General features: G+C 41.4%; 2 protein-coding genes across 2 annotated transcripts; both read right to left on the reverse strand.

The window, feature by feature from the left end:
• Window positions 1-600: 600 nt before the first annotated feature.
• On the reverse strand, window positions 601-42,235 carry LOC119918801 (next to BRCA1 gene 1 protein-like). Its single transcript, XM_038739490.1, is given in 24 exon segments — window positions 601-5,143; window positions 6,357-6,450; window positions 7,869-7,944; window positions 8,156-8,241; window positions 8,614-8,865; window positions 9,616-9,796; window positions 11,824-12,138; window positions 15,272-15,442; window positions 19,758-19,868; window positions 20,171-20,246; window positions 22,458-22,574; window positions 22,736-22,921; window positions 23,138-23,221; window positions 24,569-24,728; window positions 25,102-25,308; window positions 26,259-26,384; window positions 28,620-28,783; window positions 28,785-28,871; window positions 29,028-29,105; window positions 33,046-33,234; window positions 33,920-33,942; window positions 34,063-34,081; window positions 34,740-34,802; window positions 41,970-42,235. Coding segments are annotated over 24 exon segments (3,141 nt in total). The 5' UTR covers window positions 42,072-42,235; the 3' UTR covers window positions 601-4,969.
• Window positions 42,236-44,856: 2,621 nt separating this feature from the next.
• LOC119918811 (glucose-6-phosphatase-like) lies at window positions 44,857-48,809 on the reverse strand. Its single transcript, XM_038739498.1, has 6 exons — window positions 48,493-48,809; window positions 47,336-47,558; window positions 47,127-47,236; window positions 46,936-47,041; window positions 46,733-46,848; window positions 44,857-46,435 (listed from the first exon to the last, which is right to left on the reverse strand). Exons 2-6 carry the CDS (start codon window positions 47,551-47,553, stop codon window positions 45,912-45,914), a joined length of 1,074 nt encoding a protein of 357 aa, XP_038595426.1. The 5' UTR covers window positions 47,554-47,558; window positions 48,493-48,809; the 3' UTR covers window positions 44,857-45,911.
• Window positions 48,810-56,189: the final 7,380 nt, after the last annotated feature.

Genomic DNA, 56,189 nt, shown 5'->3' on the forward strand with positions numbered 1-56,189 from the left:
TTGATGTGGTGGATCAATGAATGCAGGATACTGTGTGTGTGTGTGTGTGTGTGTGTGTATACAATAGTAGAAGTAGCAGTTCTTGGATGCTTGCTCATGCATTTAAGCTGTTTCAGTAGGCTACATAACCTTGACAATGATTTTGGAAGATAAGTGTGCTTGAGATGATGTGGACCACTTTTTGTGTCCTTACTGTTAATAATCTGTAATGGATGAGTTTTGGTGATAGAACTGCACACAGGCCTATGTTCGTTGTTATTACTGCTACTGATAAGCTTCCGCTTTCCATTATTGTTTATAATAGTTGCAACTTACACTCTTAAATGTGCATTGAAAATTGCCAGCTGATAAAACCCAGATTCGTATAACATCTATGGCTTCATGCAGCTCCTAACTGAAACCCATTATTTTCATATAACATTTTGTCTTCTATTCTCTTTTCATATCCATTCTCAAAATTACTAAATCCACAACTTAACACCTTAGTGGCTAGTGAAAGATCAATAATGAACTGTTACCACTAATTTACTAATAAGGTAAGATGAAGGCAGCAGCAGACAGACTTCATGTTACTAAAAAGGAAAATGAACCACAAATCCCTCATGAGTGTAATGACTTTAATGACTTTTTTTGAACATCATAACCATGATCATAAAGTGCAACACAGAAAAAAAGCTCAAACAGTCTAGCTTTTCTCTTCATCCTTAAATACTTAACTTGTATTCATACCGCAATATGAAAATATTTCACCTGACTGTCCCTCGTGAAACACATACACGTTTAATTGAAGCAAAATGACATACAGTACAGTGTGTGAAACTTTTCCCCTTCTTCAAGTGCACATTTCCAGATTCCAATTCACCACGCAGGAGTTTTGATGAGATGTGCAGCAGGGTTTCATTAATTACCTACGGAGGTCCCAGGATCTTGATGTCTATTAAAGGGACTGTGATGAGATTCAATTGAGTGAATGTGATGCAAAATGTACAAGAAACCCAGGAACACATGACATTAAGCTCAGGTAACCTATGGGAGTTTACCCTAGAACTGTGTGTAGAAGCAGATAATCCTCAAGGAAAAAACTAAACAAACAAAAAAATGGACAAAAACATATTGTATTTCCCATTTCCTGAAAACATTTAAATTTGGGTTAGGTGGTGAAATAGTTTGTACACCATTTATCATAATTTGGCTGGCAATTCACAGTCCCGTAACATCATATTACACTGTAGGTAAGAGTGGCTGTATGTCAACAGTGGTCTCTTTGTTTAATACTGTTCTCTTGTATTGGAGTATGACCCTCAGTCTCACCATTCTGGCTACTTATGGTGAGCTTGTTTTTTTTCTAATGAACATTGCTGAGTGAAAAACATCCCATTAAAATCTTCACTACATATCGTCAGTTTGTCAGAAGTTTAAATATTCGGTTTTTGGCTGAGTTGCAAAGTTAACGTCTGATGCCTAAACCTGAAAGGAATAGCTCAACATGGGAAATGTGCTTATTCCCTCTCTTGCTGAGAGTTAGATGAGAAGATTCATCCCAATCTCATGTGTGTGCAGTAACAAAGCTACAGCCAGCAGCCGGTTAGCTTAGGTTAGCTTAGCACTAAGACTGACAACTGAAACAGCTAGGCTTTCTCTTTCTGAAGGTAACAAGAACCACCTAACAGTAGCCAACCTGGAAGGCTCACTAATGAACACATTATATAGTCTGTTTGACCCTTGTGTAAGTGTGTAAGTGTAAAAATGTCATGCTGTTGATTTACTGAGGTTATGTGCTGAACTATTTCTTGGCTAGGTGCTGTAACTTCTGCTTACTGAGCTTTAGAGCTCCCGGAGCATGCTGGATGTTTCCATTCACATAACGTTACCCTCCGTGGTACCTTCAGATTTAGCATACACACATGAGAGTGGTAGCAATGTTGTCATGTAACTCACAGAAAGAAAGTGAATTTCCCAAAATGTCAAAGTCCCAGTTTGTGCCTTTGGATTAATAAAGACAGTGATTTTTAATTGTGGCTTGGCCAAATGTTTGTTTTTTACCCACTGATTTATGTATCATGTATGCACACAATTAATCATAATCCTACAACAAGTGCTGTTTTATTAAATTATTTCTTCTACTCCAAATCCTTCAATCAATCTGGTAACATTTACAAACAACACTAACACAAGCACGCACGCACGCACGCACGCACACACACACACACACACACACGCACGCACGCACGCACGCACGCACGCACGCACGCACGCACACAGCAGAGCAAACTCAACCACCACACAATAAGCCTAAAAATACAACATCCACAGCTCTAATTTTTTACATTTCCAAGCAGCTTTCAAGCATTCGAAGCACAAACACCTTAAACAATCTATAAAATCAATCTTAAACTTAAACTAATGAAGTCAAATGATAGTCATAGCTTCCATCTAGGAGGTTTTGTATATAATCATACATTTTTTGAAGGGGGACAAAAAACACATTTTCACATAGGTACACATTGGGTTTTTCCAGTTTAAGTTTGGAATGACCTTACTGTTACTGTACATGCTCTGAATGTGCTCTACCAAAGGACCCTCTATGAGTATCAGCCCCCACACCAGACCACTTTGAAGAAGCACAAAACAAGAATTGCAAAATGATATGAACAAGATAAAGACAGTGAACAGAATGTTAGTGAAGTCTTCATTTTCAGTCCACGGTACGCTTCCAACGAAGAAGATCGGATAATCTAAGGGTGCTTTCACACCTGTAGTGTGGTTCATTTGGTCTGGACCAAAAAAACCTTAAACCTTTCACTTTTTATTTCTGGTCCATTTGGTGTTCACACACTGGCTTGTTATAAACGAATCAGAGCTGTAAACATAAATTCATATGGACTGACAGGTAACTCACTCATTGGACAGTTTTGCTGATGCCATCTTGTATTATCAGCACTGGATCCATCTAACCAGATAGAAATAGGATGGAAAAGACTGTTATATTACAGTCGCTATGTCTCACTTACATGGAGTAAGACATGCGTTCAACACAACTCTATTTAACTTCTTTTCATTTTCTGATATATGGCAGAGATTTCCCAAACACACGTGCTTAAGCGCATATGTGTTACAATGGATTTGCGCATAAATATATATGTTGCTTCATGCTGAAATCCCATATCTACTATCATAAAATGCCCTGTGTTTATGGAGTGAAAGCAAACAAAGGGCATTTTATGAAACCACAGCAGAGCTGGTCTGGAACCAGACCGAGGCCCTCCTACTCAGGCAGTCTCCATGCTGTGATTTCGTTGACATCTTTCACACCTGCCTAAACAAACAAAACCAAACAGGCAAGCACACAAGAGTTTGTTTAAAATGAAGCAAACAAAATGAAAGCACCCTAACTGTATCCAACCTCTTTCCAATGGCAGAACCAGAGAAGGACGAGTCTCCAAAGCCAGTTTACCAGGGGAATATTTTTCTGCTTTCAGTAGTTAGCTACTGATCTAAAGCAGGTTATGTGTACAGAACAGTGACAGGTGTGTGGAAACCCTGAATACGTTCCAGTGATATGGACATAAGTTATAAAACAAACAAACAAACAAACTAATGATAATAATACAATGCAACCTTTCTCTAAGACACCTGAACCCAAATGAAACAGATAATCACTTTGTACCCAGCTCTAAGGCTCTAACATGAGAGCGTAGACAAGTGGCTCCAACGTAAGCAGCATTGTCCACATACTTGTCTGCATACTGTACTTTGTGTGATTACAGTTATATGTAATTCTATATCAAAATATCAATTCAACAGCTTCAAGATAATAACCTAATATTTTCTTAATAAATTACATTTGATAACAACCAAACCTTGCTGAGCCCAAAGCTTCACAGCTTCTGTAAATTGGGCCTAGAGTTGTGCTACCAAGTCCCAGGCCATTTGTTACCTGGGCCAGAGTTGCAGAACTCCAGGGAAGATTTGGTCCAAATCATCCTTGGCCAACACTGAAAAATCTTCATTGATAACTTTTTTGCAAAAGGATTTTGTGCAAAGGAACCCTCATGCTCACACAAACAAGTAGTTGAAAGCAAGTATTTCAATTGTCTGAGTTGTTTGGTAAATGGCAAAAGCACACCATTAGGCTACTTAAATGTAGTTTACAACCATGTGAACACATGCTGACTGCTGGTAAGGGCTAGGTACTTAGTGACCAGTGGTGTGGATCTCATAATAGTTTTCAGTGCAGATGTGGATACTGCACGTCATCACTATGCTGGGCAAAAGGGCAAAGCAGGAAGGTACCATGTGTAGTTTTTCAAATCATAACCATGCTTATTTTGATAGGGGTATATTTACCTCTGCTAGCCACTAAGCTGCATCTTACATTAACTGGAAAATCTGTTACATTAGTGCATGAATGTGGAACTGCTTTGTATTTGAAAGTAACACAACTTCACATTAGCATATTGTGTCACATTAAAATCCATATTTGCTGTTACTGCCTCTTTTATATTTGCATGCCATCTTTGCAGGCCGCAGAGGGCTCATGGGATATGTGGTCTTAATTTTAGAAAACGGTAAATGTTAACCGTAGCTCCTTTGAGACTTAAAGAACATGTCTCTTTCTTCAGCTCTCTTACATTCCTATGCACAGCAGCTGCCCTGCCACTATCAAGGCCTAAGCTGAAAGTAATACTACAGACAGTGGGTGTTTGATGGTCTACACAGTATCCCAGAGAGTTTGCTGGAATGTCTCCTTGTATGGTCATAGAGAAGATTTATCTCCATCCAGCTAGTCCAGGATGGACCAATTAGGAGAGAGATAGGCAGAAGGAGGAAGGTAAAAAGGTAGATGAGCAGAAATGAATTTCTCTCTTCCAGCCATTCCTCCTCTTCTTTCTTCATCCATAATTTATTGTTTCAGCTCTTCTTTCTCCTTTTTTCTTCTTCCTACACTTCTTCCTCTCTCTCTCTCTCATCAGTAGCGTGTAGAGTACCAGTCATTGTCGGTCATCTGAACGAGCTCGTTGACCACGTCCAGCAGGTTGTAGTTGTATTTGTTCAGCAGCCGCTGGTTCAGCGGCCTGTCCCCAAAACCCATTTCCACCAGCACGGCCATCATGGTGTCCTGGGTGGATGCATCCACTGGAGGCTGAACAGGAATCAGATCTCATCAGTCCATCAAACCTGCTACTAATTACATGTCTGTGAAGATTTTCGGTCAACCAGGTTGTAGTTATTCAAGGAAGGTTAAATCAAGGGCAAGTGGACTTCTCTCATCTAAGGCTTCACGAGTCACATGAGGCTGCACAACCGTCGGGCCTCACGTGGCTCCAGCGACCACAACACCTTTCGTTACAACAGCCAGGAGCACTAACTAACCAAGCGGTATCCACCACCTTGATAATGACCCCACAGAGGTTTCAATGGCTGGGATTCCCTGCCATTCAATCAGAACTGAAGAAGTCTCTTGGATGAGACGTCTTCAAGTATCTTAACCAAGTCCACTCGCCCTTGATCTTAACCTTCCTAGATACTAATCACATAAAACCAAATGTTCCAGCAACATATAACGGTTAACAATTGGTCATTCACTAAACCCCTCCCCAGAACAGTGAATTTCCAATCATAGCAAACATAACTTGGGGCGGAAAGTCTGCCTTCGGATTTCCATGTGTTGCAGAAGGTTGCATGGGGTTGTAAAAGATAATCTGTGTACATGAGATGTTGGTTTACCAACATGTGACCTCAGTGATGAGGAGTGATGAACCCTTAGGTGCTTTATACAAAGCTTAGAAGGTAGTCTCTTTTTTTAAAAGTCTTGCAAACCAAAATTATAAAAGCATTTATCTGCTCTAATTTAAGCTGCAAATTCTAGCATGTCTGGCTATCTAGCTTACTACATACAGTAGCAGTCTATGCCTGTGCCAACATAAGTTGGGATACAGATTTTTTACAAAAACCTAGCACTTCCCATTTAGTGTTGAATTGAACCGGCTACTGTGTAACGCCGGTCCTGTATGCTATTTTATCAGAGCTATTTAGCTGTGTCCTCTTCTAGTTTATACAGCTGCATCCCCAGCCAAACCTTTTTCGAGATAGAGTTATGTGCACCAAAGATCACATCAACAGACGTTATCCATAATTTACAGCAACAGCAAAATGTTGCATTGGAGAAGTATCAGATCAGCCTTGGTATCGGCAGATATCTAATACTGAAGGACTCGGATTGGGATCAGAGCCAAGAAAACTTGATGGGGACATCCCTATTTCAAGTACTTTAAGAGGACGGTGAACTTCTTAACAACAGAGATGTAAAATGTGAGGTATGAAACAAGACTGTTGGTTCTAAGCTGCTTGCTGACCTGTGTGGGGCCTTGTCCAGTGAACAGAGCTTTGTAGGCAGAAGCAGCTACTGACAGAGCGCCTTTCACCAGGCCGCTGGTGATGCCTGGGTGCCTGAGAAGAGACAATAAAGAGGTTACGTTCAAAATGTGACAGCTGTGTGAAAGCCTTGGCTACATCTCCAACTCAGCATTTCCACAGAAATAATGACGTATGAAGTAAAGCTGAATGACGCCGACAAATCGTTTCAAGCTTTTCACTTGTGGAAGGGAACATGTAGAACACCTGCCCTGTCACAGCTTCCCAGAAATGTTGCACTGGCTGTCCGTCCAATGCCTAAACTCTAGTTGAGGTCATGTGATCATTACAGGAGAATAAAATTTGTTTTATATTTACTTGACATCAAAACAAAACTATCCTTGTAGACACTGGACGTTCTGTTAAGAGATACATATGTTGTGAAAAAAATCGGTCTGCGCAATGAATAAACTTACTGCAGTAAAATAAAGCCAGATTGTATAATGATGCCTCTCCCACATTTCATTTCACTTCATTTTTTTTCTTAACTTTTCCATAAGCACCTTTTAATTTGAACAGATTTAAGCAAAATCAAATCTTACATCGAAGTCAGAACTGTCTCACCATAACATTCCCCAAAAGCAGAGCGCAGAAGAGAAGGCCGGACTGTAACTGATGACATCATCATCTTCTGTTGTAGAAATCCAAGGTTACATCAGAAAACACTAAAGAACTGCAGTACGGAGTCCTCTGGCACTTCAGAGGACAACGCGAATGAAAGGATTAAAGGCTCATGGAGACTACACGACTTTCAGCGTCAGCCGATGGCCGTGCCATTCACACTAAACATCTATAGTGTGAACTAGGCTTAAGGGGGAACGAGTATTCAGGGACTACAAGCATTTCCTGGCCCATGATGATGACTGGCTAATGACCGCCAATTTTGATTCCCTAGAGCAGCGCTCTTTGATCGGTGTGCTGAACTGGTTCCAGCATTAGACGGACCAACCTGACGGAAGCACACCATCCCAGTAGAAGTACAAGTAGGCTAAAACCAGGCTATTGTTTAGGCAGGCTCATTTATATGCATCAACATTCAAGAGGTGCTTTGAATCGACCATTTAAGGAATGTGGGTGTGTAGAGAGAACACTGCCTGCAGGTGTGTAAGTGGAAAGTAAAAAATGGAAATTGATTACAACACAGTTTCATTTACACCCAGTGATTTAGTAAACTAGGGGCCTCGATGCAGCCGGAGTACAATATGTTTCCATTATTCAAACTGTTCACTAGAGCAGCACCACAGTGTTTATTCACATTATTTTTTTAGTACTTCCTCTGTTTTTTGTTTTACATAACACACTAAGGCACACATGCTAGTTTGAGTTTTAGAGTGTGTGTGCGTGTTCTGACTGCATTTGGGGGAACATTTAAGACTAAAGACCAGTGAATTGGGGATGGCTTGTCCAATTGGGGATTTTGGGTCTGAGTATAAGTGTATGTTTGTGAATGAGACCTGGGGTCCTCAGGGTTGTCCTCTGTGTCTTCAGTAGCTTCAGTATCACCTGCCTGAGCTTGTTCAGGACCAGAGGCTGTGGGACAACAAAACATCACATTATCCTTGACTCCATCACACATCTGTCCAGTTTCAAAAATAAACACATCTCTACCTCTCAGCCTCTATAAAACATTTGGCAGTATCAGCATGAATAAGATGATGCTAAAAACTCCAGCTCCATAGTCCAGCCTCACAGCTGCTAACATGCCTGTTATTTAACTGGCAGAATATAGCGGTGTGCTTACCTTCCTCAGTTTGGTACAGTTCAGAGCTCTCTGCTCCTTCGCCAGCAGCAGCAGGTTCAGCATCTGTTTTTCCACTGCTCTCTGGACTGCAGAAGCAAGACATTTGCAAGTGTTAACAACCAATGCAGCTCCAATGGGGCGTTCATTAGCAGAGTGATTAAAACACATATCACATACAATTACTGCATGTAACCCCCCACTACACACCCCAGAATAAAGGCAAAAGGTCCAAAATCCTTAAAAAATAAAGCTGCAATAATCAAAAATTTTGAATTATAACAACCTATAATAACCCACAGACAAATATCAACAACTCTATAGCTCTCCTCATCTCTTTCAGATTGTGGTTTTACTGCCTGCCTGCACTTCACTTCACAAAATAAATAAATAAAGCCCTGCAGTTGAAAGTGTACAGTACATTCATGCTTCTGTGTCTATATCCCACCCTTCATACTGACCTTGGTGTGACGTTGGCTTTAGGTGGTGCCACCACTTCAGGTGTCAGCGGTTCATCGTCCAGCGTCTGAGACGTACAGAGCATGTCGTTGGCGCTGCTGGTGCCCGATACCCCTGTCGCTGGAGCCACTACGGCTTCATCCGCCTCACCCAGCTCTCCCCCCGGGGTGGAACTGCCAGGGTGGTCAAGAGAGGGGGTTTCTAGGTCTGTGGGGGTTTGGGCTGCGATGTCACCAGGTTGGGACAAAGCAGAGCTGCAATGGGACAAGGAATGGGTTGTTTAAGGGAATATGACAACATGCACCCTCCAGTTGCCATATTGGAGGTCCTTACCTAATCGTTTATTGCAAACATAACAATTTCTGCAAACTGAAAGTGCAGGCTGACTCAGGCCCCACCCACACTACTCCGTTTTGGTTTTAAAATGGAGACCTTTTGCTACGTTCGCACCTCCAGTTCAGACTAAAATGGCGATGACGCGGACACTCATGTTTGGCTCTCTGATTGGGTCTCATTAGTCATGTAAAGCAGAAACACAATGCAACTGATTTGTTGTTGTTTGCTGTTTTTGATTTGGTATTTTAATTAAAATATTTTTGTACCGTGCAAATAACACTAAGGCTATAACCTATTTACTTTGTCACGACTCCCAGTCTGTTTTCCACCGCCACAGTCGTTTTTAACTCCCGTGTTACATTCAGTAACAGCCCCAGCTCGTTAATGATCCATGCAAAAACATATCTGGTGCGGTTCTTCGTCGCCATTACTTTATTCTTTTGCCAAATCTTCTGTAACTAGGGAATAGACCATCTGCTTCGTGTTTACATCGGCATGCGCATGCCCAGTGTACGTGAACGGACACTAGATGTGCAGTCGTTTTAATGTAGATGGAGATCAACTCTAAAACGCAGCTAAAAGCTGGTGTGGACGGAGGTTGTATTCGTTTCAAAACTCTGTTTTTAAACAGAAACAGAGTTTTGTGGATGGGCCAGCAAGTCAAGTACCTGTACATGGACTCCCCCAGTGGCCGACTGGTGTCAAAGCAGTCAGGGAGGATGATGATGTAATCTTCTGAGGAGGTGGAGGAGGAGCGGCTCCTCGTCCCTTCTCTGTTGTCTTCCCCCTCTTTCTCCTTCTCCTCCCCTGGCTCATTCTCTCTCTCCATGGGGGACATCTCACCTTCATCTGTGTTGGGATCAGGAAAACTGATAACTTTCACAGATGACACACCGCAAATTACTGCACAAGAAAAAAAAACATAAAAACTTCTCTGAGATTAAAGAGAGATAAATCTCTCAAATTTACAAGAAAGAAACTCAGATTTTCTCTGAGATTAAAAAGTCATACACCTGAGAGAAATAGGCACTAGGCTCAAGCAAACATTCCTTATCCAACTAGTGCATTGCATCTTGTAGTTCATGCTGGTGATTGACTTCATTTGTTGAATCCAGCAGCTCCTTTGTTATTCAATATCTGCAAGCCTCACATAGTCTGTAGGTCTACCAGTAGATGTATGCTTTTTGGTGTCTAAATATTTTGGCATATGATTACTGTAACAGCAAGTTTTTGCTGTGAAATGGTGAAATGAGTCTGTAGTTTTTTTAAATGAAATCACTTATCAATTAGTCACTTTTTTGCCTATTTATGAACAGGTTGGAACCTCATATACAAATGAACCACACAGCTGCTTTCTCTGTGACTTGGAACAGCCACTGTTCTGCATCCTATAAAAGGCATTTGAGTCATGGAGAGACCTCCGCTTTGTTTGGAAACCGACAAAACTGACACAGAGATGGCTTTCATCCTATTGGACAGGTAAACTTATATTACTGCAAACCATGTGAAATATATTACTAAATATATATATATACTAACACTGACCAGTTGCTAACTTTATCCGGTGAAAAAATACTATAGTTGTATGGCTTTCCACATTACTATCACGTTACTATCCTGTGTACCACCAGTATTATGTCAAAGTGTAAAAAATTTTTTTTAAAGACCAACAGGGCTGATTAGCTTAAAAACGAGTTGGCCAACTGCAAGTCAAAGTTCTTTTCCATGGATTTAGTAAATACCTGTTTCCCCTTTTTACCGATTCTGTTGTCATTACTGCAAATGAAGTAAAGGCACATACTATCAATACAACAACCGTGATGGAAAACCATCCCATCTAGTCTCACAGTGAACTGTTTATAAAAAGTTTTAGCAATCAGATATATAAAATTTAAGTGTCTTTGTGTCTGAAAGATCCATTTAATCACTGCCTATGTGTAAGCCACAAACCAGTCTTAGCTATGAAGTACCAACAACAAGCCCATTCCAAAGATTTGTGTTTCATGTCCTTCACGAGTCATCATGTGCCCTTCACCTCACCCTTTCCATGCACTAGCATTAGCATTAGCTATAGCTGATATAATCTGCTGCTGGAGAAAATGATCATTTTAACCCACTAATACTAGAAATTGAAAATCATTTACTGTCCTAATGTGAATATTTACTGATGTACTCTGCACAAAGGCAGAGGATTTTAACTTATTCTGACTAGATCAAAAGGCTAAACTCTAAGTGAGTTATTGGTATGTGAATGTATTTGTCACTGAGGTTAGTGCTGACCATAGTTGCTCATCACAATGCATCTAGAAACGGCCATTTGTGTCATTTCTGCTTAGTGGATCTGTTTGAAATCTGTCAGGGAGTAATGAGAGAGCCAGAAGCAGCCACACCTCCCACTCCTCAGCAGCAGAACTAACTCCTTTTACTGTGAGGACAATTACACTGTGTGCAAGCTCAAATCAGGTGGTGGCTGTTATTAGCGACTCTTTAAGCATTGTGACTTTGTTTGGCTGCACTGTAAACAGACTGTTTGCTCCTCGGTTGTATTTCATATATACATATATAGACATAAGGAACTATTCAAGGAGTGTTTGCTGTCTGTCAGCCAAATCAGCCAGGATCAAAATCTGTAGGATTATAACTTTAAGTCAATGTTGCGTTGCGAGTCTTTTTGGATTTTGCCAAGTCAAGTCTAGCCATGTCATCAGTTTCATGACTCAAGTCTGACTCGAGTCCACAACTCTACAATAAACATGTTAAATCAGAAGAATTTGTTTGCGAATGTTTAGCCAAATGCTGCCATAAAAATGGTCCAATCAAGAATTGTTGTTGTGAGATCAAATGGGACCTCAGCTCAACCAGTTTTCTGCTGTTACCTGTGATTGTTTGCTCCTGCAGGGTGGAGGCCCTGGGCGGAGCACGGAGCGGGGTCGGTGCTGAGCTGGGGCCGGTTCCCGGGGTCGGAGCCACAGACAGGGGAGCAGGGAGGGAGGCTTTCAGCGGGGGAGGGAGGGAAGCTTTCAGCGGGGGAGGGAGGGAAGCTTTCAGCGTAGCCGGTGGTTTCAGGGGGTTTTTAGAGCTGCTTGGGCTGCTGTCTGGGCTCTCCTCCATTTTTACAGTTTTACTCTTGACACAGGAGGAGGAGGAGGAGGAGGAGGAGGAGGAGCTGCACGGAGCAGCTGGACGCACCACTGAGAGCAAACAGGAAGTCCACTGTTAGTGACTGTACTTAATACTTTTCTCTTTCAATTACAGATGCAGGCAGAGAAAAAAACTCCAATCCAATAAAATACTGCTGGAGCTGAACATGATGCCACAGAAGGTCCCGTCAGCCTCGTTACGTTTCTCTGGAGCTTCCTCACTGGTGAAGCATATTTGCCCAGCATGCTATATGTTGCACAGTAACGCAGGATAGTGTTATATAGTTGCATAGTAAAATAATTGCACATGATGAGACAAGCAATTGTTACGTTAAAACCTTTATTGGGAGGATTTTACGATTGTGTGCACTTCCTGTATGTGATCTAATGTTATTTATTCCAGATGCCGGGTGGTTGGATTGGCGGCACCACCTGTGGGAAAATAATTACATGAGCTGATTAGCAGAGCTCAGTTAATTAAGAGACAAAAAAACGATATGGATGAACTGCATGCAGTTATCTTTAGGGTTAATGTTGAGATACATGTTTGTAGTGAATGTCATGTCATTTGCTAAACACTTACCCACGTTCTCCTGTGTCTAACTCCCAGGGTGTGCGATCAAAAGAGTCCCCAGGGAAACAAACACCTCTTTGTCTTCATCAGCAGCCATACCAACATGTACTCTGCTTCTGCTGAAGGATTGAAGCTGAGCAGGTTTGGGCTTGGCTAGTACCTGGATGGGAGACCTCCTTGGGAAACTAAGCTACTGGAAGAGGTGTTGGCGGGCCAGTAGGGGGCAGTCTCTTCTGTGGTCCTAATATTAACGTCCCAGTGCAGTGACGCTGTGCGGTAAGGAGATGCCGTCCTTCAGATGCGACGTTAAACAGAGGACCTTATCACATCCCATGGCACTTAATGCAAAGAGTAGGGGCTTCTCTGGTGTTCTGGCAAAATTCTCCATCTGGCCATCTAATGCTCCCCCAGTGTAATTGGCTCTATGTTTCCTTCCCTCTCAAGCTGGCGTGCTACACATTGTTGGTGGTTGAGATGAGTCCCCATTCCCCGAAGCGCTTTGAGTATCTAAGATAAAGCACTATATAAATGTAATGCATTATCTATGGTTCCAGGAGGGCTAAACCACGTAAGATTGTGTAGGGATGTGGAATATATGTCAGGGTTATGTTTGCTAGCTTTGTTGTTGTGTTTTGGATGTATTAACTGTCAATGGGTTGACTGATGTAATGTGAGTATTTTTCTGTTATGTTTTTAATTTGTAGATATTGCATGTAAAATAGGTACCCCTGTTTTTGGTAGCACCCAAGGGTGGGTACAATAAAAGGCTGCCCTTTGGTCTCCCACAAGTGGTAGGACTGGTCGTGGTAGGCACTTATTCAACTCATTATGGGGAGAATGCTGAACATACAAGATAGACGGCGATGTTTTCAGAGAATTGTAGGGTGAAAAGAAACAGATGAGGCATGTCTCTTACATTAAAGTGTAGCAGGATCCTTTCTCACTCAAAGACTTAGGTGCTGCTGGGCAGCAGTGTGCTCAGTGCCTCTACTGTTGGCCAGAAAATATAGTCTTCAGGTATCAGTGAAACACTATTGGGGAAGTCTAGTTCCAATAACAGATCTCAGATTTTGAAGATTTATAAGATGCAAAAACAGTGCACAGAGGTTGATTATACGCTGGAAAGTTATCACAGCGACAACTGTCACCACGCTCAGAAGGTAGAGCCTCTTGGTTGGTGCCCTGGTCTGAACACCTCTGTCTTGTAGTTACTTTACAGCTGCTGCCAGTTTTTTTAACCACCTTAAAAGGTGCCCTCTGGAATTATTTTCTTGTAAACACAGGTTCTGTTTACATTCAGTGTTACTCATCAAAACTTGCTGAGTGCATTTGCAAAGCCAGTTTCTCTTAAGAGTTTAAACATGCATCATTTATATTTCCTTTACTGGCAGCAAAACACACAACAGATATAGGCCGTCAACCTTTTTTATTCACATTTTGAAGTATCGTATCAGCAAAAGGTTGATGGAAACGGCAAAATTAGAAAAATAAATAAAGTTTGTATGCTCGCTTGAGGTGGTTTTTGCCTTTGACGTGCCTTGTAACTTGTAACTCACGTCTGATCAGCTGTTTCCGCTGTCGCCATCTTGCCGGATATTCACTTAACATGCGGAGACATGGCTGCTAGCAACTTGCCTGCTTGAAACACATTTCTGAGGACCTCTCTCCATTTTTCTAAGCTCAATGGCCATCAGGTCCATGCGGCCGGTTTCGTTTCTGGTTTGGAACCCAGACGTCTTGTTTACTACAGCCATGTGTAACGTCAACTACTGACGTAATGTAAAATAGCACTGTAGCAGCAGGACAGAGGGTCAGTGACCTTCTACGGGGAGAGCAGTGATTGGTGGTTATGTAGGGACTGAACCCTTCTATAGAATTTGACTTCTAACCCCTTGTTTTGTTACTTCAGAATAGTACTGTACCCTTCTATGGGTTTGACCTTTTATTTTGCAGACTCAAACCCTGCTCTGGTACCTAACAGATACCTAAACATGCCCTATATAAGCTATGTTTGATGTACAGAGAGACAGAGTGGCCATCGGGCTGGGTCACTCTCCAAGCTGCTGCAGAGCTTGTAATTGATGCTGAACTCCTTGATTTAATAAACTTTTATGATCAAGAACAGTGTCAAGCGGGTTTCCTCTCAACACATCATCGCAGCATTATTGTTCGGACACCACAGTAACTACGCTTGCCGCAGCCTGGTTTATTCGCTCCAAACCAGCTGGTGGAAAACGCACATATCACTTTTTTGCGACATTTCAAAAATCCGCTTAAAACTCGCATGACAGTTAGATGGCAACATGGCTACTGTGAATCAGAATGCACATGATAATTAAAGCTGACAGCTGGTGAGTATATGGTTTTACAAAATACATTTGTTCCACCTTCCATAATGATCAATATTTGGAGAAATTATTATTTCACATGCTCACAATGCTTAATGAATTAATTCATTTACATTTTGTCGGTGCTTTCTTTCATCCATCAAACATCCAATGTTCAATCAATGACTGGAAACAAATTAGAGGACAATATTTAAAAAAAGAACAGTTTAATGAATTTAAAAAGGACAGCTTCAGCCTGTAACCCTTGCTGAATGACCTTTACCTGTCTCTGGGCGGGAGCCTCTCAGAGGGGCGTGGTCAGGGGCCTCCTCCAGGGTCATTGAGCGGATCACAGTCTCACAAACAAACTGAGTCCCACTGATGTCATCCTCCCCTTCCTCCTGAGCTGGGACTCCACCCCCTTCTGCTCCAGATCCCGGGCCATGAGGAACATCTGAGGATCAGTAACAGGTAGACAAATGAAATGGAGGTACTTGTGAGGTGGAAGGTTAGAAAACACACATTGTTTGATGTAGCGAGTTAAACAGAATCAAATTATTCCCAAAAGGGGCTTTAGGGCAGAAAAGTAAAAATGATATATTGTTGATCATATGAAACACACACCTGTCAGCTCATTCCCACTGGTAACAGCCAGTTGATCGCTGTTAGCGGGATATGGATTTACTAGTACTTTCTAGTAGCTTATGTCTTATTTCACCATTGTAATTCTACTTCATTCTTCACCTTATTTTAGGGTTTACTTACTAATTGAGTTTGCATCCTTTCCCTTCAGTTCTCTTTTGTACACCTCTGCTGCAAACACGTCAGCGTGCCCTGCTTCTTTCTGTCTCTCTTTCCCTGTATATATCTGATCCCTTGACTTTCTCCACCAGTAGTAGGATATGTTATATAAAGTCGCCAAGAAGACACAGAACTCATCTTCTGGATTTTCCTCAACGAGATTCCGTTAACAGCAGCAGCTGTGCATCATGTGGTAGGCGTGTTGACGACGTAGCCTATCAGAACAAAACCAACGTGGTAGCTCCTAGTGTTGTAGTCAAGACCGTAGTTAGGGGGCTGAGACCAAGTCGAGACCAAGACCAAGGGAGGGGGCCAGACGAGTCAAGCACAAAACCAGTTCCCCACATTACATGACACACTAAAATGTGGAACGAGATCATAGGTGCTTCTCAAATTGATCCGAAAGATCCACATTCCCATTAAAGCACCCACATACAAACACTAAGCTGAAATCAACATGAGCATCACCATCTTGGGGAGGGGTGACAGTTTATTTAGCGTTATTGGTTGCATTTGAAGCAGTTTGTTTTACATCCAATCAAAGTTTGGATGTTAACAAATAAATCAGACCATGCGAAAACAATTTACTGATATTCCCAAAGTTATGGTCTTGAAATAAAATCCCGAGTCCTCAATATCCGAGACAAGACCGAGTACAAATGAGGTTGAGTCCGAGACGAGACCAAGACCATCAAAAAGTGGTCCATTTGCCTCGGAAGTCGGAGGTCAGAGCTGGGAATGACGTCAAACCGAGTGGATGCCGTTCCAGTTAACAAGTCGGAAAACCTCGCTCAGCCAGCCGTTGTTTACAACTAAAGTTAGCCAGGTTAGCTATTGAACTCGGAAATTCTGACTTCCCACGCCAAATGGAACGCACCATTAAGACCTGTCTCGAGTACTACAACACTAGTAGCTACTGAATGTTCACTGTCGCTTTACCTGCGCTTGTAACGTAATTGACAACAACCCTGTATTTCTCTGCAAAATGCTAAAATGGGTTGCCAAATATACCTGGGCGATCCGCCCAAGTAAAACATATGTGTGGGAAACACTGACTGAACCGGTTGTTTTTCTTTTTACAAACCAGGTCTTGAGCAGTGTCGTCCAGCACTGAGTCTCCCTCCATGTTGCTAGAGAATTTGTGCGCTAAAGGGACTGCGCACAGACACAGAGGGTGGGTGGTGGCGACAGGAGCAAACGCTGGCAGCACTTTATGGAAAAATGTATTAATTAACTCAACATCAAACTATATCGGTGTAAACAGTATTGTCTAATTTTATATCTCTTTTGAAAATACACTGCTCAAACAAATAAAGGGAACACTTAAACAACACAATGTAACACCAAGTCAATCACACTCCTGTGAAATCAAACTGTCCACTTAGGAAGCAACACTGATTACAATCAATTTCACATGCTGTTGTGCAAATGGAATAGACAACAGGTGGAAATTATAGGCATTTAGCAAGACACCCCCAATAAAGGAGTGGTTCTGCAGGTGGTGACCACAGACCACTTCTCAGTTCCTATGCTTCCTGGCTGATGTTTTGGTCACTTTTTGGCATGAGATGGAGTCTGCAACCCACACAAGTGGCTCAGGTAGTGCAGCTCATCCAGGATGGCACATCAATGCGAGCTGTGGCAAGAAGGTTTGCTGTGTCTGTCAGCGTAGTGTCCAGAGCACGGAGGCGCTACCAGGAGACAGGCCAGTACATCAGGAGACGTGGAGGAGGCCGTAGGAGGGCAACAACCCAGCAGCAGGACCGCTACCTCCGCCTTTAGGTGATAAATTTGATTTCCATTGATAATTTTTGAGTGATTTTGTTGTCAGCACATTCAACTATGTAAAGAAAAGAGTATTTAATGAGATTATTTCATTCATTCAGATCAAGGATGTGTTATTTTAGTGTTCCCTTTATTTTTTTGAGCAGTCGGTATATCTTATAATTTTTATACACCGACAAGCCCTACTACTTAGGGCATTTTTGTACCTGGTTGGCATGGTTGGATCAGGTTGGTCTGTCTAATGTTGGACCCAGTTCAGCACACAGATCAAAGAGCACTGCTCTTAAGCCTAGTTCACACTACACGATTTTTAGCCCGATTTGCCAGTCGGCGAGCTCGGCGGTCGCCAGTCGTTATGTGTGAACTACTCAATGACGCATCAAAACGGCTCCCCAACACATTTCAGACACATCGCCGACATCTGCCAAATATCTAGCACGCCAAAAATCTGGAGGAGTCGGCCGACTCGACATCCAACCAACCAGAGCAGGCAGCTACTTTTTCACTGCAAAACACTTTTTACTGACCTCCAGCTCTCTCTGTAGCTCAGACAATCCCTGCTACCTGCCTGTGCTAATCCATTCTTTCACCCAGATTCTTTGTCTTTATAATTGGTATCTTTATAATACAGCTGTTTGGTGTGTAGGTTCGCGTCATTTCCCGTTTCACATGTGTTTTCTTGACTAAACGTGGTTTGGAGACCAGCATTGGGTGACAGAGTCGTTGTCAGCTCCTGTAGTGTAAACGCCACAACGACTTCAAGACTCCTGTCACAAGACGGCAAGTTGTGTAGTGTGAACAGCAGGGGACGCTGAAAGTCGTGTAGTCTGCACAAGCCTTTAAGAATCTAAATCGGCATATTAGCCAGGCATCATCATGTGCCAGGAAATCCTCGTGTCTCTAAGCACTCATTCCCTCTTCATCCTTCCATTCCCTTTGTCCTATGCAGTGCCAGTGTATTCATTGTGCAGCATTACGCAGGAGTGTCATGCAGTATTTACACTGATGAGCCATAACATTATGACCACCCGCTCCACCTATGCAGCAGCCACTATAAACATAACATTAGTTAACGGCAGATGCAAAGACGGAGGAAGTTAAGAAGAGAAAAAGAGAGTGACCGAAGCAAGAGGCTGCCAGACGTTAGCGAGAGCTTCATGAAAATAAAGGCTGCAAGACAGACGCCTAGCTGGACTTCTTGCTGTTGGACTAGTCAGTAATAACTTACTAGCTTGTTGCTGTCTTGCATTGTTGCACTTGCTTGTTTGACTGTGTTAGCTAAGCTGCCGACTCATTAGACAGGGCGAATTACACTCAGAAAACACATATTTCATAATGTTGCTGCAGTTTCTGATCTCTACACACTGAAACTTTATTTATTTAAGCCACCTGTGGATGCATTAAATAAAAAGATTTAGTTGAAGTCAGTTTAATGTATTACTGTGGCAAACATGGGTTCTTAGCAACTTAATGTTCATATAGAGAAGGTTTGATATTATAGAGTAATAACTAATAGTATGGTAAAAAGCAGTGTGTGGAAACATTGTAGAACACGATGTAAAATACAGTAAGAGCGAACAATGCAGGAACATGCATTAAAATGATACTTATGTACATAAGTCTGTTGCTTGCTACCGGAACGCTGCAGTATCTTAGCCTAACAGTCTGCTTTTCATCTTCATCTTTCTCAGCTGTTACAAAAACTAACTCTACAACTCGGAAATGGGTGTAGAACAGGTGAGATTTTTGCAATAAAGTTTGAGTTGTCAAAGTGTCCTTGCCCAAGATACTGAACCCCAAATTGCTCCTGATGGCTGTGCCATTGGTGTGTGTGTGTGTGTGTGTGTGTGTGTGTGTGTGTGTGTGTGTGTGTGTGTGTGTGAATGATTGGTTTCTGATGAGCCGTTGGAACCTTAGCCTCTGCCATCAGTGTGTGAATAGGTGAATGTGACATGTATTGTAAAGCGATATGAGTGGTCAGAAGACTAGAAAGGTGCTGTACAGGTGCAGTCTATTTACCATAAAATACCAACTTTTGTGTCGACAGAAAGTTCCTTCATGAGGCCTCAGATTACAAAGTACACTTTATCTTTCTCCATTTTGGATTTTCTTTCATTTACCAACCTCTCAACAAAACTCTATCAAGAACCTTAAAAAAATGTATGAATAAGAAACTCCATTACCCATGATGCTAGTGATGACTTCAGTCTCTTCCTGGATGAGACCCAAAGAGGGACTGCTCTTGTCCAGCAGGTGGCCATCTTGAGGCAGAGGGGACATGCACGGAGTCATGTCTGGACGGAGAAAAGACGACAGAGACAGGAAATGAACTCAGGTCCCTGCAGTTACCAACACGTGACACTGATGTGCAGGGGTGTTGATTTGTAACATCACCAAAAAGACAAAAACAATAATAACAGTATACGCATCAGTGGAGCATGTTATTATCCCACGAGCTGTTTTTCACTCCGCTAAAATCTCACACGTCCGCATGGTTGATTAAAAAATAGCAGTATCAGTTTCAGCTTCTGATCACAAGCTCTCAATGTTCCTGAACCAACCACCAACAACTGGAAACCACTAGAACTCTTCTTACCAGCAGGGGTGTTGTTTGGGACACTCTCCAACTCTTGGACGATGTTGATGTCCAACAGCTCAAAAGACAGAAGATCCTGAGAGATCAGCAACAACAGATAGCTAATTAAAGATGCTTTTGAACTGCATTATGGTAAATGTAGGAGGCAGTGTATTTGGAGTTTTACCCATACTAGGAATAAAAAGTCTGGAGAATTCAGACTCTGCTGTTTCCATTTTGACCTTTTTTTTTTTTTTTTTAAATGCGTCTCTCGTGAGTTCCCCAACTTTACAAAACTGCACACTAAGGACCCTATCTAAATGGTCTAAAGTGCATGGCGCAAGTGCATTTAGGGCGAGGGAGAGTGAATATGGACAGAAGTGTCAATGTGATGTAAAAACTCTCTTTGATCATGAAGCCTTATAGTTGTTGTTTATCAGTGAAGTGTATGACAGACAGACGCTGTCTCCTCTATGAAAAGTCTGGTTCCTCACTGCGCTGCATTAGTAGAAACTATGATGAGCCGCTATAGAGTCGCATCTCACAAGAAGCGTCTTCCAGGTGATGTACCAGTGTTTTCTTTAACGTTTTACCTGTGTTTAATGATTAGAGAGGCGGCTGTCAGTAATGTTAAAGGTTTCCACGCGTGCAGTGATGTCAGCAAACATCAAATAAACTCTCCAGAGAACAGAATTCAACTTTCAGCTTCTGAAATCCATGTTTAGACACTGATGGAGCTCAGGATTGATCAGGAGGGTGCCCACTTTACGCCAAACAGTTTCACTGTATGAACCTGTATGAACATTATTAACATTAGATCCTGACCGATCCTGTCGTCATGTCAGGAGATTTAAATAACCAATGAAGTTACGCTGCTGTGCCTCATGCGTAAATGCGCACAGTGTCTTTCTTAATAACCCTATTTCACCCACCAGCAACCCACCCGCTATTAATCAGAACATTCATTTTTTTGACTTGGCCCACCTGATAAGTGGATATAACTGTGGATCACTAAAACCCGCCTATGCAGGATAAACTATCTTACAATATGAATAATGTGCTCTTTAAAAAGCGGGATATTACTTCACAAGTGACTTTAGAACAGGTTTTTGTTGGGCAATGGATCGATCACTTTCTGCTGCCCCAAGCACCAAAACACTCGCGCGAACACACACGTCCATTTGCTATTTACAGAGCATGGGCGCTGGGCGTAAAAATGACAACTGCGATGGTCGGAAACTAGCAATGAGAGTTGCGCTGCACTGGGTTAAGATAGGGCACTAAATCACTGGAGTATTCCTTTAAGTAATTCATCTAGAAAAATACCAAACATACTCCAGTGTGATGATTTACTGATATTCTAGGTTTCGTTTCATTGCAAAACTGAATATGGCTGGGGTTTGGGAGTGCATAATTCATCATAAATCAAAATAAATAAGAAACAGATACAAGATGAGACACTGAAAATATTAAACATGCACAAAAGAGAGGGATTTTGATATTGAAAAAAAATGTTTTTACACAGAACCACGTGTCTGAACTTTAAAAGTCTATTTTGTTTTTTACTCTGTCTTTAAATACTAACCCTAAATGCATGTTTGCTTACCAGTGATACTGTATTTGTCACTACCTGCATGTGCTCCACAATAAATACATTTTATTGGCTCAGGAGGAAGAGTGGGTAGTCCACTAATCAAAAAGTCAGTGGTTCCCCAAATTGCTCCCAGTGGCTGTATGAATGTGAATGGGTGAATGTGACTTGTACTGTAAAGCGCTATGAGTGGCGCAGTCAAGTACAGTCAACCCTTTTAATGTGAAGGCAGTGGTCAGCCTTTACTTTGAAACCAGAAGTGTTGACTTGTCAGAAATGTAGATCCAGAAATGGGACATTTCGCATAAAGATGACTTTTGCTTTTGATACTTTGAGTATATTTTACTGATAATACATGTGTGCTGTGTAGAATTTGGAATGCAATTTGTTGTAATTGGCAATTTCTTAGACCTACTCAACAATACATTTTATTTGCACAAGCCTAAACACATGTTGGTGTATGATCTTCTTGACTTAAACGGTGAGATGTTGTTACAGCCTCGCGTTGGCTGACACATATCTTAATCAGATCAAACAGAGAGTTGTACAGATTTACATTTTGGGAATAAAGAGCACTGGTGGCAGTTCGGTACTTGGTATTGGCCAATACCAGCGTAGGTGTCAAAATCAGCATGGGGGAGAAAAGGTTGGATCGGTGCATCCCTAGAAATAAACCTTTGCTGTAGCCTTAATGTAAAGTGTACAGAAGATAATTACCTGTGCAGTGAGCAGGTCAACAGAGGGGATGTAGTACTCTTCTTGGTCCACTGACATTAATGGTAGCTCCCGAGATGCTGCACAGGTTTTTCCATCCTTTGACACTGGGTTCTTACCCTGCAGACAAAGTCCAGTGATTTAAGTGAGACACTGTACACACCCATCTCTACAGTATGTCACTATGCCTGTATGTTGTGTGCATTTATTGCATTTTTGACTGTCTAACTTCCACAGGAAAGCAGGATTCCTGTTTTCTTTCATCCAGCCATTTGTTCTACCTGCGGTGTGACACAGGGTGACACCAGTATCCCATCTGCCATCATGGGCGCTGGAGCCAGAGGATCAACCACGATGCTGCACCAGACCCTGGGTCCAAACTGCTCTCCAGCATGGGCCAGGCGCCAGTGGGAGGTGTAGGAGCCCTCCACAGTGGGAGCACTGAGTGCTACACTCACTATACCAACCTAGACACACGCAAAGAATTTTGTTGATCATCAATGTATCAAGAAAGTAGTAATATACTGTAAAATACAGCGCAAATGACGGAGCACTTTGGGGTTGACCCATGTGATTCAGAGCTACAAAGAGAAAGTGAGAAAGATGAGCTAGCTGACAAGTCCAGGGGACTTTTCCCAAAGGTAAGTGAAAATAACAAAACTCCCCTAATGTTGCCATCTCACCTGTCCTGGCTGGAGGAAGGGAACAGACACCTCTCTCCAACGGTCCCCAGATCCCACCGCCAGGTTTCCCCACATGAATTTGAGCTGCAGGAAACAAACAAGGCAAGATATGATGTTCACCTATCAGTGGAACTTTATTCAACTACAGTATACTGTATTTACTCTGACAATACAAGTGGTGCTAGAAATAAGTTTGTTTTTAAGCTGTACCAAGCAAAATCTTTATATAAACAAGGGCTCAAATGACTACATGTAATGTGAAACGTGTCCGTACAGTTATTCACTTATGTAAAATGAGATCTTTATCTCAGTGGGACTTACCAGATTAATTAAATTTTAAAAAATTAGTATTAGTATTAGACAACTAGCCGCTTTAGTCATATTGCAGGAGCAACCGTGGGAAACAGAAAAGTAAAGTTGCGTGATGAATAACAGCTTGTTGCATCACTGCTCCCATGTGTTGTGTGGTGGTGCTGAGCTGAAACCTTATAATGCATCTTTATACATCACTGTTTTTTCACTTTCTACGCGTCTCCACAGTGCTCATACTGCTTTCCCCAGAAATTTACTTTCAGACAAACTTTTGTCTGCCGTGGTGGTCAGTCTGCGGTGATGAACCAGGTGCAGTGCCTTTTTGTATATTTCCATTTCCTCTTCTCATATTTCTGTGCCACTTTTCTTCTATTTTACCGGCAAAAAACCTTAGTGCAGTACTTGAGTAAATAAAGACAATCACAATTTGACAATATAAATTTTAAAAAAGATGGTAAATCCCTATCCATCTCTACCGCCATGCTAACAGCAGCTGTTCTTGCTAACATGCTCACACAGACACTCTTAACACATGGTGAGGTTTTGCATATTGTTTCCCATCTTCAACATCTTAGTTTAACATGTTAAGCGTAATAAGATAGCTGATCAGTACTACACAGAAGTACAGCTGAGGCTGATGGGATGTCATTTCTCGTAGGTCTTTAGTCACAAACCAAAGTATTGGACAGCTGTGGGAAACAGGACCAGGTTTCATGGCAATCCAATCAAAATATTGTCAAGACATTTCTCTCTGAAACAAAAGTGTCTGAGGCATTAAATGAAGTTAGGGGATCCCCAAAATCAGTAGGATTCATTTTCTAGGAACCATGGATGTGTGTAAGCTTTAAATAATTGTTCAGACCAAAATGTCAAGTGGACCTCTTCAAGGTAAATATTTTCTTGTATACAAAGTTTTAATCTAAGTGGCAGACTTCCCTGATTTTAACCAAGCCCGTCCATGGTTCCCAGATGATGAGCAGTCCATTCATTTTTTTTCCTCTTATGGCCTGTGTAAACTTCAACTTCGGGCACAAGATATCTCCTACTTCACCCGGCACTTTCCATGAAATCTGAGCATAAATAAATCTCAGCCAGAAGTAGAACAGTAGACTTCTTTACCTTAGTGTCTGCACTCCAGCTGATCGTTCCAGTGTTCCTCATCTTCCAGTACTTGATAAATTTGGTCCCGGGACGCAGTCGGGTTCCATCAGGAAGGTTTTCATCCAGAAATGCTGCCGTCATGGCTGGAACCACCAGGGGACAGGGACGCTTTGGACGCCTGGGCAAGAAATAAAGTCCTTTGGTTCTGAATCATGCAACATGCACCTGGCATAACATGTACTGTATGTTGTGGCCTCATATAGCCCTAACTATTGTACCCATTACTTTTAGCTAACTGTTTCTACTTCTGTGTTTGCTTGCGGTGCTCAGGTGTTATATACTCATTATGACTATATATTTTTTTAAATATATAAAATTGTAATATTGTTATTATATTTTTTTCGAATTTTTTGAGCTTTCCATAAACCCCCTGCCAGCTGCAGAAGTACCCCCCTGGTGTACAAATTCCCCTGGGTGGGAATCACTGACCTTCTTTTTCACTAGTGTACACTGACCTAACAAGTTTGGCCTATATTTTGTTAGTAACCTACTCAGGGCTGTTGTGCTGGGTGGCTCGAGGCTGCAGAAGGACAGGGGAGGAGCTTCCGTCTCTGTGGGAGGAGCTCCACTGTATGCCCCGCCTCTCCATCCTCAGCTGTTTCCGGATCTCTTTGACCTCGGCCTTCAGCAGGCGCTTCTCTGCCTTCAGCCGCTGCTTCTCCGCCTTCCGGAAACTGCGGTCGCCTCGCCTGTAGAACCTGTAGCGACCATACAAAAATGCAAAGGAGATTAAGACAACATGCAGATGCTGACCAAGCACATAAACCAAGACGCAGACACCAGGGTCTGAGCCATAGCGTGCCACTGTGTCAATGACACCCTTAACAAAAACTTGCCATCGCTACAGCCTCCCTGCACTCATCTTTTGCCTGTAAAACCTGGGGCGGGACCTATACTATTAACAGGTTTCTCAATTCTAAATAAATAATATAGTACATTTTGCTTTACACTGACATTACTGACTCACAGAGCCACTATACTTGACATTGTACTTTAGTACAAATTTACACAATTTACAGAGCAGAATATTTCCATGTTAGGCCACTTTTCCAAACATGATAGGTTTATAAAAAGATTCACTGTTATAGATTACACTACCCAGCAGTTTAAACTGAAGATTTTATTAAACCCAGTAAGCTATGGGCTTTCCACCTTTCACTCATACAGATATGACCATGATGGAAAATTGCCGAGGCTTATTGCAACAGTTTAGCTGCACCTATCCAACTTCAACAATACAAAGCATCAGTAATAACAATTAATTTAATATATATTACACATTTCTGCAGAACAAGTACTTTACTTTATATTAGACTTTAAATACACTTTTTTAAAATCCACCCTTACTTAGGTTTCAGTGTCATTTTTTCACTGGTAACAGAGTACGTTTAACTGACAGTGATACAACTTTCACTTTAGTAAAAATAATAATTCCTCCACCCCTATTACCTTTACTAACCTTTAAGCCAATTTCTTTTGTAAACGTGACTTTCAACCCAAGGTTGTAAATCTTACTGCTGCTGTTTTAAATAAAGGGTTGAATATGGTAATAGTTTCTGTATGTTAAAACTGACGGTCTCTTCTATGTAAACACAAAGAAAATACTGAAAGTAAGTGAAGTCATGTTAACAAAATAGCGGTGTGTTACCTGCTGTGGTCTGGGGCAGGTGATCCGTGCTCCGGGATGGACAGGGGAGTCCTTGCTCTCACCAGGTTGTGACTGGGATCATGAGAGAAACTGCAGGGCTCGCACAGAGTACAGGAGGTGCACACACTGACCAGAGGACAGATGGAGAGAGGGTGGAGAGACAGAGAGGGGTAGAAAATGAAAGGGACAGAGGGAGATAAGAGAAAAGGTAATTCCAACTGACATCATGACTAAGAAGTTTCGAAATCTACAGAGGCAGCAAATACCTAAGAACCCTTTCAGAGTCCACAACGCTGTCCACTGAGACAAGCTGAGGACGGCCTGTCACTGCACAATGCAACATGACTTTCTGAGGCTGAGACAAGTGGAAAGCGAAAACAGAGCGGCTGGCGTCAGACTTTTAAACAGAATCTGACTCCCATTTTTAAGTTTCATGTATCAGGGAAAGAGAACTTACTACACCCTCCTCCTCTCTCTCACTTTCTCTTCATTGACTCATAAAGCAGATCTCAGTTTCCCAAGTTACCTATCAGGATTCAACTTTGTCTGTGACAAAAGTTGCGCAGAATAAAATATTACTAAGACTGGGAACACGGGAACAAGGACAACATGTAAAACACCAAGTATTCCTCATTTGTAAGTGATACTAGAGATGTGATCTGCAGAGTAGTATCAAAATGTAAAAAGCAACCCTCTAAATTGGCAGCCTAATGAAAATGTTTCAGTTGCCTAAGGTTAAAGGGGGGAGGGGGGTTTACTTTCTTTCTGAGAGCGAGATGAGAATATTGATAAATCTTATATCTGGGCTAATTGATTTTCGAAATGAAGCTGTGCCTGTACTCTGAGGGGTTCTGCCGCACCAGTTTCAGCAGCTCAGCTTGGCTCCTTATATTGAAAACCTAATGCAATGTGGAAGTAATCAATTGTCTTACCGTATTCAAATACACACACACACACCTGTTTTATATTAGAGGGAACTTCGCTTGCAGGAAGGCCTTGATCACATTCACACCTGGAAGCTGGCCAGTACAACCCCAGTGTGATCTGCTGGCTACTGAGCAGCTCCACTGGAGCAGTTGGGGTTATGGGCCTTGCTCAAGGGCACCTCAGTGATTGTAATAAGTGAGGGACAAGCCCTGCCTTTTCACATTCCACACCAGGATTTATCCAGCTGGTCTGCGGATTGCTTTTCCACATTTTATGACTTATCTACAATGTTACAATGTTGGATGTTCATGTTAAACATGGCCAAAGCTTCAAATAATGAGGTTAAAGTATTGAGTTTCCTGTGAGCAAAAACCTCAGATTTCCTCCTGTTCTCAACGCTCTGTTTTGAACTGCTTTTTCTACCAACGGCTCTGTTCTACGACGCACGGAGCCAGACAGAGCTGGTGTTCTATATACGGTCATTTGCTCCCACAGCTACTCTCAGTCTGGTCTCAACAGCCTGGTAACATGCTTCAGGTCTTGGCCAATCAGAAGACAGTAGGCTTTGAGAGGGAGGGCCTTAAAGAGACAGGAGCATCTACAGCTTGTTTCAGACAGAGGCTGAAATGAAGCCCTACATGAAGAGTCAGTATTTTTGGAACTTTGAAACATACAAAGCTGCCATACAGGAGTCACAGAACTACAATATAGGACTGGAAGAGCAGTATAATAGGTCTCCTTTAACCAGCAGAAACATGTATGATGTTTGGTAAAACACAGAACAAAGTAACACAGGGAAACATTTGATCACGTTTTAAACAGTTATTACCATATGCAGCAGATACCCTGTTTACACATTTTGGAAACACAAAAAACTCAAAAGTTTGTACTCTTAGCTGAGGTGGAAAACTTGTGTTTGATTGAAACATAATATGACTACAATGAGTCCAATGCATGCGACTTAAACGTCAGTGAAGTTTCTTCTGAAGAAACAAAAAAGTCAGCTGTGATGAGGAGGCTGCAGCTTCTTCATATTAACACACAAAACTAACAGAAATGTCATTTGAGCTTCCACTGCAGCTCTTTTAATGACGTCATCTCGCTGTGGCCTCTTCAAGCTCCGTCAGCTGCTTATCTCGATACGCTCAACTCCTAATATTTACATAATACTAGTTTTCTTGGGACAATTTTCAGGAAAATTGGTTAGAATATGTGTTACTTTTGGATGAAAGCTTGACTACTGACAGCAGCTTAACAGCAGGTTAAAAATAATGGCAAAGTAGAAACCAAAGGAAATAATTAGTGAACAAAAACTTCTGTTACAGAAGAGAACCTGAGAGCAGCAGAGCAGTGAGTGACTGTACTGAGTTACAGTTGTGACTAAACTAACAATCCAGAGCGACAATTAGCAAGTTAGCTGTCGACATCACATACCTGCACTGGTAGCCTCCTCCGGTGGTCTGCCCCCTGCAGGAGGAGCAGGGAGGAGTGGAGGAGGATGGAGCCCCCAGGTAGAGTGGAGGAGGAGACCTCAGGGACCTGCTGGGCCTCCGCTCCTCCTGCTGCTTCCCCTCTACCTCCCCCCCCTCCTCCTGCTCCTCCTCCAAGGGGCTTGTGGATGCAGCACTGTCCAGAGAACTCCCGGCAGATCTTCTCCACCGCCTCGCGAACCACCTGGTCTTTAAACTGGAGGGATGGGTGGGATGGGGGGGGGGGACGAAGATGGAAGGAGAGTGTTCACTGATTTAGTATTTTTCTGCCTCTGTTACAGATGTTGAGTGCTCATCATTTCATGTCTCTGTCAGCTACTGTCACCCGACACCTCCGTCAGGTAGTTCTTACCTTCTCCATGTAAGAGGTGAACCAGGCTGGAGGAGTCTTGTCTTCTTCTTTAGTACCCTTCACATCTTTCATAATCACCTGCTAAACAGAAGAAGAGAATATTCATTAAGGAAAACCTGCAAATCAACATCTTTATTACATCACAGTCAATACAATTGGACAAATAGTTTTTAGTACAATTTCACAAATGACATCATCCACACCAAGAGAAAGAACATTTGTTGAAGAGTTACAGCCGCTTTTCTCAATTATTCTGATGGTACATCACCATGGTAACCTATGCTGCAAGTTCATCAGAGATGATGGACACAAAATAAATCTAGTGTGGCTTCATTTTGTTACTGCTTTGGTGACAGTTACAGAAATTAAAGGGACACTCCAGTATCAGATGAGAGCAGACAAAAACAGAGTCATGATTCCTAACAGGGACAAGTCCTGAGTTTACATTACAGTGACAGCATGTCAGCAGTATACTGTGCCAAATATATCTATGAAGTGACTTCTTTAATTGTGCTTCAGGTTCATATCTATCAACACAGATATTTCTTTGTGTGACAATATAATCCTGATGGAAGCATCATCCAGGGAGCAGTCAGGTGACAGGTTTTGTACTGTAATATTAAACTTAGAAAAGACAAGCTTGTGTTTGGCTTTTATTTCCAGATTCCTACCACACAAGAAAGAAAGATCAACAGAGACATTTTAATAGATCAGCAGAATCACTTTGCCTTCCATTTTTAAGACAGAGATAGAAGAAATGCTTTCTTTACACAAACACTGTTCTACAACCCCTGGTTGGATATTAATTGTGCTATTTTAGTGTTAGTTTTTGTTATTCCTGACATGAATAAAGCATTCATTGCTTTGAATTTGTCTTACCATTTCTATTCTATTCTGGTAGTGTGATTACTGTAAAGCCTCCATTAAAAGCCTAGTCTCAATTAGAAGCCTGTCCCTTTTACTGGCCTGTGTGGCTACACGTTTCGACAACTAAACACAGGTCTCAATGAGAAGCCTGGTCTGGTTTTTATAGAAGTTCTTTGGATGTGTAAAACTTTTTGAAGGCCACCGTGTCACCTGCTTGAACTAGTTTTAAGCTGTTTAGATCGTGCATAGCAATATAAATGTTTAAACTTTTGTCAATATGGACATGCTACACATCGTCAGATCAGTTAGATTCTCCACATTTCAATCATTTAGTTCATTTTACAGAAACCATGAGCACCAATGTCTAACTCACCTAATTGTTATACAACTAATATTCATACTGGTTAAAATAAACAATTTGACAGTAGCCTATTTCCCATACTTAATTAATGCGGTATACTGTTAATCTTTTACTTAAAACAATACTTTCTACTGCTACAGATTGTCCCTTCTGATTTCACCTAATCTCATGTCCAATATTCAGCTCCTGATCTGTTGATGCATATGATTGGCTTGTCCTTAGGAACTCAGGCTCCTTCATGTGAAGTGTGGTAGCTCAATACAAACTTCAGCTCACACTAAATGTTCTGCATCCATCTGCTTGTGTGCACAAGTTCACTTACATGAAGAACTGTCCTACAACTGCCATATGTATAAAAAATAAAAATAAAAAAAATAAGTGTAGCACTCTGTTTGTGAAAAAGAAGAGTAGGGCCCATATGACTCAAACATTTGACATGAGTGACACATTTTTAGTCTTTGTTTTAGGAATAAGAGTAAAAGCTTTTAATCAACTTTCTTAACTTAGGAAGTAACTCCAATAGAGTCCTAACCTGTAGGCTACGGAGTCGCCAGGAGGAGACATTCAGGAAGACCACAGACTGCATGGTATAATGTAGCTTTGCTGTATTTTCTGTATTTGGGTCTGTCACAACCTGTCATTTTGGCAGCTCTAAATCTATATATATACACACATAATGTATTATTTACTGCCCTCGTCTAATACTCTTTGCAGCTCTGAGTGTCGTAAAACAACAACGTCACACTCTCTCCAAGGAGTCGTCCTTGTCCTCGATGAAAGTCAGCGTAGGAGGCTTTATAAATAATTCTCAGTCCTACTCTGGGGAAGGAGGTTTTTAGTCCTAAATTCACTTTCAGACAACGTAAACTAACCAGTGAACGCGAACCAGTCGTCTGACCAAGGCCAGTCAGTCTCTTATGTGCTGTTTTCCTACGTCAGTATGACCTGCTTTGGTTTTCTCTCTTTGTCAGTTCTGCTCTCGCCGACAGTACCTGCACAGATCAATGCTTTTAAGCTGATAAAATATCAATCAATAGGCCGTCAACACGCTGTCATCGCTTTGCTTCTCATGTTCTTTTTTAAAATGAAAACATTATTAGATTTTCTAATCCCTATATATACACATGGCAAAAAATAAAAAAGAGGGGTAAGGATGACGACTATAGCATGAGTGTCAGGACAGTGCAATGTGTCTATCGTTATTACCGAGTTACTGAATCTGGTTTTGTGTATGGTAACTAAATAAACTTAATGCAAAATTAATTATTTGTTCACCATCATCACCATGGCTGCCAATTTACGATCATCCTCCTTGACAACACCTCGCATGTTATAGACTAATATTCTCTCGTATAATGTATATGCATGAATCTCACACCCTCGTGTAACAAGGTTCATGTCAGACCATTCCCTCTTTATTTCTGTAACTGTACAGCGCTGCTCTGACGACACATCATTGTACAATTACAATTAATATTTTATTTTTTTCGGGTCCTCTAATATGACTATCGTGGAGCAGGTCACTTATATAACCACTTAGGGGTGTCTTCTTTTCTCTGTGAGGTTTGCTTTGAGTGTTCCTTTGATTACAGTGGAAAGCTCTTATCATGATCATGTGTGTCTGGGACAAATTTTTTCTTTTTCTTTATTACAGATTACCATCTAATTGACATGTATATTTATTACATGAATATAAAGTCATGAAATGCACAGCTTCACTATCTACTGAATCATACCAGCTGTTTCAAAAAAACAGTGCAGGTGTTTCAAACACAATTCAAATGACTGTACTGTGTATAACTTTAATACACTATACAGTAATCCAGAACTGTACATAAAATACAGTATATCTTACTGTAGTTTAGATTATTGTTGTGCTGTTTTTAAACACAGTAACATAGTAGTGCTAATAGGCTGCTAAACCACAGCTGGGCGCTGGTTTCACTGCATTTCTACATTTTAACAGCCTGAAAATAAACTGCAGGCTATCAATACCCAGCTCGCGGCAGAGTTTGAAAACAAATATATTCATAAAATATTCAGATTTTGTTTGTATGAACAGAGCAGACTGAGACTAAGCGGACTACTTATTTGTATAGGAATGATCCTGTCCAAAGCTTTTTCATTTTGCATTATATTAAAAGGATTATTTTGTCCATGGCATTTATGTCAGTGGGGTTAGGCTCAATGACAGAAACACCTCTCTCTATAACGCAAAGCAGTTCAACAGAACTACTCACTACATCGTCCAAAATGATCAGAAAGTTGAATCGAGTCCTCTCTAAAACAGTTTCAACACAAACTGAACATTAGAACCTTCATGAAGGCAGGATTTATTGCAGGACGGTTGTAATAGAGCAAATTAGTTTTAGCTATAGGTGTACCTAATAAACTGTGTGCAATACTATTATTTGTGGGAATTAATTAAATACTTTGTGTAATACCCTTGTGACTGCAACTATACAGTGGTGAGATGCATCTTTTCCAGGGGCAGCAGCAGTAGCTCAGTCAGTATAGACTTGGCTTGGGAATTGGGGGAATACAAGTCAAGTCACTGAACCCCTAACTGCTTGGGGCGCTGTTCTTGTGCAGCAGCCCAATCACTCTGACATCTCACCACAACAATGCATGTCTAGAGGTCCTGTGTGTGAATGTGTGTGTGTGTGTTTCAAGTAGTTGTTCTTCTTCTTTCCAAAGTTAGTTGATAAGTAGCAGATGAGGTACCATGACTGATAAATGACAAAGAAAGACCCAGATCCAAGAACGACATGCTGTGTGTTGGGGTCTTACCATGCCCTGTTCTGGCACCGCAGCCTGGACTTTGCGGCTGACCACCTGGGCCAGAGCGGGGCAGTGCTGCGGGGGTCTGAAGCCCCTCTTGGGCTCTGTTCCGCTGGTCTTGGTGGTAGGGACCCTTGCCGACTGGCCCCGAGTCTCGTACACGTTCATGTGCAGTCGGTTCCCCTGCCTCGCTGCACTCTGGGAAACGAGTAAATAGGTTAGTCTCGCCTGCTGCCATTTTTAGATCTGGATCAATTTCTCAACTAAGCCATGTTATTTTTTCTGAGTACCCCAGGAAGAGCTGGGGGTAGCAGGGTCCGTAGGGAGAAGGGTCCTACCTGCCTTTACTAAAACTGAACCCAGACCCTATCCATATCTTTAAAAACTAATGCAATTGAACCCTACAGGCACTCGCAAATTTGAGATTCTAACCTGATCCGGGATCCAAAGTGAGCGGGCAACAGAACTGAGCTAAGCAGCCTCCCAGTGATTAGAGCCAAACTGAACCCAGTCAGTACCGAAGAGATTTACAGCGGCTCTGACCAGGTCTCTGACTCCGAGGTCGATGAAGACACGGTGAGGACAGGAAAGGCGCCAAGTGTGAGAGGAGCAAGAGGGAGGTCGGCCAGTGACAGAGTGTAGAGTCAGAGTATTTTCACATCCAACTCGCTGAATTAAGGGTTTATTTCTACTAAACCAGAGTCAGTGACAGTGACAAAGCCAAACTTGACCCTAACCCTATGCTTTGTTGGGACCTGTCAATTTTGCGTCAGGTAGCAGGACTCTACTTTGCTAAGTCAATGTGAGCAGAGCTTAAATGTACAGCACAGTACTTCTTTATTTACATAAATAGTACATAAGTGTGAGTAGTAATTACACTTACCTTTAATGCCTCCTCATACTCCACTGGAATAAAAGCAAAAACATTCATTATGAAATGGCATTAATGTGCAACTGATTGTTAATCTCAGATTTGTTTTGCTTCGTTTAACACACTGTGTCTTCTGACTGTTTAGGTTTACTCACCTTGGCTGTTAATGGACACCTGGAAGAAAAAAGGGAAAGATTCTTTATATAAACCCGTTAACGTTTTCACTGTGGTGTCACTTTGGTATAAGTTTGGTGACACAGTTTCAGTCACCAGTCCACCAGTTTAATGAATCTGAAGCTCAGTTTACTTATCATGAGGAGTACTACACAGCCTGTAGAAACAGCTGTGTACAGTCTTCTGTGGCTCTGAAGATGCTTTGTCAAATCTGAGAATCTAACCAGAATGATGTCACTGTGATGTTGTCAGTGTTATAGCAGCATGTGCAGACTATAAAGTATTTAGCAGACAGAAGGTGTTGAGTTTAAAACACATGGGAATTTAACAGGCAGGGTGGGTTTAAAGAAAGACACTTCTGAGTTGCATTAGGGGAAATGTAGGATCCAGCATTTTTTGCTCAGGTATCTTGGCCTATTTTCCACTAATGACATGTTTTTTTAACTCAATCTCTTGAAAGTCCCTCACCTTTATGGATGTGCAATACTAAACTACTGAATATGTTAAATATTTCTCTGAAGCCATAATTTTTCTGTTTCTTGTTCAATACAATGAATTGATAAGAGCTCCACTTTGATGACAGATCTTGTGTACTGGTGTATTTCACATCATATTGTTTCATTATTAAGCCAGAGGAACAACAGACAGAGTCTCTCACCTCCTCGTTTTCCTCATCAAAATAGGTCAGCTGAAGACTGCACAGGCCAAACGAACGCTTCACCTGCACACAAGACACACAGAAAGGACAGAGGATGGGAGACAGAATGTGACTAAGATGTTTGTTCATCTGGGCTCAGCCAGAGGAAGCAGTGTTCAGAGAGTGGGGTCCATTCACACTCCAGTGGGCTCTTTACTGGCTGAAAGCTGGACGCTTTATCTGGCTAACACTCCTCCCTCTGTGGCTCTGTTTCTCTTCTGTATGCTTTGACAAGAACCAATAGGAGCTCTTGTTGCATGTATTATTCAGCAGATAATCCTGTACACCAAACCCACTCGCATCCCACTCACTGGTAAACTCAAAATTGAAAGCTGACGTCCATGACTCAGCAGCACTCAGACAAATCAACTCCCCAAGGCTGCCGAGACAGACGGACCATAAATTCAAAGGTGCAGATTCCGATTGGCCAAGCAGCTGTGCCATCATATCACAACAAGGATGACGTTAAAGAGACGCAAAACTAGGGCTGGATATCATTTAAGTTCTATCGATTCCACTTCTTATTGAACATCTGTTCTGATCCCAGCCCCTTCACCACAAATGTCCCTGCTCTTCCGCCTTGCTCATCTTCCCCTTCATGGCTGAAGTGAAAGGAGTCTCTGTACTAGAGGGGCGTTTCCTGGGACTCGTAGCTAAGAAATATATATATATTGGAATCATTTGTAGACATCGTTGTTTCCGTTCAGTATAAAAAGGTGAGGCTCACCTGTGTTTTGCACCTGAGCGTGAGACGTTGCTACTGTTAGCGTTAGCTGTATTTGGGGCGTCAGTGTACCTGGGAGAGCGTTGATGGGACACTGATGACAACGTGTTCCTTTAAGGGGGAGAACAATACATCGTTGGGGGAGAGACTAGGGGTGGGGTGGGGGTTCTGGATGGTTTGTGGATCTGGTTAAAAATGGCAGCTAATGCTCAAGATTTTCAGACTTAAAGTGGGGATTGGGGATTGAGTCTCTCTCTCTCTCTCTCTCTCTCTCTCACAAACAATTAAATTGTTATGATAATAATTTACCCTTTAAGGGGGACAATTTCCAGCAATATCCAAAGGCCATGCAATGGAAACATGGATTACAAGGACAAAATATTGTCTAAAATGCTGCATTCAGTTTAATGTACATTTCGATGTAACATTGAGGCAAGCAAAGTGTTAAACTGATGACAGTGATGTTGATACAGTATCGATGGCGTATGTAGGAGCAGCTTACTTGAAAAAGGTCTGTCTGGATCTAGCTACTAAACAGTAACATGGATGACAAAGTGATCGATTACGTGGTCAGTTATAACATCACCAGACTACTGCGAAATAAGTGTTTGCTTTACGAGTCTTTGCACTCAATTGAGTGCAATGAATAATATGAAGTTCGATAACACATAACGTAAGCCTATAAAAACGTTTATAAGTGCTAGCTTGCTCTACACAAACCTTAATAAAACAATACTAAAACGATAGATTAAACAATACACATTGTATATTTTTCATTCACTTTGTTGAAGTCGAAGGTCCGCCTTCACCGCTGAATGCACGCAAGGATAATTACCTTGGTACGACACCGGTGTTGTGCCGAATTCTGCCTGCCTGCTGAGGATTGCATGCACCTCATGGGTGATAAAGGTCATTCATGCTGAGAAAAGAAGTGGATGCAAATCTCAGCAGGTAGCCTACAAAATTTGATCTGCCAAATTATGCATCCACCTCTTTGGAAGGACCCAAGACCCAGACACTTTTGCTGTGCTCACTGATCAAACAGCATTATCACCACATATATTTATTGAATGTCAAGGAATGGTACTTCTACTAAGTGTATTAAAATATTAAAGACTCTAAACGTTCATAAAATATATACTTCGAATCATTTATCACCATTGATGAAGCCCACAAAGAATATTACAGCGTTTGAAAGCATTATTTGGAGGTGCATGCAATTCTCGGCAAGCAGGCAAAACTCGGCATAACACCGGCTTTTCCTCGATTCCTTAATCCCTCCGTAGTTGAATGGTCAGTATCACGAACGCTCCCCAAATGTGTCCAAAACTAATGCATTCAAGTTAACTCTGAGAAGGTAGTCTATCTATGTTCTTAACGTTGTCAGAGACCCACCTTCAAATAAGTTCTAAGCAAGCATGTGTAAGGTGCCTAGCTAATAATAAAAGCTATGTTAACGTTAGAATACAGCTGCGTTGTCGAGGTTAGCGCGCTGTACATAGCTGCTAGTCAATATCGGTTGCACGCCCAAACAAAGCTGCCTGTCAATAGCCAAATGCCATATTGGGTCACCAACTGCCTTTTTCCGGCTTGTCAGCGCAGAAACTTTTAGCTCATATTCATGCAAACTTCAATCAATAACAATATCAGCACTACTGCTTTTTTGTTGTGCATTTCATTACTACTTATTAAACTTGCCCACCAAACAGCACATGAAGATGACATAGTCAGTCCCTCAGTGGCCTTTTTAATCAAGTATATCCGAACAACCTAGCACTGTAATGCCATGTTCAGGTCATATTGCTCAGACCATATTTGTGTGCAACAGTGTCTGGAATATCTGGGGAAAATAATTATGATATCTCCCACTTTGTGGAAAGAACTGAAGAAGTGTCAACAAACTGGTGTCAATGGTTGAAATGCCTACATAAATAGTAGTTGAATTCCATCAAAATAAAATCTAACACAGTGCGGACTCGTGTAGGCCAGCTCTCTGAAGCTCGACATTTTCGGATGCACTCTGTCCCATAAGGCAGCTGATCTGTCTCTCTCAGCAGGCAGAGGGGCTGATAACGTCTCCTCCTTGGCCGGGTGTGACAGAGATGTGGTGATCCAATCACAGAGGGACAGCTTTAAGTACAGGTGTGAATGCACCCAAGAGGCATTGTGGACGCATTGAGATCTGATCGCTCAGACCACATTCAGAGGAGGTCTGTTCCGCTAAGGCTAGTGTTGTGTTGTTCAAAGAACGTTTCGTTCATTCGACCTAATCTTGAATATGACTCACGAGGAACAACTAGTCTCAGTGAGTAATTCGCTCATTTTCACGCATGCCTGAATAGTCTTGGACTCTTACGTTCACTCGTCACACGGCAGCTGCATGGTCTCCGTCAGCACAGGAAGCAGAATTGATCAGTTCACGACTCTCAACTGTGGGTCTCTGGGTTTGAGTCCTTCATTTGTCACGTGACAGCTCGGCTACTGTGGAGCAGGAATGAAGTAATCGTTCACCACTTAAATGGTAGTGTTGTAGTCAAGACCGCCCAAACCAAGACCAAGTCAAGACCAAGACAAGAGTTTATCGAGACCGAGACAAGACCAAGACTTTTAGGGGCTGAGAGCAGTCGAGACCAAGACCGAGGGAGGGCGAGACTGAGTCAAGACCAAGACCTGCATTGCATGGCACACAATAAAATGGTACTTCACAAAGTGATCTGAAAGATCCACATTCCCATTAAAACACCCACATACAAACGCTAAGAGCTGAAATCATTAATTAGGGTTATTGGTTGCATTTGAAGCAATAAGTTTTACTTCCAGTCAAAGTTAGGATGTTAACAAATCAGACAATGCAAAAACAATTTATTGATATTCCCAAAGTTATGGTCTTGAAATAAAATCCTGAGTCCTCAATGTCCGAGACAAGACCGAGTACAAATGCGGTCGTGTCCGAAACAAGACCAAGACCATCAAAAAGTGGTCTTCAGACCAAGACCGGTCTCGAGTACTACAACACTATTACATGGGTCCTCCTCAGAGTCTGTCTTCACTCGGCAGGCTGACTTACTGCCAGCACCGGGGAATGAGAGGCAAGTCTGTTGTCAGGTAACAGTCACTGGACTGACATATATCTAATATCTATTTTGATAATTTTGTGAGATTTAATAAAGCATAACATTATTACAGTGCAGTGATGTTGTGCTAAGTTGTTAGGTCGTTGTTCTGGATCCGCTCCACTTCAGTACCCTGACAGGGTTCTACCTGGAGCCGAATTACCTCAGAGGTCGTCTCCTCTCCAAAATAAGTGGACCCGGTCATTAAAACATTAAAACACAGCCACGTAGCAACGTTAGCGTTGGCACTGTGGCGTGTTTACAGCTAACAGCTGATCCAAGTCCGCCAGAGAACGCAACATAACTTTTCCTTTTTAGCCGTGCAATTGTTTCACAGCTCTTGGCTGGTGAACAACCTGCTGTGTTTGAGAGCGATGTGCTCATGTTTGTTTCTCTCTGTCTGCAGAATCCGGACCTGATGTGGCCCATTCTGCGTCCAGACCTGCCAAACTGCTGCGTTTATATGTGTTAATATTTCTTTGTTACTCTCTCTGTGCTGGAGTTCTTTTAAGAACTTGGTGGCTTGATCCAGATTATTATTAAATTGGTTGAATTTTAATAAGAGTGTGTTTATTCATATAGTGTATCAAGCTCCCCGCAAATCTGATGTTAATATTTAGATTTTACTCATGATAGGGATGTTAGGCTACTATATGAATGAGCACTTTAGAGATATGATAATTATAATAATACATATATATGGTTGGTCTGGTTGTATACATATACGTATAAATGGACAGATTTAGCCGGAGTAGTGGCGACTGAATATTGACAACATATTTTTGGTTTGAATTTGGTTGTGGCCCCATGGGGTTTTATAGAACGATGATAAGAGAAAGATCGAGAGGTGAATTTGTGCATTATACTTTGTCAATTAAAGCAAGCCAGGCAGCCTTCCGTGTCTGAGAACGGCGCTGTTTTTTTAATTACCCACTAGAGGGCTGCAGCGCCGCAATAACCAGCCTAGTTCAAATCAACGAAATAACAAAAAAAGATTAGTTCATTATAATGAACAAGATTTGATGACTTGTCAAAAGAGTGACTTTTCCCATCACTAGCTATGGCCACATTATTTTAGCAGTGTAGCCTGGGACACATTGAAAGACCGCCAACTCAACTGACGTCCTCCGCGTTAGCAATAATAGGTACTAATTCGCACCAATGGTGTCATATTAAAGTGCAGAACGTCAAGAAGAAGCCGCAACAACAGCAAAATGGATTCTCGTGGATGAAGTACTCACAAAACACACTGTCAGGTGTCATCCGGCTGCTCTGCCTCAACCCTGTGTGATTTACGAAGTCTCGTCATGGACAGAAAGCTAACAGCTAACTGCTGCTGACTGTAGATGTTCAGCTCAGTTGCTTGAGGTGCTAGCGGCACTATTAACACTGGCTGACTCTGCCCTAAGCAGCAACACCAGGGTCTGAAAAGGGAAGTCAATGGGGAAGTTCTTTAAACCTGCATTTTTTTTCTAATGGCCAGTAGGGGGCCACTCCACTGGTGGCACAAAGAAATCCGATTGTATGTAAGCCTATGAGAAAATGAAGCTACTTCTCACCTGATTTATTACCTCAGTAAACACTTTAATGAGTTTATATGGTCTCAGTCACTAGTTCCATTTGGTTCATTTAGTAAATTATGGTTCGATTTAGAGTAAAATAGACGATAAAGCAGGGTATGCTTTAGGGCCTGTTACCTTGTGATTGACAAGTCGCTAACACAGAAACCTGTCAGGCAATGCAATGTGTATCCCTCCCCAGCTCCACCCTCTCGTCCGATTAATCACTTAAAGTTCAAAAAAACCAAGATGACGATGGCCAATAGGCCAAGGCTTCAAAACTCCACAAACCAAAAATGGGTGACATCCACTGCTTTCTTACAGTCTGTGAACTGACCAGACTGGGAGCTTGGAGGGGAGTGTTGGTGTTTACACCGCCTGCACAGGATCTGCGGACCGCCGGAAGGAGGGTTTGAACTTAACCTATAGTTTTATAAAAATATAAGGATCATTTTAATGTGAGACCAAGATATGCATCTGGCATCCAGCGTTTAGTTGGGGGATTCTAAATCAGTAACAACAAATCATGTAATACAGTATTTAATTGTTATTCCAGCTAAATGAAAACAGACTATGAAACAGATATGGAATATTCAAGTAAAGGTCTGTTTGCCTTTGTACACTGGTATGTTAATATGTGCACACTCTTGCTATTACACTGTTCCCTTGGTTTCCCTCTGCATTTTTCCTCCATCATATGAGGTGTAGGTTGCCCTGTACCAATTAGCACTGAGTGAGCTTCAGACAACATTTGGGTGACAGTCCAGCTAACTGAAATGTGACCTGTGTTATCCATGGTGACTCATCGACCACATGGTTTTGAATGGCAGCCACAGCCACAAATGTGAATTGAGTCTGATGTCCACGTGCACACACTGCTGACCTCCTCTTTCTTTACTAAGCACTTTTCTGACTGTTTACACAACATCATCATGGTTAGGAATATGTGTATAAGTCATTTAACATTTAAACAATCATTTCTGTCCATTGTGTGAACACATAATTCCATGAGAAACTGACTGGTTTCTATGTATTATGACTGTGTTTATAGACAAAGAGTGAATACAGTACAGTAATCTACAGGAGAAATGACAAATCCAGAACTGTGCTTATTTCTCTTTATAGTCATTTTGAGTCTCTGAGTCTCCTTGTGGTCATTTTGATTACAAATTACAACAGGAAGACGTCTCTGATATAAACTCATTTTAAATAAGTGGTACATTGCAAAGTATTATGGGACTAGACCTACTTACAACAATTCTGTTTCATAATGCAGCCTACTGCTGATAAGCCAGTTCCCTGGCTGTTCAATATGTACAAAAACTCGTACTGCACATTCTTTGCAACGATGCTGTTGTGTACTCAGAGTAACACCGAGTTACATTTCCATTCCAGCTAACAGACCAGAGGCATGCATTTCAAATGGAGGGTGGCGATTCAAACTGCTCAGACCAGTTATGATGAGCTGATAAACAGAGTTTCCATGACGACATCCCAGTATAATAATCCAGGAAGGACTGCGGTGTGTCCTCCTCGTCCTTTATGACACTGTCATCTCTGCTGTGCTGTCAGATTGATGGGACAATCTCACAGATTTAACGTTTCAGCTCACAGGACGCGCGCTGCATGATGCTAACCTTCGTGCTATAGTAATGCCAGTAGCATCTGTCTGATAGCATAGCTATAGCTATTCCCTGACACAAGGACTAACACATCAACGTCAGCAATCACGATCAGTACCGACTCTACATGAGTGTATGAGAGCGTTCAGGCCCAGCGAGTCCCTCTCTCTTACCATGGCCTCCATCGACTCCCAGCTCTTGGTCTCAGATCCCGACAGGAGGAAATTTTTGGAATTTCCCCTGAAATTCACCTTCAGATTGATGTAGAAGTCCATGGCGTCGCCCGTCTGCGCCTTAACGCATATTACACTTTTCCCCGAACAACGGAGGCTATTTGGGTTAATCTCACCAATTCGCTCCACTGTGACTTATCCGACTGGGGATGAGGCGTATTTTGTGTTTACATCAGAGTCGCGGGCACGCCCACCCTGCACCATGTGTCCGGAACAAAGATCGCCACTTCCGCTCGAACGTCACTGCGCAAAACCAGCACGGCTCAGCCGGGCGCGGCTCAGGAGCCCAGAGGACACGGCTGTAACACCTACTATATTTTATTTAATACTGCCATTGGTCAGACCAAAAAACAATAACACAGGGATTAGAATATTTTTATCAATAATATTACTGCGTTAGCAAAGTAGATTTGACCTTACACCAAAAAATTATTCAGTCATGATGAGATGAAAACTCCCTCATGAGCTATTAAAACCATCTGAAGGCTGCCCCACAGCCCAGATCACTCCTTCTGTCTTTCTCAAAGGCATTCAGTAATAGTAGGCAACGTTAAAGACCTACACATATGTAGACCAATGGTGAAAGGAACTAAGTAGGGGAGACCGGGGGCAATTGTAACATTTTTTACATTTTCCTTAATAACTCACAGTCTACTTCAGATACACAAGTCATCTTTTGATACAAGAAACACATATGTGTGCACTAATTAATAATATAATTGATATATTTTCACTTATAAGAAGACTATAATGTTTAATTAAATGCAAGAAGTCAGTTTTACACTGAATTGTCCATCCATCCATCATCAATCGCTTATCCTGCGTACAGGGTCGCGGGGGGCTGGAGCCAATCCCAGCTTACATTGGGCGAGTCCATCGCAGGGCACACTGAATTCTAACACTGAAAAATAAGTCATATTAACCCACTGTATGTCAAGTAAAAGCCTAGGCTACCTCAAAGTAATTACTTTACTGCTAATAATGTTACTTAAGTGTTTTTATATGGTTCAAATTATTTTAGAAGTCAGGCATCCTATGCTAAGTTATCTGTTCTAACCTCAAAAAATTACTTTTCACAAGTGAACTAGTCATTCTCTAGAACTAGTCATCTGGTTTTGCTGGGTCTTATACAATCAACTACTTTAAATCCACTATATAGACAAACTGAAATTGAAAGGAACTTTACTTTTGCAGACTTAGGCCTATATAACAAGTCACACTTTCTGTTAAACATATATAAAACACATTATTTTAAACAAAGAATGTTGACCTATGTTAATTGATGATTTGTTTATACTAGAACAAATCCATTTCTTTTAATACACCCTTTTTTAATGTAGTTTTACATTTAAATTTAGTGAATATGTTCACTTTCAAAAGTAGTCAACACAGACAAACAAGCTGCTTACATTGGGCCAGGTGGCTTGGAACATCCAGGGCGCCCCCGATGTTGTAGCCATGATAAAATCTTGTATGCCCTCTAGCCACCACTATATATTAGCATAGTTTGTTAGTGTTTATTGATTGTTAATCAATAACCTAGAGATGAAATCTATTTATGTTTAAATTTGTAGTCGTTTAAACTTTAGACACCAGAAGAAAAATACTGTACTTCCGAATTTATTTTCATACCTCAAAATCAGTATTTTGTTAAAAACTTCTGCTGAGGTGAAATGATCCTGCTCCTTTTTCACAGGCAGAGAGAGAATCCTATTGAGCATGTGCAGATTAAGTGTTATCACTCTAGCTTGTTTCTGTTTGGAGAAATTGAGTATGTTACAATACATATCCCTATCCCTACAGATGAGGTAGGCTGTAGGCCTACTTTACTTGAGTAGGCCTATTTCTATTTTATGCTAATTTGCTAACCAGAGGGAGGTATTGTGTACTACATTGATCTGACAGGTAGCCTGTAGTTACTGGTGACATGTCATATTAAGTGAATAACTAAAAAATGAATGTGAGAAGTCAAAGAATCCAAAATCCAAAAGTCTGAAACTGAAAACAGATTTTGAACTTTTCTGCACAACACAAACTGTCGGCTATCTAAAGTAGTTTAAAAGAGCTCCACCTTGCACAGCTACAACTGTAAAATACTATGTATGCATTAACAGTATAATCATGTTCTACAGATTATTTTTCAGTTACTGGGGCAACAGGCTACTACTTTTGATATTTTAACTACATTTTGCTTGCTTGTGTACTTTACATGAGCACACATTTGAATGCAGGAATTTTACTTAATGGAGTATTTGTACAATGTTGAATTGGTATGCTCTCTAATTGGTAGTCTCTTTTGTGTTATATTGTGAAGACAGAATGTTATTTCAGAAGTTTAACAATTAACAACCATCACTAGAAAAAGATCCGGAGCTTACTTTAGATATATCTAATAGCTAATAAATCTCCTTTAAGCCTTCACATTATTATTACCTCATCAACCTTTATTTAAAGCGGTATGAACATGTACCTGATAATAATTGTACTTTTTGTGGTTTAAACGTTGAAACGTTGTTTTTCACTTATTTTGGAACTGCTTCATCTACATTAGCCTATATTTGGTTTGCTCTTATTGTTACTGTATGTCCTTCCTTTCCTAGTTTTATGTTTATCTGCTCTTTGGTTTCTATGTCTATGGCAGGAATAACTCTAAACACTACTAAATTTTGAACTTGATTAATATTCTAGTGAAATTCTAAAATTCCACATTCATAAGAGTAGGTTACATTTACCAAAGTTATGCTCTGCTTCAACATCTTTAAAAGAGAAGCTCAACAAGATATGCAAACAATTTGACAAAGAAGTTAAACATTCTTATTTAATTAAATGACTTGTGTTATCCAGTAATATTTTATTTTATTTACTCTGCACAGTCTGATGTGCAGTCTGTGAGGCTGTACTTCGACACAGCAGGTCATGTCAGAGGATCCACAAACAGTAACAATCCACAGAGGAACAGGGGTGTGTGTACAAATTTTCATGATAATCCATCGACTTTTTGTTGAAATAGTTTTGTCAAAACCACAAATGTCAACCTCATGGTGGCCAGCGTCAGTAGGAGTCCTTATTGGCTCTATAAAACGTTTCTGGTAGGATCCCCCCTCAGTCTGGGGTCTGTAAATATCTGTAAACAATATTTCGTGGCAATCCATCCAAAGTTCGTAGTTGCTGAGATATCTCAGTCTGGACCATAGTTGTGGACTTACACACCGACTTTGCCGGGGTGTAATGCTGGACAATAACTCCGCCTAAGTTTGTTTCCACCTTGAAGGTTTATTTCCATCAATAATGTTGGTAAATACAAACGTGAAACTGATCAGACTTCAGAATTGAATCAGCTGAGAAAACACAGAATCACTCATCTCTTAGCCAATTTCAAGCCTTTCTGATTTCTCTAGAACAATAAACATTCATTACTTAAAATGCAACCACCAGAGTTAAAGAGTATAAATAAAATAATGTGTTAAAAGATCCCATCATTCATAGAAAGAAGCTGATACATGAAAAATGTTTTCAGGACCTCAAATCCCTCAAACTGAGCTCACCACTGATGCGGACACATGAAGTTTACATGGAGGGTCAGGTTCACATTTGGCGTTCCAGGTCATCCCAAGGCTTTTGGATAGTGTTGAGGTTAGGGCTGTGTACTTCCACACCAAACTGGGAAACCCATTTCCTTATGGAGCTGGCTTTGTGCATGGGGGCATTCTTGGAACTATGGGGCCTAAACCAGGAAAAACAGCAGCCACAAGGACGTAAGTATGTGTCCACATATTTTGGCCACATATTGAAGATTTAAATACAGTGTCTTATTTATAGTATATGGCAGGATGCACAGATGTTCACCCAGCCAACAGGACATGTAATGTACGGCCCCCTGCCTCATAGCAGCTTCTGTCCCTTGTACCCCAGAGCTGCAGTGACACAGTAAGGAACAACAGCCACAGTAGCCAGAGGCACTGTGGCACTTTTACAGAATGACAACAGATAGAATAGAGCTCCGCTGTGGACAGGTGGCCTAAAAGCAGAGTCAAACAACTGCAGCAGCACCAGTGTCGCACTTAAACAGATCAACTTGTAGATGGCGCACTCAGCCCCCCTGCTGAACACTACTCTGTTGGCGTGCGCATGCAGAGGAGAGTGGAGCCCCAGGCCCAGGCCCAGCAGAGTCCCAGTGTTTCTGAACAAGCTGGCCAAGGGGCTGGTGTCCACACTGACCCACTCTGCTTGGCGGCACCAGCACCGCGCTTTTTCCACACTCCAGAGGAGGTCGACGCCTACCAGCCGGAGGCACAGGTACATGAGGAGAGCCAGGGAGAGGAGGAGCAGGGAGGCAAGGAGGTAAGAACGCAGGCCAGCCTCATAGATCTGCTGGGTCCGACTGAGAGATTCTGCCAGCAGGATACCTGAGAGGAAAAGGTTTCTTTCTTTTCATTTCAGTTATTTGGTTTAACCAATTTGCCTTTCTGTTATTATAGTTAACTATGCATTAATCTATAAACCATTGGTTATTACATTTTACACTACACATCGTTGCTTGTGGCAAACAGGGGAAAATATAGAGTTGATTGCAATAACAGTTTATCAGATGTTTCTTTCAGATTAATTTCAATTTCAGATTTAAATCTTGCTTCGGCTTTTGGAGTTTAAGAGAAATACTCCACATGACGACTTGAGCGCAGCCTTATGTGGTCTGTCCGTACCTATGACAACTCCTGTGATGACCTGATGTGGGAAATGAGCAGCAACGAAGACCCTGGAGAGGCACACACACACCTGCACACACCAGAAGAGCATCCACAGTGAGACACGCACACACCTGGAGGACAGAGACAAGTGTTACTGCTCTGACTACAAGCAGCGCACAGAGGTATTACACAGTGAATGAAGCTGAGGTTGATGATACCATTTCCTGATTTGATGTCCTTCTTTCTTCAGCACTGTGGCGAGGAGTGATGACATCATGGTGTAGTAGACTGCTGCAGCCCCCATGGCATGACCGGACGGACTTCCTGTCCGGGGGAAGTAAACTTCTTAAGAGACAGACCCGTTATACTGAATTAACTCACAAATGATACTCCTAAAGGGTGGTCCTACCTGGCCCCGTCTCACAAGTCATGGGGAACTGCTCTATTATTGGTTGGGAGGAGTTGCCATAGTAACCTGTCTCCTGAACCCACCAATAGGGACGCTCTCCAAACAGAAGCCTTAATAAATTTATTAATTATTAATTTACTTTGTAAATTAATAATATTATAATAATAATGATAAATAATCATCATCATCATGCCCGTTCCACTTCTCACCATTTCAGCACCAGATTGACCCAGTCTCCCACTACTGCCACCCACACCAGTTTGATGGCTTCAGCTTGCTGTACATGGAACCATATTGGGAACAACAGGAAGAAGGTGTTGCGGAGGTCTGTTGCCATGGACACTGAGAGGAAGTAGCCCTGGCTGTGGCTGAAGTGGGTCTGCAGGTAGTACGTGCTGCTCACACCGGAGCTGTAGAGCAAGTCCATTACCACTGCAAGAGAAGAGGGTGGCCAAAGGTGTGACGCTGCTGTCTGTGTGTGGTGTGTGTTTCTAAATTCACTTACAGAAAGTGTTGTCAGAGAGCATGCAAGCTTTTCTCTGAAAACGACACGATGAGAGCGCTGAGAGTGAACCAGAAGAACTGAAACCCCCCAAAACTCTTGAACCTGAGGGGAGCTGCAGATTCAGCTGAGGAGTCCCTTTTCACATTGTCCTTTGATACATTCTTGTTAGTTAAAAAAAAATGGATTATAGCTACTTTAAGGACTACCAGAAAGTTTTAGGAACATTGACTTCTATTAGCGTCTATCAGTACTAAGTAGCTTAGTTCTCCTGCACAGCACCAGGATCAGCTGGTCATGTTATAGTTAAGTTACTATCAATCAGATAGTTTTGTGATGCTTTTCCACACATGTTTTGACTGAGGTTTAACTGAGGCACACGTGACACCTTTTAAAAGGTCAGTTTTTTATAGGTTGAGTACACTCTTGCATTGGTTTAACACCTGTGATAGTGTTGTTTTCACAAGATCATACACGGTGAAAGAATTGTACTTCCTGCTGTAGAAATCTGCCCTCACACTGAACTCCATCACCTAAACGTCAGTTAAACCTCAGCTAAACCTGGTTCATGGCAGGTTTAAGTTAAACCCCAGTTTAATGACCTCTAATGACATTTAGGTATTTCTACAGGACATCTGTGTTTACACTGAACCACAGAGGCAGAGTTTGATCTTCAGCTTCCACACAACAATGAGTTTTAAAAAGACCACTGGTCCACACAGACGACACAGATTCAGACTGGTCTTAAAACCTTAAACAGTTGATCTACAGACAGAGAAACCTCATACGGCAATATAATGTTTATATAGTAAAAAGTCAATATTACCAAACATGTAGGCTATGAGTAGACAAAACCATACTTACAGAATCTTACAGAACGAGATCACAGCACACCTCTAGGGCTGCTATAAACAGCAGTTTTATCCCTGCAGCCAGTGATGTGTGTGTGTTCATGTGTATGAGTCCTTAATTTAAATAGTCTCACAGGTGTCTGCTGAGATGCCCAATGACGGCTGAGATGTCTTTTAATGTTACGTGCGTTTAAAGCCTGTGTGTACCTGGTCACAGAGTGTTTTAATACGATGTAGTATTTGTTTAAGTATTCGCAAAAATCTAAAGTGGATCAGTGTGTGCAGGGTTTGCTGGTGTCTCTGATGGGTCAGAAGTGTGTGTGTGGCTGAGTGTTGCTAGTCAGACACAGTCTCTTTTATATTCAGACATCTGGTCCTCAGGCTCGGACTTTGGACTGGAGGGAGAGAGGGCCAACAGAAGGGGAGGGGGGGGCAGATAGAGGCAGGGAAAGAAGAGGTTTGATATAATGAGTAAACATGCCATTACGGTTTTAGCACGCATTTGGAGAGTGGTGTCTTTTCTTTTCTTTTCTTATCTTTTTTTTTTTTTTACATTTCTTAAACCAAAAAAACAAGTTCAAAATTGTAAGGAGTGGATTAAATAGTGTGTTTGCCTGCTCTAACTGCAATCATTAGCATGTCTGGCATGCCCCACCACTCACAGTAGGCTACTAACTGAGTATTAATTCCAAGGCCAAGAACCAGAATCAGGTTTATTGCCAGATACAACAAAGAATTTGCCATGAGAGTCAGTGACAGTGGGAACCCCTGGCCTTGTTGAGGAGGCTCACTGCAGACAGAAAGAAAGTGTTCTTGTGGCGTGAGGTTTTGGTCCTGATGGACAGCTGTCTCCTGCCAGAAGGGAGTACCTGAAACAGTTTGTGTCTGTGGTGGGAGGGATCCACCACATTCTTTCCTGCATGCCTCAGAGTCCTGGAAGATTGCAATCAATCACCTTCTCAGCAGAGTGAATGATACACTGCAGATGGTGATGGAGGAGGTGAGGATGGACTCAATGATGGCAGCGTAGAAGTGCACCATTATTGTCTTTGGCAGGTTGGACTTTTTCAGCTGCCGCAGGAAGTACATCCTCTGCTGAGCACGTCATTTACGAAATACTTTAGTTTGTGGGTTACAAAATCTGTGTTAGTGAGCACTTCTCCTTTGCCGAGATAATCCATCCACCTACCAGGTGTGGCATATCAAGATGCTGATCAGACAGCATGGGGATTGCACAGGTGTGCTTTAGGCTGGCCACAATAAAAGGCCACTCAAAAATGTGCAGTTCCACTGTATTGAGGGGGTCCAGAAACCAGTCAGTATCTGGTGTGTATTCCCCCCCCTCCAAAGAGGATAAAAACTCAACTTCAAACAGCGCAAAGTAAACTAGTCAGGTTGGTCTTAAACCTCAACAACAGGACTCAAGTAATTAATATGGCTGACGCTGAAAACAGGGTGAGGCAGCTGAAACTGAGATTAACACGATCTTGCATAGGAATGAGCCAAGGTATTTTAAAGATTATTTTTAGCCTGTAATTAATAGCTCATAGCTATTCAACTAGAAGCAGTGCCATTGGGGTGTACGAACAATAATGTTGCGATGATGTGTTGAGAGGAAACCCGCTTGACACTGTTCTTGATCAGAAAAGTTTATTACATCAAAGAGTTCAGCATCAAATACAAGCTCTGCAGCAGCTTGGAGAGTGACCCAGCCCGATGGCCACTCTGTCTCTCTGTACATCAAACATAGCTTATATAGGACATGTTTAGGTATCTGTTAGGTACCATAGCAGGGTTTGAGTCTGCAAAATAAAAGGTCAAACCCATAGAAGGGTACAGTACTATTCGGAAGTAACAAAACAAGGGGTTAGAAGTCAAATTCTATAGAAGGGTTCAGTCCCTACATAACCACCAATCACTGCTCTCCCCGTAGAAGGTCACTGACCCTCTGTCCTGCTGCTACAGTGCTATTTTGAACTGTTATGAGTCAAATGCACAAATATTGGATACTACACCATTTACACAGTACCCTGTAGATTTAACAAAACACCTTTTTGTCCACTGCAGCATCGGAATGGAACAAATTTAAAGTTGAGATTTAAAATGCGTCTACAAAACAAGGGTAAATTTTGCTTTTAAAAGCAACCACGATTGCCGCTTTGTTACATTAATAATAATAAAAACAATAAAGTAGACTTTTATAGCGCTTTTCAAAGAATTGCTTACAGGGAGAAAAAAAGTAGTTTGTTAAAAATGTAGGGGAGAACAGGGAACCATACAAAAAGGTGTGTAAGCTAACCAGCCAAACCTGCCACGCTGGATTGCCATTCTAAGCTCACTTTTGTTTATGATTATTATTATTAAAAAAGCTAGGTGTTTGTGTTGCAGTTGTAAGACATTAGCTGTCAGGTTATGTAGTTGTTTTCTTCTTCTGACAGACAGACGTTGTGCCTGAGGAACATGTTAGGGAAGCAGCTTGAGACTGACTGACTGCTGTTCAAAGAGGATAACACTAAGAGAGGTGTTCTGTGCATATCAATATCTAAACAATTTGATTTGTTGAAAATATATGTAATTCTTCTCTTTATTCAGTATACACTTAAATTAGAGAGTGCAAGTCTATCATTTTAAGACAAGATATATAATCAATACAAGCAAGAGAATGTGTTAGAAAAACAGAATATGAGGGGTTAACAGTGAGGCTGCTGTCGTTTTCATGTTGACGAGCTCTGGGTGTGACACACTGTTCCAGTTCCCGGCCACAAGTTTCCCCTCTGACATGTCCTGATTTACCACATGGCTGAGGAGGAACGCACGTAGGCATGCATGTCCACGTGTAAACACATCTGCCAGTCCACAAACACATGCATGGATACACACAAACAGTCTGACGGAGCATCCCCTACACATCCCCACTCCACTCCACCTGCCTGACTCCCCAGCAGGCTCTTTCTATTCTCATTCTTTTCTTTACAGCCCTTCTATTTTACTCTTTACTGCTGCAACTTCTTTCTCACAGTCTACAGACTTTGTTCTCTTTTTCTCAACTTTTACAGATCAGTTCATCAAAACTTTTCTTTTTTTTTAAAACAGAAACACAGTAACAATATATCTTTCTGGAAGCAAGGTTCCAGTTACTCTGAACAATTTAATTCTCAATAACAACTATATTCTCAATGAAACAACCACAAAAAGATGATTTACAAATGTATTTGACAATTTGCGTTCTTATATTTATCTATTTGGTGGCTGTCTTCGTGAATGGCATGAAGATATTTGATTTACTGATACAGATCTTTGAAACTTTCAGATTTTATTGGAACTAACTCTCAATGTCATTTCAGCATTGTACTGTGTGGCCACACCTCTGGACAGACTCTTCTTGAAGACATTTGTGGTGTTGCACTGTGGCGTGTACAAACAAAAAAATGAGAGAAGTAGAGTCTAGCTAGCTCTGAGGTGCTTTGAGTTAAATGCTAACTGTTGCATGGCAACATAATGACAATGACAAAGCCAACACGCTGAGGGGAACATGGATATCTGAACCAAATCACATGGCAATACATGCAGTTCACTCAGAACCACTAAAGTCAACTTCATGGTAGCGCTAGAGGGAAAGTCAGGGACTTTAGTCACTTGAGGGAAACATGAATGCAAATGTCATGTCAATCCATCCAAAACTGCCTGTTTGTGCGTATTCAATACGTACCTAGGAACCTTTTTCAAGCCCTGGTTTCTAGTTTATGCCTGTTGTTGCTAATTTGCATCATACCTACATCATACCTGAATTTATATCTTTTCAATGTTCTATAGACAAATTAACAGTTTTAACTTAATTTAACATCAGCTTGGAAGCAACTGAAAACACAAATAATTTTTAATTTTTTTCTATTGTAAAACAATTCAGGCGTCAAGGGGTTAAGCGTTTCATGTGAAATTGTTGTCAAATGTGAAATCTTAAATCTTATATATCCTTTTGTTGTTTTAATCTTGACAATTACAGATTACAGCTCAAGGAAATCAAAAAGCCATATCTCAAAATATTTAACTATTAGAATAAAGAATGTATAATACAGAAAGCTAGACCTTCTATAAAGTTGAAAACTTAAACTTAATTTATGCATTCTGTACTTGGTCGGGGCTCCTTCTGCATGAATTACTGCATCACAGTGGCATGGCATGGGGGCAATCAGCCCGTAGCACTGCTGAAGTTCAGCTCGTCTGTATTGTTGGATCTGGTGTGTCTCTCTATGGTGTTCAGGTCAGGCGAGTTGGCTGCCCAACAAAGCGCAGTAACACCATGGTCAGCAAACCAGTTACTTGTGGTTTTGGCGGTGTGGGCAGGTGGCAAGTCCTGCTGGAAAAGGAAATCAGCATCTCCATAAAAATCTCCTGGTAGTTGCTGCATTGGCTCTGGACTTAAAAAATAGTGGACCAACACCAGCAGAGGATATGGCCCCCAAATCATCACTGACTAGACTTCAAGCCACTTGGATTCTGGTCCTCTCCACTCGTCCTCCAGATTCTGGAACCATGATTTGCAAATTCAATTCAATTCAGTTCAATTCAATTTTATTTATATAGCGCAACAACAGTTATCTCAGAGCGCTTTTTTGGGATGAGGTTGCATACAGAGGGAGAGAAAGTAGAGGAGAGAGGAGCTCAGTGCATCATGGGAAATCCCCCGGCAGTCTAGGCCTATAGCAGCATAACTAAGGGATGGTTCAGGACTCACCTGAGCCAGCCCTAACTATAAGCTTTATCAAAGAGGAAAGTCTTAAGCCTACTCTTAAATGTGGAGATGGTGTCTGCCTCCTGAACCCAAACTGGAACCTGGTTCCACAGGAGAGGAGCTTGATAGCTGAACGCTCTGGCTCCTAGTCTACTTTTGGAGACTCTAGGAACCACAAGTAACCCTGCATTCTGGGAGCGCAGTGCTCTGGTGGGGTAGTAAGGTACTATGGGCTCTTTAAGATAAGATGGTGCCTGACCATTAAGAGCTTTGTAGGTAGAAGAATGATTTTAAATTCTATTCTGGATTTTACAGGAAGCCAATGCAGAAAAGCTAAGACAGGAGAAATAAGATCTCCTTTCCTGGTTCCTGTCAGAACACGTGCTGCAGCATTCTGGATCAGCTGAAGAGTCTTAACGGACTTTTTCGAGCAGCCTGATAATAAGGAATTGCAGTAATCCAGCCTAGAAGTAACAAATGCATGGACTAGTTTTTCTGCATCATTTATAGACAGGATGTTCCTGATTTTTACAATATTATGTAGGTGAAATAAGGCCTTCTTGTGTAGGGGGTCAGTGAGTGTCTTCTGGACAACTGTTAAGTCAGAAGTCTTCTCGGTGATTGTTGTTGTGTACTGAACCAGAATGAGAGATGAAATGCTCTTCTCAGACTGGCATTTCTGTATCATACATTCTTTATTCTAATATTCTAATATTGAGCAATGGATTTTTGATTTGAGCTGTAATCATCCCTAATCATCAAGACTAAAACTAGACTAAAAGGCCTCAAATATTTCACTTTTATATATATATAATATATGAAACTTTCAAATTTTGAACAAAATGACGGAAAAATCTATTCAAATCTTTTGAGATGCATTCGTATGTGTGTGTGTGTGTGTGTGTGTGTGTGTGTGTGTGCACTCGTCTCTGTCACTCTTTGTTGAGTCACAACTGCCAAATATGTGGAATAAGTACTTAATTAAAAACACAATTACAAACAGCAGTGACACTGTTTCTAATAGTGGATGGGCAGATTTTGATATTTCATCATGACGGGAAAAATCGTGGGAACTGAAACTCCAGCTGTGAGAGGGACAGAGAAATCAAAAGGATTGACAAGTATGGGACACATATCATAACTTATCAGAATCAGATCTTTATATCATATATAATATGTAATTTACAGTCACAGGAAAAAGTATGTGAACCCTTTCTGCATAAATTGGTCACAACATGTGGTCTGATTTTCATCAAATTGTCTGCTTAAACTAATACCACACAAACAATTATATTTTTTATTGAACACACTGTGTAAACATTCACAGAGCAGAGTGGAAATACTGTAGTACATACTTTTGTCTGCCACTGCACACTCACCAGTCACTTTATTAGGTACTCCCTAGTACCGGGTTGGACCCTCTTTTGCCTTCAGAACTGCCTTAATTCTTCATGGCATACTTTCAACAAGGTGTTGGAAACATTCTTCAAAGACGTTGGTCCATATTGACATGATAGCATCACGCAGTTGCTGCAGATTTTTTGACTGGTGTATTATCCTGATGTGTATTATCCCAAGTCAGTCTTGGGAATAACAAAATGAACTTACTGCATATTGTTACAGCGCACCCTCTTCTCTCAAATATCAGGCTATAGCTACACTGTTATTTGAAATAACCTAAATAAAAAGCATGTGTTCTGTGCTGTGTCCCGCATGGGGTTAATACAATACATTAATTAAATACAATTCATATTATTGTCAAAACGGGTCAATAAGCTCAAAAGCTTATCGTCACGAAGTGTTCCCAAAACATCTCTCCTCTCACCGAATATCTTGACGGATATTGTTACGTACATGAACAAAGGCAGAGGAACTAAAATTAGCAACTCTATAGCCAGACATGTACACTGATATTGGGTGATTCTGCAAAATCATTATTTTTTTTAATGATGAAAGTGTTTTTTATATTATTTCTTTTTACAATATCTGCGCATGGAAATTACAGAATGATTACAGTTATGTAATGATGGTGGTTATGGAAAATAATCTATGGTTAAAGGAATATTTTGACATTTCAGTCACTCTCTTACAGATTACTGTCATCGCTGTGCACTAAATGTGAAGCTACAACCAGCAGCCTGGAAACAGGCAGCCTGGCTGGGCCCAAATATGAATTATATGTAGTTAGTTAAATTTGCACAAGGTTGTTCACTCACTGGTTCACAGGAAAGCATTCCAAAACAAAGGTGGGCAGTTTTTTTAAACTGGAAGAGCAATCACCAATGAAACGAGGAGCTGAAATAACTGAAACAATCTCAGTGAAGATGAACGCAGCAACTGAAGAGCTCTTCTGCAGAGTATTATATTGTTGTCTGGAAGGTGCAGAACAGCATGAGTCAATCTGTATTTACTAACATAACATGTGCTAACTGGAACCAAAAATGGTTCTTTGGAGTGATGCCATAGAAGAACCATTTTTAGTGGTTCTTTAAAAGCACATTCCTGCAAATGGTTCTTTGAGGAACCTTTGGGGGTTGCTTAAGAACCATCAGAAAATGGAAAATGGAAATAGAAAACTTTAGCAAAAATAGGTTCTTTAAGGAACCATTAAAAAAAGTTCTTTGTGGACCCAGCTGGTTCAGTACAGAACCTCTTTTAAATAATTCTTAATTCATTTTTCAGAATAAATGGTTCTTTAAGCAAACTACTTAATGAGCAGGTGGAAAGAAGTATATATACATAATTGTTGGCTGTTTATTGACATGAAGCACAATAGAAGTCAAAACAAACACAAAATGAGTCACTGTGAGGGGGAACATAACCCCTGTTAAAATAACTTGTTGATCTATACTAAAAGTCAACTACCATTTGCCAGCTGTACCGCAGTCCTTTAAAGTAGCTGTAAATAAACCTCTTCTTTAAAAAACCCACACTTAATCTAGGGGTTTTAGGGGTTTAGCTGTATTCACATTGTTTCT

Source organism: Micropterus salmoides, unplaced genomic scaffold, assembly GCF_014851395.1.
Source record: "Micropterus salmoides isolate LMB-PRFRI ecotype aquatic unplaced genomic scaffold, ASM1485139v1 Ms_hic_scaffold_10, whole genome shotgun sequence".
Taxonomy (NCBI): domain Eukaryota; kingdom Metazoa; phylum Chordata; class Actinopteri; order Centrarchiformes; family Centrarchidae; genus Micropterus; species Micropterus salmoides.

Excerpts from the sequence above, each read along its gene's own strand:
- LOC119918811 (XM_038739498.1), bottom strand. The coding sequence starts at position 47,553 with ATGGACTTGCTCTACAGCTCCGGTGTGAGCAGCACGTACTACCTGCAG. Across the intron at positions 46,849-46,935 it reads GGACATCAAATCAGGAAATG|GTGTGTGCGTGTCTCACTGT; the intron begins GTATCATCAACC and ends TCTGTCCTCCAG. Across the intron at positions 46,436-46,732 it reads CATCACAGGAGTTGTCATAG|GTATCCTGCTGGCAGAATCT; the intron begins GTACGGACAGAC and ends TTTTCCTCTCAG.